We start from the raw sequence: 72,089 nt of genomic DNA on the forward strand, positions 1-72,089 counted from the left end.
GATTTGGGGATTTTATTTCAGATCTGGAAATTTAAAGTTTTAATCTTTTAATTTTTTGTTTCATTTCAGATCTGATTGTTTAGGGTTTTCGTAGGAGTTTCCCGTGACTTGGCAACTCGATCTTGGTCCGCGCGCAACCCCCGTATCAGATCTCTTCATAATTTATCAGAAAAAATGCCATAGGAGGTCTGAAACAAGCTGGTTTCTCATATTTTTATACCATGTGAGTTCAATTCTTGCTTTTTCCTTGAAATTTTTATGTTTTGTGACTTTTACAACTAGGTCCAACTATTGAATTCATTAGTTTTTGATTCCATGGGTGATTTTGTAAGTTACCATGAATAATTTCTTGAATTTTATGATGAATTATTATAGATTTGAAGTTTTAATTTCATTATATTATGATCTTATTAAGTGATTTTAGTAGAAAATTATTTTAGGACCTAATTGTGAAAAAGTTAGGAATTGGGGTTTTGCACTGAAATTATGAATATCAAAGGGGGTTTAGTAGTCTAAAATGGTTGGATAAGGTGTTAATTGAGAAAAATTAGATCAATTGAAGGGTTAATTAAGTAGGGACCAAATTGTAAAAATTATTAATTTTGGGGGTAAAAGTGTAATTTCTAAAATGGAAGGCATAAATTGTGAAACAAATTAGTATTGAATTAGATGCTAATAAATGAAAAAATTTATATTATAGATCAGGAATTCGAAGATAAACGCGGAAAAGAGAAAGTATCGAACTAGTTTCTGAACTTTTACAACTTCTACGAATTGTCCCAGGTAAGTTCATATGGCTGAACTTTTATGATTAATTGTTAATGAACTTTTATGATTAATTGTTAATGTGGGAATGATATAATGTATCAATTCGTATATTGTTGTTAAATTATGATTATGGTGAAAATGAGAATAAGATGAGATTGTTAGTTCAAATTAAGGGATATGCAAGATTGAGTACATACGTTCGGTAACTAGTGATGAATTGACGGATAAGTCCATGGTGGATCCATGGAAAAGTTTGAAACGTAGGTATGGTATTTCAGTGAATAAAACCATACTGAGTTGTGAAAAGTAGGTATGGTATTTCGATAAAGAAAACCATATTGAGTTGTGAAAAGTAGGTATGATGTTTCAGTGAAGAAAACCATACTGAGTTACGAAAAGTAGGTATGGTATTTTCGTGAAGAAAACCATACTGAGTTATAGCAATGTGAAATATTCAAGCAAATCGTGGCACCGGGCAAACGATGTACTCAAATCCGTAAGACATTCCTTAATTTGACAGGTATTTTTAAGTACAATTAAAGCTAAATGTCGGAATTGAAGTTGACATCTAATAATTGTTTGAGATTGTGGTTGGTAGGAAATGTTAAATTTTTATTTGTTTATTAATGTTGTTAGTGAAATTTTGGTAAGATTTTATTATGAGCCTATGAACTTACTAAGCTTTCTGCAAGCTTACTTGTGTGTGTTTATTATTTCTTGTAGATTGATATATATATGTTCGGAGGATCGGATCTACATCAACGATCACACTATCCAGATTCACTCCGGTAGATTTTGTTAAACAACTTTTTGATTTATATGGCATGTATAGAGAATTGAAGTAAAAAGTAATAGAATGAATGACTAAGTAGGCAAGGTAAATCTGAATGTGAAGGTTGTGTTAGACATTGAAATATACATGTTTTTAGCTTGAAATGGTTGACTGGTTGAACTTTATTAGTATTTAAATGAATTAGTTGAAATACTGAAATTGGTTGTGAATTGAAATTTGCAGGGAAGGTTAGATAATTATAAAGGGGTTATATTGAATTTTTTTTAAAAAAATAAAATAAAATTGCAATGGAACAGTTTTTGGACAACAGCATTGATGTAACTTTGAAAAATCACCAAAAATAGCGTAAATTGAATTAGAAGCTAAGTGAGATACGAAATTAAAGCTGAATGAGTCTATTTTCACATGAAAGAAATATAGTAAGCAAAAGAGTTATATATTTTAGATATTTTAATTTTAGTGAGATAGGATAAGAATGGTTTTGAAGTCCCTGTTCTAACTTTAGAAATTAATTAAAATTTTACAGAAAGAATTATGAGTTATAATTTATATTTGTAGATTCCTTAATGAGTCTATTTTAAGTAGAAATAAGTGGAAGCACCATATTAAGTCTGTACAATGAGATAATTGAATTTTAGTGACGAGAGGTCAGTATAGTCAATCAGTGAAACAGGGGAGACTTTAACTAATAAACTGTACTAATTGGCTACACCAAAAATTCTGAAAAATTTATGGTAAAAATATATATGAGTCTAGTTTTAGGAAAAATTTACAGATCTAATTTTTGAGTTTTTTAGCTTGAGTTATAATTAATTTAGTGACTACTGCACAGGTGGACAACCTTATTATGAACAATGAAATAACTTTTAAAAGTAAATTTTTATGCCCCGAACTTTTAAGTTAAGTCAAGTAACGCCTCATGCTTGACTTTGGCAACAGTCTCGGGTAAGGGGTGTTACAATCGAGATGGAAATAAGAGGGTACTCAGGCAGATAGTGGATGTTCTGGCGGAGTAGAGGTCAAACTCAAGTCAGCACGACAACGGCTATAATTATTAATGGGTTGTTTAATAACGGCAATTGTTGTCGCCCTAAAAAGAGCATCACCTTTATTGCACCGCAACAACCGCTACCCACCCAAGAGTCCTCTTGCGTCTACGGCGGTGTCGACCTTCAGATAAGAAAGAAAGTTAAAGATACCGGGTGCGTGGAAATGGTATATCAATGCCTTTGCTAAAGGTTATAGTGGTATTCTTGACCCAATCTTTAAGAATGTTTTACCCAATAAGTGAAGTATCTAGTGTTAATGTATATTTTGGGTAACTTGTAGTCTATATCCTACAAATGCCCTGCAACATTTGATTTGTTGGAGACAACACATTTGCTAATGAACTTGAGAAAATAGGAGTTTTTCGTCCCATCTCCTGAATATCATTCGCATGGCAAATCCTAGCCAACAAAGGCAGATTATTGGAGGAGGATGAAACTTGGATGATCCAACATTAGTTTTGCCGCTGTCAACAGCTGACTAAAAAAAAAGACAGAGTTGCTGGAGAAGAAAAAATTTTAATGGTTAAAAGGGGTTAAATAACCAATTATGCTAATAATCTATCTGGCAATTTTGTAGATTCCACATATGCATCAAATGATAATTTAGTTGCCATGTGATATTTCCATCACACCGTTAATAAAGGGTAACGGTTCTGTAATGACCCAAATTCAAAATTATCGGAATAGTAGTTTCGTAACCACAAATCCAATTTAAAGATAAATTTATTTTAATATTTTTGCATGAATATTGATATGATAGGAAAAATCGTATGAAAATATCGATAGAAAAATTTCTTGATTAAGCGGTTAGTTAGAAAAAGAAATTATTGAAGAAATTAGGTAAAATAAGATATCGAGACTTGATCTCAGAAACCGAGTCAAAAATATTTTTATAAATATTTATGAAGTGTTAGTAATATGGTATTAAAATTTCGTTAGAAAATTTTAATGTTTGGGTAGTCAATTAAGTAAAAAGGACTAAATTGAAAAAGGTGTAAAAGTTACTAGAGGGATTAAATAGCTCAATTGTGAAATGAGGAGGGGCATAAATTGCAAATAACCCCAAAAGGAGATATTTTGGGCGGCATACGCTGAGAAAAATCAGGAGAATTGAAGAAATAAGGGTAAAATTGGAATATTACAAAATTTGCTTTAAAAGTTAGGACTAAAGTGGAATTATCTAGATTTTTCTTTATTTTTCTGCACTCTCATCAGCCAAAAAAACGTCCTAAGGGTTTCTTCAAGCTGGTTTTTCATAATTTTTGCACCAAGTGAGTTAATTCTTGCCTTTTTCTTGTAATTTTTGTGTTTCTAAGACTTTTACAACTAGGTCCTATTACTAAATTCATTAGTTTTTGATTTTATGAATGAATTTGAAAGTTTCTATGAATATGTGCTGGAATTTTATGATGAAATAGGATGAAATTGAAGCTTTAATTTGTTTGTGAGATGATTTTATTAGGTAATTCCAATAGAAATTGATTTGTAGGACCTAATTGTGAAAAAGTTTGGAATTAAAGTTTAGTGCTGAAATTCTGATTTCCAAAGGTTATAAGGTAGTTTAAAGTGATATAATAAAGTGTTGATTGAGAAAAATCAGCTCAATTGAGAGGTTAATTGAGCAGGGACGAAATTATCATTGTTGAAAGTTTAAGGGAAAAATGGTAATTAACACCATACACTAAAACAGTTTTGGACAGCAGCAGTACTCTAACTTTGAAAATTCACAAAAAATTGTAGAGATCGAATTAGAGGATGAATAAAATATTAAATTAAAGCTTATTGAGTCTAGTTTCTTATAAAAGAAACTGTGTAAGCAATGAAATTGTAAATCATGAGATATAATAGATTTTGTGAGACAAGGTCAGAATGAATTCGGGTTCCCCTGTTCTGACTTTGGAAAATCATTAAAATTGTACAAAAATTATTATGAGTTGTAATTTATATGCTTAGAATCCTTAATGAGTCTATTTTCTGAATAAATAAAGGAAGCATCATCCTAATTCTATAAAGTGAGATAATTAATTTTTAGTGAAGAGGGTCAGAACTGTCATATAGTGAAACAGGGAAATTTAAGGAATAAACTGTACTTATTGGATAAACAAAAATTATGAAATTTTATGGTAATAATATATGTGAGTCTAGTTTTAGGGAAAATTAACGGATCTTAATTTTGAGTTCTGTAGCTCAAGATATAAATAATTTAGTGACTGTGACTCAGTGAGGCAGCTTTGAATGCACTATAAATAATAATGGAATTGTAGAGAAAGTTACATATGAACATGAAATGTATTAGATTAATGATTAAATTTATTTATTTAGATCCGAAAAATTCAAATACGAAGCAAGATCGAGGAAAAGAAAAAGTTCGGGATTAGTAGATTTTTGGGTACGAACAAGTATCGAGGTAAGTTCGTGTAACTTGAATTATATTCATAAATGCTTGAAATGTTTGTTATTGATGTGAATATGATTTGGATGTTTATTGTATGATAACGATGAAGTATTGATATTCGGATGAAAAGAGGAAATAAATCCGGTTGAATGAAAGGAAAATTGATGGATCTCGAAAAGGAATTGACGGTAAAAGGATCTAGCCGGACGGGTGATCCTATCTGATATAGCCCTCCCAAAAATATGTGGAAAATGGATTTAGCCCGGACGGTAATCCGAATTAGGGTCTCAATTTAGCTTGGACTGTAATTCGATCCAAGCTCATTAGAGTAATTGTCGCTGTGGGATTTTACCTGACCGGTAATCCCGACAATACTCGTGAGTTTATATTACTGAGGATTTAGCTCGGACTGGTAATCCCATTGTAAGGATGAGGTTCATGAGTGTGCTCTCTGAAATGGAAATGTCGCACATGAATATGAATTGACGGACCCGGATTTGTACACTTAGGTGTACCCCTGAATATCCATTGAAATTCCAAGTAGTTCAACGGGATAAATTTGGAAAAATAACAAGGAAATGGAAATCATGGAATTGATGAGCTCATCAATCATTTATCTTTGTAATGAATTTGTATGAGGTTGAGTTTGTATGTGATAGGTATATGTTTATGTGAATTGGATGTGTGCTTGTGTTATTAAATGATGGATGTATAAGTATGGTAAGTATAATTCCTGTTGCATGAACTTACTAAGCACAAAGTGCTTACCCTGTTTCTTTTTCCCCTGTTTGTAGAGTTAATAGCTTGGAAGTCGGATTTGGTCGGAGACACATCACACTATCAATCTCGAGATCTCGGTACATAAAAGAACTTTATTTTGGAAATCAATGGCATGTTTAAGCTAGTAAATTAGATGTTAATGTGAAATGAATGTATGGTTAGCCATTGGTATGGCTAACAAATTTTGGTTTTGGTATGTGATGAAATTATCTTATGAATATGATAAATCTATCTTGAAAAAAAAATTCGGTAAAATCTGGTAATGCCTCATACTCTATTTCGGCTACGAATACGGGTAGGGGGTATTACATTTGTTGGTATCAGAGCTACGGTTTAGCCAGTTCTCGGACCGACATAGCAAATATGATATTAGCTATACATGCCATTTAAATTATTATTGATAGTGTGATATCTCCTGACCATTTAAAATGTGATTTTCTTATAGTAAATATCTGCCGACCGAGTTCAACCCGAGGAAGCCGGGAGTCATGCTCCGGCTTCAGAATAAAGAGAAGTTGAAGCTACTAGTAGTAGAAGGTCCGAGACAAGGGACCAAAATGAAGAGGCTAAAATGGCCTTCTATCAAATGATGAATGAATGGTTTGCTCAGTATATAAGAACTAACCCTGTAGTGCAGCAAGCTCAAGCTCCTCCTCCTCCTCCACTGGTTCCTGAGATTCCACAGGGTACAGGTACTGAATCTATCCGAAAAGGAAAAGCTCCGGTTGATAAAATCAAAAAATATGGGGCAGAAGAATTCAGAGCTGCAGTTGATGATGATCCCGAACGGGCTGAGTTTTGGTTAGAGAATACTATTCGGTTTTGGAAGAATTATCTTGCACACCGTAAGAGTAATCGAAATGTCTTGATATCATTGCTAAAAGATACGACTTATCACCGTGGAATACTAAAGTTTCAGTTGTTCCGAAAGAAAAAATTACATGGGAGTTCTTTCAGAACGAATTTAAAAAGAAATATATCAGCCAGAGGTTCCTTGATCAGAAGAGAAAAGAATTTCTTGAGCTGAAACAGGGCAACATATCGATATCTGAGTATGAAAGAGAATTTGTCCGATTGAGTAAATATGTTCGGGAATGGGTACAGTCAGAGGCTGAAATGTGCAAACGGTTTGAAGAAGGGTTGAATGAAGAAATTAAGTTACTGATCGGAATTCTTGAAATTCGAGAGTTTGCTATATTGGCAGAGCGAGCTTATAAAGCAGAAGAATTAAGTAAAGAAAAGAAACAAGCTGAAAGAGAAGCTCGGGTTTTCAGTAAAAGATCGATGGAAAAATCTCAGTTTTCTGCTTCAAAGAAATTAAAGAAATACCAGGATCGTTCTACCTCAGCCACTGGGCATTCGGGTAGAGAGCGAGGTTTTCAACGCACTAATCCAAGACATTCCACTCCATCAGTGACCAGTGTTGGCAGTGTTGGCACCCCTAAGCTGAGATGTCAGTACTGTAATAAACTTCATTTTGGTGAATGCCGATCAAAGAGCGGGGCTTGTTACCGATGTGGTTCTTTCGATCATTTCCTCAGAGATTGTCCAGAAAGAGGTGAAAAAGAAGTTGAACAGACATCAAGGCCGAGTAATCCAGTTTCGAGGGGTAGACCACCTCGACCATTTGGTGATGTCAGTGGTAGTCGAGGAACTACGAAAGATACTGCAGGCAGGCCTGAGGCACGAACACCTGCTAGGACATATGCCATTTGTGCTAGAGAAGAGGCCTCAGCACATGATGTTATTACTGGTACATTTTCTTTACTTGATACTGATATAACTGCATTCATTGATCCTGGTTCTACGCATTCATATATATATGTGTTAAACTTGCACTTGTTAAAAATTTATCTATTGAACCTCATGAATTTGTGGTTAAAGTCTCGAACCCCGGGCGATCAGTATTAGTGGATAAAATTTGTAAAATTGTCCACCGATGGTAAGAGGTTATTGTTTCTCGGTGACTTGATGTTACTCCCTTTGATGAGTTCGATGTGATATTGGGTATGGATTGGCTAACTCAAAGATGATGCAGAGTAAATTGTAAACAGAAATATATTGTTCTGAAGTGTCCGAATGGAGAATTACTTCATGTTAAATCTGAACAGACAGGGGAATTATCTAATGTAATTTCAGTGATGACAGCTCAGAGGTGTATCAGAAAAGGGTGTGATGCTTATTTGGCATATGTGTTAGACACTAAGGTATCCGAGTCAAAGATACAGGCAGTGCCAGTTGTATGTGAATTTTATGATGTATTTCCAGAGGAATTACCAGGGTTGCCACCAGAAAGAGAAGTGGAATTTTCTATAGATCTGATTCCGGGAACTACTCCAATTTCCATAGCTCCGTATCGTATGGCTCCTACAGAATTAAAAGAGTTAAAGACACAGTTGCAAGAACTTGTTGACAGGGGTTTTATTCGACCGAGTCATTCACCTTGGGGTGCTCCGGTTCTATTTGTGAAGAAGAAGGACGGGTCCTTAAGATTATGTATTGATTACCGACAACTCAACAAAGTCACTATAAAGAATAAGTACCCATTGCCTCGGATTGATGATCTGTTTGACCAGTTGAAGGGTGCCATTGTATTTTCAAAGATTGATCTCCGATCGGGCTACTATCAGTTACGGGTAAAGGAGTCAGATGTACCGAAGACAGCTTTTAGAACCAGGTATGGGCATTACGAGTTTTTGGTTATGCCGTTTTAATGACTAATGCACTGCAGATTTATGGACTGATGAATCGGATATTCGCACTGCATTTAGACAAAGTTTGTGGTAGTTTTATTGATGATATCCTGGTCTATTCGAGATAAAAATAAGCATGCAGAACATTTGAGAATTGTGTTGCAAACTCTGCGAGAAAAGCAGCTCTATGCTAAATTCAGTAAATGTGAATTTTGGCTTCGAGAAGTGGGTTTTCTTGGACATATTGTATCCGCAGAAGGCATCAGAGTAGATCCGAGTAAAATTTCAGCTATTGTCAATTGGAGTCCACCGAAAAATGTATCTGAAGTTAGAAGTTTCTTGGGTTTAGCTGGTTATTATCAGAGATTTGTACAAGGGTTCTCTATGATAGCTTCTCCGATGACCCGTTTATTACAGAAAGATGTTAAATTCGAGTGGACTGATGAATGCCAGCAGAGTTTCGACCGATTGAAAGATTTGTTGACGAAAGCACCTGTGTTGGTACAACTTGAATCGGGTAAAGAATTTATTATTTATAGTGATGCATCATTAAATGGTTTAGGTTGTGTTTTGATGCAAGAAGGTAAAGTTATAGCCTATGCTTCGAGACAACTTAAGCCACGTGAAAGAAATTACCCGGTGCATGATCTGGAATTTGCTGCTATTGTATTTGCATTAAAAATATGGCGGCATTATTTGTATGGTGAAAAATGTCATATTTATACTGATCATAAAAGTCTGAAATATTTGATGACACAGAAAGATTTGAATTTGAGACAGCGCAGGTGGTTTGAACTGATAAAAGACTATGATTTGGTTATTGATTACCATCCGGGTAAGGCTAATGTTGTAGCTGATGCTCCGAGTCGAAAATCTCTGTTTGCTTTACGAGCTATGAATGCCCGATTATCTTTGGTTGATGATGGTTCAGTTGTAGCTGAGTTGAGAGTTAAACCGACATTTCTACAACAAATATATGAAGCTCAGAAAAATGATGAGAAGCTACAGGCTAAACGGGTACAATGTGAGTCAGGTGATTATTCAGAATTTCAGATTGGGACTAATGGTTGTTTATTATTCAGAGGCAGAGTATGTGTACCAAAGAATTCAGAGCTTGTACAGAAGATTTTACACGAGGCACACAGTGTTATTATGTCCGTACATCCGGGAGGTAATAAAATGTATAATGATTTGAAGAAAATGTACTGGTGGCCAGGTATGAAACGTGATATTTCTGAGTTTGTATCAAGATGTCTGATATGTCAACAGGTCAAAGCAGAACATCAGGTACCTTCAGGATTGTTACAGCCAATTACTATACCAGAATGGAAATGGGAAAGAATTACTATGGATTTTGTGTCCGGATTACCATTGTCTCCGAAGAAGAAAGATGCCATTTGGGTGATCGTTGATCGATTAACAAAATCAGCACATTTTATCCTGGTATGTATGGATTATTCTCTGGATAAATTGGCTGAACTGTATATATCTGAGATTGTCAGACTACATGGAGTGCCAATCTCCATTATATCAGATAGAGATCCCCGATTTACATCTCGTTTCTGGGACAAATTGCAAGAAGCCTTGGGTGCTCAATTGTATTTCAGCACTGCATTTCATCCTCAGACAGATGGCCAATCTGAGCGTGTAATTCAGGTACTAGAAGATATGCTCCGATGTTGTATATTAGAGCTTGAAGGTAATTGGGAGAAGTATATACCTTTGATTGAATTTGCTTATAATAATAGTTATCAGTCCAGTATTAAAATGGCTCCGTATGAAGCTTTGTATGGTAGAAAATGTAGAACACCGTTATATTGGACAAAGCTCAGTGAAAAGAAAATTCACGGGGTTGATTTGATTCGGGAAACCGAAGAAAAAGTAAAGGTGATTCGAGATAGTATAAAAGCAGCTTCCGATCGTCAGAAATCATATGCTGATCTTAAACGAAAAGAGATTGAATTTCAGGTGGGTGATAAGGTATTCTTAAAAGTTTCTCCTTGGAAGAAAGTTCTCCGATTCGGTCGAAAGGGTAAATTGAGTCCAAGATTTATCGGGCCATATGAAATCATAGAAAGAATTGGACCAGTCGCTTATCGATTGGCGTTACCACCGGAACTCGATAGAATTCATAATGTTTTTCATGTGTCTATGCTACGACGGTATCGATCAGATCCTTCACATGTTATTTCTCCAACAGAAGTGGAGATTCAGCCGGATATGACTTACAACGAAGAACCGGTCAAGATATTGGCACGGGAAACAAAGGAGCTTAGAAATAAAAAGATAAATTTGGTGAAAGTATTATGGCAAAAGCACGGGATAGAGGAAGCGACATGGGAACCGGAGGAGGCAATGAGGAAACAATACCCGAATCTCTTTACTGGTAAGATTTTCGAGGACGAAAATCCTTAAAGGGGGGAGAGTTGTAATGACCCAAATTCAAAATTATCGGAATAGTGGTTTCGTAACCACAAATCCAATTTAAAGAGAAATTTATTTTAATATTTTTGCATGAATATTGATATGATAGGAAAAATCGTATGAAAATATCGATAGAAAAATTTTCTTGATTAAGCGGTTAGTTAGAAAAAGAAATTATTGAAGAAATTAGGTAAAATAAGATATCGAGACTTGATCTCAGAAACCGAGTCAAAAATATTTTTATAAATATTTATGAAGTGTTAGTAATATGGTATTAAAATTTCGTTAGAAAATTTTAATGTTTGGGTAGTCAATTAAGTAAAAGGACTAAATTGAAAAAGGTGTAAAAGTTACTAGAGGATTAAATAGCTCAATTGTGAAATGAGGAGGGGAATAAATTGCAAATAACCCCAAAAGGAGATATTTTGGGCGGCATACTCTGAGAAAAATCAGGAGAATTGAAGAAATAAGGGTAAAATTGGAATATTACAAAATTTGCTTTAAAAGTTAGTACTAAAGTGGAATTATCTAGATTTTCTTTATTTTCTGCACTCTCATCAGCCAAAAAACGTCCTAAGGGTTTCTTCAAGCTGGTTTTTCATAATTTTGCACCAAGTGAGTTAATTCTTGCCTTTTCTTGTAATTTTGTGTTTCTAAGACTTTTACAACTAGGTCCTATTACTAAATTCATTAGTTTTTGATTTTATGAATGAATTTGAAAGTTTCTATGAATATGTGCTGGAATTTTATGATGAAATAGGATGAAATTGAAGCTTTAATTTGTTTGTGAGATGATTTTATTAGGTAATTCCAATAGAAATTGATTTGTAGGACCTAATTGTGAAAAAGTTTGGAATTAAAGTTTAGTGCTGAAATTCTGATTTCCAAAGGTTATAAGGTAGTTTAAAGTGATATAATAAAGTGTTGATTGAGAAAAATCAGCTCAATTGAGAGGTTAATTGAGCAGGGACGAAATTATCATTGTTGAAAGTTTAAGGGAAAAATGGTAATTAACACCATACACTAAAACAGTTTTGGACAGCAGCAGTACTCTAACTTTGAAAATTCACCAAAAATTGTAGAGATCGAATTAGAGGATGAATAAAATATGAAATTAAATTTTATTGAGTCTAGTTTCTTATAAAAGAAACTGTGTAAGCAATGGAATTGTAAATCATGAGATATAATAGATTTTGTGAGACAAGGTCAGAATGAATTCGGGTTCCCCTGTTCTGACTTTGGAAAATCATTAAAAATTGTACAAAAATTATTATGAGTTGTAATTTATATGCTTAGAATCCTTAATGAGTCTATTTTCTGAATAAATAAAGGGAAGCATCATCCTAATTCTGTACAGTGAGATAATTAATTTTTAGTGAAGAGGGGTCAGAACTATCATACAGTGAAATAGGGGAAACTTTAAGGAATAAACTGTACTTATTGGATAAACAAAAAATTATGAAATTTTTATGGTAAGAAGATATGTGAGTCTAGTTTTAGGGAAAATTAACTGATCTTAATTTGGAGTTCTGTAGCTCAAGATATAAATAATTTAGTGACTGTGACTCAGTGAGGCAGCTTTGAATGCACTATAAATAATAATGGAATTGTAGAGAAAGTTACATATGAACATGAAATGTATTAGATTAATGATTAAATTTATTTATTTAGATCCGGAAAATTCAAATACGAAGCAAGATCGAGGAAAAGAAAAAGTTCGGGATTAGTAGATTTTTGGGTACGAACAAGTATCGAGGTAAGTTCATGTAACTTGAATTATATTCATAAATGCTTGAAATGTTTGTTATTGATGTGAATATGATTTGGATGTTTATTGTATGATAACTGATGAAGTATTGATATTCTGGATGAAAAGAGGAAATAAATCCCAGTTGAATGAAAGGAAAATTCGATGGATATCTGAAAAGGAATTGACGGTAAAAAGGATCTAGCCCGAACGGGTGATCCTATCCTGATATAGCCCTCCCGAAGAATATGTGGAAAATGGATTTAGCCCGGACGGGTAATCCGAATTAGGTCTCAATTTAGCTTTGGTGGTAATTCGGATCCAAGCTCATTAGAGTAATTGTCGTTGCTGAGGATTTAGCTTGGACTGGTAATCCCGACAATACTCGTGAGTTTATATTACAGGAATTTAGCTCGGGTGGTAATCCCATTGTAAGGATGAGGTTCAGGAGTGTGCTCTCTGAAATGGAAATGTCGCACATGAATATGAATTGACGGACTGGATTTGTACACTTAGGTGTACCCCTGAATATCCATCGAAATTCCAAGTAGTTCAACGGGATAAATTTGGAAAAATAACAAGGAAATGGAAATCATGGAATTGATGAGCTCATCAATCATTTATCTTTGTAATGAATTTGTATGAGGTTGAGTTTGTATGTGATAGGTATATGTTTATGTGAATTGGATGTGTGCTTGTGTTATTAAATGATGGATGTATAAGTATGGTAAGTATAATTCCTGTTGCATGAACTTACTAAGCACAAAGTGCTTACCCTGTTTCTTTTTCCCCTGTTTGTAGAGTTAATAGCTCGGAAGTCGGATTTGGTCGGAGACACATCACACTATCAATCTCGAGATCTCGGTACATAAAGGAACTTTATTTTGGAAATCAATGGCTTGTATAAGCTAGTAAATTAGATGTTAATGTGAAATGAATGTATGGTTAGCCATTGGTATGGCTAACAAATTTTGGTTTTGGTATGTGATGAAATTATCTTATGAATATGATAAATCTATCTTGAAAAAAAAATTCGGTAAAATCTGGTAATGCCTCATACTCTATTTCGGCGACGAATACGGGTAGGGGGTATTACAGGTTCAGTGGCTAAAACGTAACAAATTGATAATGTTGATGACCATATAATAATTTTTGAAAAAGTTTGAAGATCAAAATGTAATTTAAAACATACATAAATGACTAAACTTATACTTTTTCCTATATTTTCAATAGGGGAGGGATCCACCTGCATCGGTGTAAAACTTAAATGATTTTACACCCTTCCGTAACTTCTTATATAGTTAATGTTTTAACAATCCAACTGTCATATTTCATATTTTATTCATGTAGATCATGCATGTAAATTTTGGCATAAATTAATTTTTTTTAACTATTCATTTAAATAAAAAACTTTCGATCATTAAATATATATTAATATAAACAATATTTTAGATCAATATGTTAGAGATATAATATTGATTCAAAAACTTACATGCATGACAAGTACATATATATTAGCAAATTCAATGATTAGATTGTCAAAATCACTTAAGTTTTACACTGGTATGAATTGTAATACCTTTTGCCTGACCTGACCGCCAGGTCTGAGCTACGAAATGCTATATTCATTTCCGGAGCAATTGCAGTCAATTACACAATATTTAATCATTCAAACATGTAATTAAGTATCAATCACATTCAATTTATGTTATACAATCATTTTCGGATGTTATACGAGCTTACGAAAGCTCTTCTGTTAACCCGAGCATGAAATAGGAACAAATTGTAAAGTTTGAAAATCTTGGGCCGACGTCATGACCTCACAATTTTCACGCTGTGACGTCGCCAACCTAGTAAGTCACGTCGCAACTTCATGCATATCGACGTCAGTTATTGTCAACTGACATTGCGGCGTGGGATGTTGGTTGTAATATCCCGAAAATTACTATTGAATGAAATGGAAATGAAGCTTTGAATTACATGAGTAAATATCAGGTCTCGTAGGCCCTATTTGTTATGAATATAATATTTTGAGGATATGTTGTGAAGAATTATAAAAACACATTAATAATTTGAAAGTTTTAATTCGGATGAAATTTTGTAACTCGGTTCAATACGTATACAAATGTATGTCTTCTTGTAATGCCTCGTACCCTATTCCGGTGTCAAATACGGGTAAAGGGTGTTACAATGTGACATTGCCAGATTCGGTTATAACGTTTAGACCGGGTTTAGGGTGTTACAATTATTGGTATCAGAGCTACGATTTAATCGGTTCTCGGACTAACGTAGCGTATGTGAGTCTAGCTATATATGTTAGTCTAATTTAACAATTAAACATAAGATTCTATCATATAAACATACGCTACGTTAGTCCGAGAACCGACTAAACCGTAGCTCTGATACTAATAATTATAACACCCCAAACCCGATCTAAACGTTATGACCGAATCTGGCGATGTCACATTGTAACACCCCTTACCCGTATTTGACGCCGGAATAGGGTACGAGACATTACTAGAAGACATACATTTGCATACGAATTAAACCAAGTTACAAAATTTCATCCGAATTAAAACTTTCAAATTATTAACGTGCTTTTATAATTCTTTACAACATATCCTCAAAATATTATTATATTCATAACAAATAGGGCCTATGAGACCCGATATTTACTCATGTAATTCAAAACTTCATTTCCATTTCATTCAATTCACAATTTCTCATGTTCACAATTCAAATCAATTTCTCAATCCAATATATATATTTCAATCATCTAAGAATATAATTCAAGTTACACGAACTTACCAGGCTAAATTGCAGAAATACCAAAATTTAGGGACATTTTGGTAATTTTCTATTTTCCTCGAATTTCCACCAAATCTTGATATAAATTAATATTTCATTTAATTTATTAATTTAAATAATAAAACAATTCATTTCATGCAATTTGGTCACTTTTTGACATTTTTATAAAATTACCCTTAAAATTTTACTTTTATTCAATTTAGTCCCGAGCCTAAAACATGTAAATTAGCTATTTTAAAATAAACTCATATTATCTGAATATTCACATATATTTTCCTCCTCCTCCACTCCATTCCACATCCTTGATATATACATAATACCACTATTAACTTGTTTACTATTAACAAGCTGTTCACTTGAGTCATAGTCACTAAATTAATTATATCTTAAGCTACAGAACTCCGAATTGAGATCCAAAAATTTTATCTGAAACTAGACTCACATATATTCTTACCATAAAATTTTCAGAATTTTTACTTCAGCCAATAAGTACAGTTTATTCTTTAAAGTTTCACATGTTTCACTGTTTGACAGTTCCGATCCCTCTTCACTAAAACTTAATTATCTCTTTGTAGAGAATTCAGATGATGTTCCTATTTCTATTGAAAATAGACTCATTAAGGATTTTAAAATATAAATTATAACCCATAATTTACAATTTTAATGATTTTTCCAAGTCGAATAGGGAACCCAAATTCATTCGACCTTGTCTCACAAAATTTATTATATCTCATTATTTACAATTTCATTACTTACACCGTTTCTTCTATGAGAAACTACACTAAATAATATTTATTTCCATATTTTATTCATACTCTAATTATATTTCCACAATTTATGGTGATTTTTAAAGTTAACTTACGCTCTTGTCCAAAACTGTTTTAGTGTAAAATGTTGATTACTAGGTGTATAACTCCCTTATTCCCTTTCTCTATAATATTTCCCATCACTTTCACTTATTTCTCTTCAGTAATATATCAAGAACATAAGACCTTATATAAGAAAACTCTACTATAACATTATTTCCATGCTTTTCAATAATATCAAACTTAAAAATATATTGAAATCTTGATGTTCTTACCTTGTGCTATTGATTTCAATCTTTAACTTGATTTTCTCTCCTACAGCTTCTATTTCTTGAATCTAACTTGATATTCTAGCTCCCCATTGTCTCCTTGTTATTCTTCTCTCTTGGAAGCTATGGAAATTCTTTTGATTTCTAGGTGAAAATAGTAATTTTTTGGTGGAATGACCAAATTGTAAAAAAGCAAAACATTCTTTCTTCTCCTCTCTTCTCACGTTAGTTGCATGGAAATATGGTGGAATGGATAATTCTTCATTTTCCTTTTCTTATATATACTAAATAAAATACTAATAAAATAATAAAATATCATTTAAAATCAAATTAAAATATTAATAAACTAATATTTATTTATTTAATTAATATAAAATATCTCCAACATCATCATTATCTTCTAGATTTCTCTCTCTTCTAATTGACCATTTTGCCCTTTATAATCCTTAAAAATTCCATCCTTGAGTCATCACTTAATTTGGTAAAATTGTGATTTAGTCCCTCAAAATTCTTCACATTTTCAATTTGGTCCTAATTCATCCACTTTTCTTAGTTTCTAGATTATTCCACCCTTAAAATATTTACACTATTGGTCCTTCAATTTTTTTGTATTTACACTTTAATCCCTCAAATTTTGAGTATTTACTCTTGGGCAACAAAACTTTTCTCACTTTTGCGATTTAATCCTTTCTTGAATTAATATGTCATAATATAATTCCCAATGTTGCCCTAACTCAAAATTTCCCTTTTTGTCACTTTATTTCCTTATTTTACTATCAATGACCTACTTTCTTACTGTAGTAATTTTCGGGGTATTATAGTAGTAATTTTTAGGATATTAAATTAGTCGTCGAGACATGGCCCCTATTTTTGTCGAAGTGTACATTTTGGCACCTATTCTATAGCTTCCAACCAAAACCTTTCAACATTAACAACCAACTAGCACTTCTACCTAACCAAAACATGCCAAACAAGTTTATTACAATTCCAATAACATGACATTCAATACACATTCATCATTTAGACCTAATCAATTTTCCAATTCAATCATTCATGCATTAATTATTTCATTTACCATCTCAAACATGTTCAATATGCAATTAAGAGCCAAGCAATTTAGTAAACTTGACTTGAAATGATCAAGCACGTACCAAACTATATGACATGCTTAACTATATAAATATTATATATACCATTTCTAAATTCATTCATCCACCTAGATATTCCAACTAATGTACTCATAACCTTTGGCATTCAAAACCATACAAAAAACTTATGTTCATCAATCACAAAGGCATCAACCTTGACCATTTACTCAACAAGATAGTACTATATACATGTCACAATGTCTAAACACAAAATAGACACCAATCTGCTGTCTTTTGATAGTGTATGCTTCTTTACTAATCTGACTTAACAAGTTTTGTAAGGTGACAATCTACAAGGGAAGGAAACAACGAGAGTAAGTATTTAGAATACTTAGTAAGCCCAAATAGGAAATCCTATGCTTACCTTATTTTTACAGTAAGCATTAAAGCTACCTTAGTTTGGCCTAACTTTGGCTAGAACATGACACTAAAAACACCAACAAAGTGAGCAAATATTTATAACATGAATATTATATGCTATATGTAACTTAACATACCAATTCATGTTACTTTCATATAACCTATCAAGATGACAATTTCATTCAACAAAATCATAAGAATATACCAAGTTTACATGCGCTACAAGATGCTTTTGATGAGTTAGCTTTGAAATTTGAGACCATAAATTCCAAATATAAAAAAATAATTTCTAAGCTCAAAGTAGAAAATGATATTCTTTTAAAAACTAAGACAATTTTGAAAGTGTAAATGAAAATTTGAAAAATGATATAAAGGCTTTCAAATTTAAATGTGCTACATTTGAAAAAGAAAATTTTGATTTGAAGAAGAAAATTTTGGTTTGAAGTTAAAACTTGAGAACTTGAAAGAAAAATAAATAATTTTAAAAACCATAAAAATGACAATGTGTGAACATTATCATTTTCATTGTTTTAAAATTGTTTTATAACTTTGATATATTTTGGGTGTTTTGCTAAAATATATATTTAAAATTTTAGAGGTTTTTTAAATTTTCTGAATTGTACCTATTTTTTTATTTTTTCATAAAATTTTGAATTTTGTATATTATTTTAAATTTTAAATTATAAATTTTAAAATTTACATTTATATGTTTTAAAATTTTATTTAAAAATGAAAATTTGAATTATTTAAAAGTTATATATAATATGTTTTTTAATTTTTAAATAAATGTAATACACATAATATTAAAAATAAAAGGTGATGTGCAATGTATCATACATTTTGCTACATTGTGCAACAAAATAATGGTTTCATTATGAGAGGAAAAATTTAGATAACGAAATGTAAAAGGAGTATGGGTTAAGGGCTAAAGTAAGTATTAAGCCATTTTGTTACTCGCAAAAGGAAATTATAGAATCACAAGCCCAAACCAGCACCTCATCATGGGTTCCGCTGAATTTTAGTTCCAAAGGTCCAATTTGCATTGAAAATCTACCTAGAAAATACGTAATTTAGTTTTGGGTAAACTGCCTGGCTGGTCAGGAGGTGAGACTAGGGAGTGTTGCCGTCAGGGTTGCAGTGGGGCTTGTTCTGAGTGTGATTAGCCCAAGGGCGAACCACGATGTCGAAGCTGAAAGGGTAAAGAGATAGAAGAGACTAAGGACAATGACCATCAGCCTATTCCACCAAAGTAGAGAGACAAACCAGATTTAGCTGGAATAATGAGTGAAAAGTTTGTTGTGCTGTTATTATCTAAATAACAACTAATGATGTGGAAATTAAAAAAAGTCAGGTTTGGCATTTCTATTAAAAAGTCAGCATATAACTTTAAAATCCTTTATTTAATTTGGTATGGTAATAATAAAAAATAGGTTTAAGAGGAAGAACAGGTGGTGGGGGTCAATCTTTATGGTTCACATAAACCTCTTTTATGTGTTTTCAGTTGAAGACATTCATCAACTATGTAGTCTATGTTATCATATTCTGCTTGCTCCACAACTACTGTACTGGCCAATTTCTCAACTCTTTTTGGCTTTTTTCGATTAAATATATAATCAGATTTGATATTTTATGTATTTTAATATTAATATAAATAAATTTTTATGCAATTTGATGGTGTTTTTTTTATAACCATTATCTATATCTATTCTTTAAATGTTATAAAAGCTGTTCGATTGAAAATTGAAAATTCAGTCAGTGTTTATCTGTGTAGTGTTGATACCTCTCATACCTGACGGCTCAATAATACTACATTATTAAAATAGTGGCCATAAATGGTTGAGCTCTAAGTGGTCCAATGCCAACTATTAGCATTTCAGCTTCTAATAATTTCAATTCGAGATAAAAGTAATATTTAATCACTTCACAATTTTGGTCCTAGTTTCTCTCTCTCTCTTTTTTTACATTAGTTTCAAAATTTAGTAACTTTTCTCAATTTAGTCTTTGAATTTAGATTTTATTAAGGTATGATGGAGTGACATTTTAAGATATATATTTTAAAATTTTCAGATGATGATATAGTACAATTTCATAGTGTCACATCATCACACTTTAATGAATCCAAATTTAAGGACCAAATTGAAAAAAATACTAAGTTCAAGAATTGAATTATATTGGCCCTTCCGCCACCATTTTGCTTACTTTAGCAAATTCATAGTATCAATTGGTTAAAATATGTCATAATTTTTGTATTCTCTATAAATTTGAAATTTAGTTTATGTACTCTTAGTTTTAGAAATTTAATTCCTTTTAAATTTCAAAATTCATTCAACTGATAAAATTATTTTATTAAATCTATGGTTATTACAAAGTTATTTTTCAGTTACATGATTACTAAGTGAGTGGTTTTTATTATTTCAAAATATCACCCAACAAATTTAACAAAAAAAAAAGAACAACATTAATAATTGAATTTGAATTTTAAAACTTAAAAAACAGAAGGATCAAATTCCTAAAGGGACTAAAATTTAAATTTACGAAGCCTATAACAACAATAAAAATTTGAGATAAATATGCATCCATTTCGTTTGCAACCCCACTGAGCATGTAGTTCATCTTAGTTTGGCTGTTGGGTGATATGACCTAAGGATATCCCAAAAAACTAAGAATGAATGAATATTGTGTTGTTTTTGACTGAAAATGAGAGAACAAAGCAATGGGATCCACTTGTCCCCGTGGACCAAGCCGGATCGTTGTCTACTGTTAATATATTTTTATGTCTAACTTCAAAAATCAAGTCTGATTCAACCCATCGCCCAATCTTATTGTTTCAATAACAATAAAATATTAAAAAGTATGTTTTTCTAGTTAAATTTAAATAAAATGTTTTCATTTGAATTTGAATTGGATCAAGATGGGCATGGAATTTATGAGTCTACCTAACTTGTTGCAGCATGCATGTTGATGGGTTTGAAAGATGTGATTGTGGGCAAACATTCTTGGCAGTTTTCATCATTAAAATTTGTAACACCATTGAAACATTCAGCTTCCATTCTGATCAAGGGGATCGTGATATATGCCACAATTTTTGGAGCTTGGCAAATTTTCATCCTATTGTTTGCAAATTCAGTTTGCACCATACTTGAACCATAACTAAATCTGGATTAGCCACCTTTCAGGTTGGTTGGCTAGTAAAGAGTTTTCGAGCAAACCAACCATGCTTACTAGACTGAGTACAAAGTTCAATGTTTGGACACAGGTGAAGAAACAGTGCTTGAAAACAACAATGCACTGTGTAAACTGAAGAAAGATTAAAACAGCAATGTACTGTTTGAAAACAACAAGACATTAAGTGACAAAGGCAATACCGAAAGCTTAAGCTGTTCAACTACTACATATAATGGAAGGGTTGCAATTGTAATTCATCAAACATAGCGACAAGACGACATGGCAAAACCGGGAGGTGGGACTAGGGATTTTATTTACAACATAAATAAACAAATAAATATAATCCCACTTTTTGCGTGTCTTCATGTTGTTGTGAATAAAATGTCAATGCAAATGAGGTCTGTTGTTGTAGGCTCTTCAAGGAAGGGAAAGATCAAAATGATGGCTTCTTAAAAAGCAACTTGAATAAAAAGTAAACTGATTGGACCAAAGTGTAGGTCTATTAACCTTCTTTTTCGGGCCCAATTTGCCTTCACATTCTCCTCTTATGTTTCCATGCTGTTGTGCATTTTAGTGACACAAAACCTATATGGACTTCAACTTTCTGTATAGACAATCAGTACTTGAAAAGCCAAAACACATGTAAAATATTCTTGACAAACTAACTACATGATTAAAAGAAAATTTATGTCCATACGTAACGATTTCAGCTATCTTCTTCCTTAATCGTCATTGCTTTACCCATCTCAGTATGGAAAAAGCTTTTTAGGTACTATGCTGCTTGGACTCTTCGTTTTTCCGTCTCTTGTGTATGCAGTTTCAGCAACCATGACTGCTTTGTGACTCTTGCACCCCAGTATCCCGCCTGATCGGCTTCTTTGCGCCACTTTGGTGGCGACTGCGTTTGGTTTCTTTACATCATAATCCGAAACGAATGAGCAGTCCGCTGCACCGGCGGTGACGACGCTCCAGTCAACGCTGGTCCCGCTCGGTGCATACGGTGGTGTCATGCAGCTAGACATGCCATCCGAAGCATGCCCTGGCCTTGGCCTTGCGAACAACGCGGCTGGACCATCGCCGCATATGTTATCAATCTCAAAGAGATCTGAACTGCAATCGCTTTCGACATCATCGCCTGCTTGGCTACTTCTCGAAACAGATGAAATGGTCGGGGCATTTGGGATGGCATCCCAAGTTAACAAGGACAGTTTCGTTTCGAGGTTCTTGGTTATGTCCCCTTTCTTCATCGCAGTGGATCCGAATACTTCGAGGGAATTTCGTGGATCATCCAATTGTGTTTTGAGTTTCAGAACCGGCGATCGGAAACACACTTCTCTGTTAGAACCCACACTCTTCTGATCAAACTTATCTTTGGATTCCATCAGTTTCCTTCTTACTTGTTTCGCATGAACCCTTCCATGATCAACAATCTGATTGACGTAAACAGATTTCCCATCGGAACAAGACCCGGTGCAGCTAAGATTAGAGAAAAAAAAGCTCCTTCCATCAACCCTTTTTGGCTTGTTTACGGATCGATTCCCCGTGAAACTTGGTAGCAAAACGCTTTGGCTACTCCAACTTGCTTCGGAACTGGCAGTGGGTGTCCCAGGCCAGCGGCGTGGACCCACCGGATGCAGCAGATCATCATCACCATCATCGAGTTTCATATTGAAGTAATTTTCAGCTCCAAATACACTGATTTCACCCACTTGGGGATGCTTAATCCTATTCCCAGGTTCTGCAAAGTTATGAACAAAGATCTCTTCTGCGGTGGTAAGGTAAGAAGAAAAGGAGACGTCACCGAGACTGGTGTTTTTCCTTTTCTCACCGTCCATCATCTCAAATAACTGGGATCAACTTGATGGATTGAATTTGAAGTATTTCGAAAGTGGTAATCCCAAAACTAATTTAAGGAGAGAAGTGGAGGTCACTTGGCTTCTTAAGAGGTCCTACTTGCTTGGGGCATTGAATGACAATTCATCACCTTTTTGCTCACTACATCTAGTTTCATTTTTTCATTCTACGACTATTTCTTGATAGCTTGTTAAAAACAAAATACATGTTTTTACTGTAGATATGGACACCTAACAGATTGACACGTCTCCCCTATATCGGTTCACTTTATTAAATTACGTTTAGAAAAAGTCACAGGCTCCTAATCTACTTATCCTTATTCTTTTCTTCTTTGATGTCTACTACTAGTGGAGTTAGTTAAGCTCATTAATTTAAGGAGTAAAATATTATTTAAATGATATCATTTTGAAATCTTTTGATTTTGTTTGGTAATTCCTTACTACAAACTATAATTATACATTTATATAACTTATTTTAAAATACTAATTACTGTAAAAATTAATTTTTAATTAAGTACAATAATTAAAATCAAATTTAGTTTAAAAAAACAATTGATAATACAATTACCAATGAGAATAACAAAAAATATATTATATGCAATTTTATCTAATTATTCTGTTGACACCATTTTTTGGATGAAAAACGGGGTCGACTTGGGTTTTGAAAAATGAAAACAAAAACGGGAGTCGCCATCAATCCTTTTTTGATAAGGCGTGATCGGATCAACTTGAAAAGTGGTTGTTTTTAATAAACGATTTAATTTTATTAAAACAACGATTTTGGTCCACGAAATTCAGAAAAATGGGTTCGGGAGTCGGTTACGCACGAGGAAGGATTAGCACCCTCGATACGCCCAAAATTGGTACCTAGTTGATCACTTAATGTCTTAATGTCGAAAATTGAGAACTTTGAAGAATTTTAAAAATACGATCCTTGTATTAAAACGTTGAAAATTTTCAAGAAAAAAGGGACACGTTCCACGTTAATCGAGAAAGAAAGCATCATATCCAGTAAGTTAGGACACAATGTCTCGAATTCCCGATACGCGAATGAATGTCAAAATTTACTTATTTAAAAGATGTTTAATTATCTTGGATTAAAAAAGGGATAACGACCAGTAAGTTAGGACACGATCCTTTTTTAATTCCCGATATCGTTTAAAACTTGAGTTTGAAAAGATTCGTGTAATAAAGTTTAAAAGAATATTCAATTGGTTAAATCAAATGAAGAAATTGCAACCCAATACGTTAGGGCACAATTTCTGAAAATATTGAACATTGAATATTGCATTTATTTCGAAAAATCCTCGTCTCGAGAAAACAACGTGTCACATCCAATGCGTTAGGACACAACGTATTGAATTCTTGATAACGAGCTTTTTATCATTTTTAAAAGAGTAATCTCGATTATTTAAATTCAACGAAGAAAATCAAAACCCAATACATTATGGCTCGACTCTCTCGAAGATCCCAAATACCGAGTATTACTTATATTTTAAAAATTTTCGCTTTTTTTTGGCAAACCCAAGTGAAAATGGATGTAAAACAATGATAAAGATGATAATATAAGTAACATAAAACAAAGGCTATAAAATAAATAAAAGACAAACTAATATAATACACCATGGCAAACATGCAAACAATAATATTAAAGCATTCATTCTAAATAATATGAATACAAATAAAGAAATAAACAAAAAGAAATAAATAAGATAATGTAAATGTAAAAAAGATACATATATATATGAATACATTTTAAAATTATTGTAAATAAACATGTAAGCAAGCAAATGCATACACATATGCGTATATATATTATGAAAGATGTATAAAAGTATGTTTTATATACATGTATTCATAAAATGCATATAGATATATATAGATAGTTTTAAGCTATAAAGTATACAAATATGTACATGTATGAATTATAAAATATATAAAAATATGAATTTGTATATGTAAATTATATGGAAATATATACATAAAAAAACATATAAGTATGTGTATGTATTCATGAAAATAAATAAATAAATAAATATGTAAATAAGTATACATAAAAACTATAAAAAGTGATAAATATATATATGTAAAAGACGTATATATATATATATATATATATATATAAAAGTTAGAAATATGTACGTGTATTATAAATATATATGCATATATAAATAAATTATAAAAATAGGTATGTTTATATGTATATATATTACAAAAAAAGTATTTGTACAAGTATATATATTAAATAAAAAAATATACGTATATATATATATAAGCAATAATAATAATAATAATAATAATAATAATAATAATAATATGAAATTTGTTAGAAAAATAAACAAAATAGCAAAAGGATTAGATTAAACATTAAAACAAGATTCGGGGGTTCAAAACGCAAATAAACGAAAAGGGCGGAACTGCTCTGAATACGCACAAAACATGGAGGGACCAGCAAAGCAAATTGCCCTTCCTTTAAAACGACGTAGTTCGGGTAAGGATTAAATTGAAAACACAAAACATTTCCAGGCAAAATTCGAAAGATTAAAAGAACCTAATTTTAAAAGCATCAAAGAGCGGAAGGGCTAAACGTGTAATTATCCCTTCCATCAAAAACACGCGGATCCCCTTGGGCAGGCGGGTCGGCTGGATCGGGTCGAGCACGAAATGGCGTCGTTTTGGCTATTGGTGCCCAAGCCCAAAACGACGTCATTTTGTTAACAGTATAAAAGTTAAAGTTTTTTAGAAAAAGCTCATTTTTTCTCTTCTTTCTCAAAAAAGAAACCAGAATCCTCTCCCCTTTGTGTTTACTCTCTGGGCAATGCCTGAAACCGTGAGGACCGTCGCCAGAACAGAATAAGTGAGCCACCGTACACGGTGGCCGAAAAATTCAAAAAAGGTATTTTTTTTACTTTTTTTTGTTTATACGTTGTTTAAAAATAAAATAAAAATAAAAATATAAAAAAATCGATTGCAAACGAAAGGAAAAAAATAAAGAGAAAAGAAAGAAAAAAAATAAAGCTTATACCGAAAAAGAGCTTTTTGAATCTGTTTTCTTTGCCTTTTTATTTCTTGAAATCATGAAAGAGGGGCCGAACCCCATTGTTTTACAATCATCGGTTTTTATAACCGAAAGCAAAGAGAAAAAAGAAGAAAAAATCCCCCCCGATTTTGTGGTCTGTTTCTGTCTTTCTTGTTGTTTCTTCTCTGTAGGTGCAAGTGGCGATGGGATGGTGGCAGGTGCGGCACGACAGTGGCGGTGGCAGAGGCCAAGAGTCAGCAGATTCGGCGCTGTCAGAAGGCCAAGGGTCAAAGACCCTAGTGCGGCGCCTAGGGTTTCTGTTTCTGAAACCCTAGGCTGATTTTTTTGTGAAATTGGGCCTTGGTCATTGGGCCTTTGGTTTGGGCTCCGGGTTAGGGCTGGTTTTGTAATTGGGTTTAATGCTGTAATAGATTGGGTTATTTGTTAGTGGGCCGGGCAGAAATTGGGTCTGTACATATTCTATAGTAGATTTGTTGGATTATTCCCTTTTTAATATTTAACATATGCTTCTTATCGTCATTTGTTTGTTCTTGGTCGAGTCAAGATCTCATTCTTTCATGTAGTTTTTAAAGTATGAATCATTTCAATTCCACGTATGATTGAAGTTATGAAACATGCAACATGCTAGTATGATCCAACCTAATTTTTTTATACTAAGGTGATGTTGATGTGCAAATTACTTTTTTTTAGAATAACAAATGTCTTCTCAACCACATTTAAAAGCCTTAAATGTCTCAAATTAAAGAGTTTGTGAGTTGTTTATGGTGCTTGTGTCTAGCATCATTATCTCAAATGGTATGATATCCCACAACAAGATACAATAAATTCTTTTATATTTGCTTAATTAACATCGACCTTATAATATTTGAATTTACAATCTAAATGATCTGTATATAAACTTAATTTAGATAAGTCTATGTACCATTTTATAATACGTAAATTAAGTAAAAATAATATAAAATAAACTAGAATTAATTTAGAGTAACATCGTAGCATTGGTAAACTTTGACATATGGGCATATAGAATGAAGAAAAACCATTAGCTTGATCTAAGAACAAATTAGTGAAAAGAGTGGATTTGATTAAACAAGATGGGCTGCTCAAAATGCTAGTCATTGAAGAAACTTTAAACATAAATTCAAATGAAAAATCAAAGCTTTAACGAAATTCAACAACAAAATAGAATCGAAGTTTGTAAGTACGATTAATTCATAATCACATAAAAACAGTATAACGTTGTTGAGAGTGGGATTTGAACCCACGCCCTTTCGGACCAGAACCTTAATCTGGCGCCTTAGACCAACTCGGCCATCTCAACTTCTTTGTCAATGTTTATAATTATAATATAGTAAACAATTTAAAAATATTTACAAAAAAAATGAATGTAAATATTTACATCTATTAACTTTAATGATATAACAGTCCATGTGTCACATTAGCAATAAGCAAGATACTGATCTCTAATGCTAATTTACATATTATTAATTCAACTTGGATTTTAAGTGATTTGTGCATTTTCAATTCATTAGAATACTTGCTATGGCTGCTTAGAGAACTAACATAAAGACTTGAAATTTAAATGGTAAATCAATTAAAACCTTCATAAGAGTCACCGCGCAAAAGAAGAAAATTCTCACCATACTCGATTAAAAGGTAACATGCATGTGTTGGGGCTGAGCCATCTCACAATAACAGGTATATGATTTCTCCATCCAAACCCCAACCCCAATCCCAACCCAAATCCAAACCCGTCTCTACTTTCACGCACCCTTCCACCATAGCCATTTTTTCCCTTTCTCCTGCTCTTCAAAGCGCAGTTGAAAAGAATGAAAATTGGAGATACTTTATATGACCCTGCTTGCCGTTCGATTGAGTATACGAAATGGGTACCAATTTAAGCTTCAAATAGCGACATCTGAACCGTTGATTGGGTTGAATTCTGAAACTCCCGCTACCTTTTCTCCCTTTGGAATACCCTTCAGCCACGCCAATTCAAATTGGAGTTCAATCTCTTCTTGGCTACTTTCGGGCATTACAAATGCTGTAACTTTTTTCTGGTATCCCTTCTTTCTTTAATTCTATGTTTCAGTTTTTTTTTTTTTTTATTGTCTATGCTAATATCGAGTAGTTAATGCATTGCTGCTTTTATTTGTTTCCTGAGAAAGTGGAAGAAAAGCGGACAATTTTTTTAACCCATTTGCTTACTTTACTTGTTTCCCATATTATCTTAGATTTAGCATTGAAGGATTTGATTCCTTTTTATATCTGTTAATCATTGAAGTTTAGAGCTTTTCATTCCTGAAAAGAGTATCTAATTTTGGATTAGGGTTTTTCGAATTACAAACTAATGGTCATATCTTTTGGGTAATTTCTTTTCTTGTTTTAGGATAAACCATAGCTTAATGTGAGAAGAAAAGCTGAACGCCTTCAGATGTTAATTGGCTTAATAGGTTTGGATATGATTATATTGTGTTAGATTTCTCGTTTTGGAATGAGTCCTGCTTTGCTTCCCAAACATGTAGCTGCAGTTGTAAAACACCAAAGGGATCCGCTCAAAGCGCTTCAAATGTTCAATGCAGTAAAGAAAGAAGATGGATTCAAGCATACTTTGTTAACCTATAAGTGCATGATTGACAAGCTTGGGTTTCATGGGGAATTTGAGGCTATGGAGAAGGTACTGCTAGAGATGAGACTGAATGTCGACAACAGTCTGCTTGAAGGAGTTTATATCGGGTGCATGAGAAATTATGGACGCAAACAGAAAGTTCAGGAAGCTATCGATGTGTTTGAAAGGATGGATTTTTATAATTGTGAGCCGACAGTTCTATCATATAATGCAATCATGAATATTTTGGTTGAATATGGATATTACAATCAAGCGCACAAGGTGTATATGAGAATGAGAGATAAAGGGATCATCCCCGACGTGTACACTTTTACGATTAGGATAAAGTCATTTTGTAGGACAAAGAGGCCTCATGCTGCTTTGAGGCTTCTTAGAAACATGCCTATGCTAGGATGTGAGATAAATGCAGCAGCTTATTGTACCGTAGTAGGAGGGTTTTTTGAAGAGAACCATCACATTGAGGCATATGAGTTGTTTGATGAGATGCTTAAGCTCGGAATTGCTCCAAATATCACCGCATTTAATAAACTTATACACATTCTTTGCAAGAAGGGGAATGTTCGAGAAAGCGAAAAGCTGCTGAACAAGGTCATGAAGAGGGGAGTGTCTCCAAATTTGTTTACAGTCAATATCTTTATCCAAGGGCTTTGCAGAAAAGGTGCACTAAATGAGGCCGTTAGTTTTTTGAATGGTGTGGCTAAGGAAGGTCTGAAACCAGATACTGTTACATACAATACCTTAATATGTGGATTGTGTAAGAGCGCCAAGGTTGTAGAAGCTGAAATATTTTTGCATAAAATGGTGAATGAAGGTTTGGAGCCAGATGGTTTTACCTACAATGCTGTCATTGATGGATATTGCAAATTGGGCATAATACAAGATGCAGATAAGATTCTCAACGATGCAGTTTTCAAGGGTTTTATTCCCGATGAATTCACCTATTGTTCCTTAATTAACGGTTTATGCCAGCATGGTGAGACAGACCGTGCTGTGGCTGTATTTAATGAGGCTTTGGGGAAAGGATTAAAACCTAATATTATTATGTATAACACTCTTATCAAAGGGTTGTCTTTGCAGGGGCTGATTTTGCAAGCCTTGCAGCTGATGAATGAGATGTCGGAAAATGGCTGCAGTCCCAACATATGGACTTACAATATAGTTATAAATGGATTATGCAAGATGGGGTGTGTCTCTGATGCTAACAATTTACTGAATGATGCTATTGCGAAAGGTTACCTTCCGGATATTTTTACATTTAATACTTTGATCGATGGATACTGTAAGCAGTTGAAAGTGGAAAATGCAGTTGAGATTTTAAATCAAATGTGGAACTATGATGTTATTCCTGATGTGATCACATATAACTCTGTGCTGAATGGCCTCTGTAAAACTTTTAAGTCCGAAGATGTCATGGAAACTTTTAAAACCATGATGGAGAAAGGGTGCATTCCCAATGTAATCACATACAATATACTTGTTGAGAGCCTCTGTAAAGCTCGAAAAGTTAACGAAGCAATGGACTTGCTCGAGGAAATAGAAAAGAAGGGTCTTTCTCCAGATATCGTTAGTTTTGGCACGCTGATCCATGGATTTTGTGATAACGGAGACCTGGATGGAGCATATAAACTGTTTAGAAGAATGGGACAAAGATACAAGGTTTGTCATACAACAGCGACGTACAATATTATGATCAATGCTTTTTCTGAGAAGCTAAAGATTAATATGGCTGAAAAGCTTTTCCATGAAATGGGTGAAAATGGTTGTACCCCAGACAGTTACACTTATCGTGTTATGATCGATGGCTTCTGCAAAACGGGAATAGTTGATTCAGGTTATGATTTCCTTCTGGAAAAAGTTACGAAAGGGTTCATTCCATCGTTAACTACATTCGGACGGGTTATAAACTGTCTTTGCATAGAGAATAGGGTTAATAATGCAGTTGGTCTCATCCACCTTATGGTGAAAAAGGGCATTGTTCCTGAGATCGTGAACACCATTTTCGAGTCAGATAAGAAGGAAATTGCAGCTCCTAAGATAGTTGTAGAAGATTTGTTGAAAAAGGGTCATATAACTTATTATGCATATGATCTTCTTCATGATGGAGTTAGAGATAAAAAGCTGCTAAAAAAGCTTCAAAGTGGGTAATATCATAATTTTCATAGAGGATTGTATACTGTTTTGAATCACAAATTTATAAAGATATGTTTTTATTATAAACGTAGTAAAATGTCATTACAATCATCAATTATGTGTTTTTATAAGTTAAAGTTACTATGCCATTATCTTCAAGCATCCCTTACTATTGAAAAAAACCCTTTAATAATAAACGGAAAAGAAATAACCAATACCTTGGAACTTAATGAAATGAGAACTAGCCATACACGAAGTGCTGTCGAAGGGTGGGTTTGGATGGGAGATTGGGTGCGGTGTGTTTAGTTTACTTTTTATCTCACACTACAGTATCGTTACAGTATCTAATTTCACTGCCACCGCTATTTTTACACTAACCTCAGCTAAACACACCGCCCATCTAAACTCACCCTAAGTCTTTATACTGCTTTTCCATTTTGCTTAAAAGACTCCATGTTAGATACGGTTTGACAATAATACCACATTCCAAGAATCTTACGTAATTATGGATTTTTTAATAAAAAAAATATACATTTGCATTCAAGTCTAAATAGTTTACATAACATTCAGTCTTCAATTTAATAGTAAAATTAATGTCTCAAGTTGGAATTTCAATTTATGTAAATTCTGAAATAATGAAATTTTGTTTGAATTTTCAAACACCCTTCTAAAACAAAAAAATTGGAAGAGAAGAGGTTAACATACTAAAACAATCATATATTTTTCTGACGTAGGAACCAGCCTTAAAATTTTATTTAATTTTTGTTTTGCACCAAAATCATTAACTTTTAGATGATTATAGTGATGTAATATACATTAAATTACAACAGATTCGAGAAAAAAATATTTTCATTAAAACTTCATATGCGACTATGTTTAAATGGTTAAGTTAAAAAGAATTGAAAATCGTAATATTTAATGGCCAAATCTCATTACGTAGTTTTTATTGATTTTATATAAATAAAAAATAAAAAGATAAAACATTTTAATTGAGTTGGTGCTCAATTTACTCTAGACACCAACTCAATTAAAGATTATAAAATATCTGACTACATTATGACATACCTACGATGTGAATGAAAAATGTAATAAAAATATTTATAAAAAAATTAATGTGATAAATAAATAAATAAATTTTGATTAAAATGATAAGTATATATATTTAATTTATTATTATGGGTTTAAATTGATTTTTATAAATTTATATAAAAATGTAAAATATAAAATACCATCCTAATAATATTTGGTGTTCGGTTGATTCCTTAGACCAAACAGCTATATGCAGTGTAGATAGAAAAGAAGTAAATAACTACATAGTAACGAGTTTCTACCCTTGAAGTTGAAGACATAAGTTTTGCTCCCAACAGCTTAGCATGTACTGTTGCAGATATTGCATCGTTAGCTCCAACATTTACAAGCTCCTTTGAGAAAAGATGGTTAGAATCAAGAGCTATCGTCTTTAACATGTCATTATCAGGATGAAAAAGTGCCATCTGCCACATCAAATTTCACTATAGGGCCAGAATATTTTCACAATTTTTACCCCCCTTTCAGAAACTGATGTGCATCTTTGGGTACAGATTTCCAAGCAACTAGCTGAAGAACAATGAATATACTGGAGTCAGATAATTCACATAGAACTCCAACCAGGTTCCTTCCTCGCCCCGCTTCCCTCCATCAGGCTTCTGATCTCTAGGGCTCCTTCCCACTGACCCATGTCAGCACAGATATTAGATAAGGAAACATAAGCTCCTGCAGCACTTGGTTCTAACTCAATAACCTTTTTGGCTGCGAGCCTTCCAAGTTCAACATCTCCATGTACTTTACATGCAGCCAGTAGTGTTCCCCAAATGAAGGCATCAGGCTCAATAGGCATGTTGTTTATAAACTTTTCAGCTTCTTTCAATTTCCCAGACCGACCAAGAATATCAACCATGCAGGCATAGTGACGACAATTAGGTTGAATCCCATAGTCTTTGGCCATTGAGTTAAGATGGTAGTGACCTGCTTCAATCAGCCCACTATGACTACAGGCAGATAAAACCTTAACGAAAGTTACAGGGTCAGGGTTGATTCCTTGTTTCTTCATGACCTCATAGATTCTTAGGGCCTCTAAACCTTTTCCATGCTGAGCATAGCTTGAGATCATAGCTGTCCAACCTACCAAATCAGGTTTATCTATCTCGTTGAATGCAGTTTCACAATCTTTAATGCTCCCACGTTCAGAATACATCATAACAAGTGAACTTCCAACAGAAACTTCTGAATCTAAGCCCACTTTTATAACAAGTGCATGCAGTTGAGTCCCAATGCCTGATTTCTTTGGAAGTGCACAAGCCCTAAGGATGGATGAAAGTGTGTAAGAGTTTATGGCCAAATTAGAGTTCATCATTGCACAAAAAAGCGACACTGCCTCTTGAACTAAACCACTTTGAGCATACCCAGAAATCAAGGATGAATATGATACAAGATCTTTTTGGACAAGCATGTCAAATACCTTTCTTGCTAATTGTAGTGCTCTGCATTTTGAGTATACAGTTATAAGTGTGCTACAAATAAGTGCTTCACTGCCAAGACCTGCACGGATTGCATAGCCATGAATTTCTTTGCCTTTACGCAGACAACAAAGAGAACAGCATGCGGAAAGAGTTGCACTTAGAGTCATTTGATCAGGTTTGGTGTCTTCAGACTGCATGTCTTTGAACATTTGAACAGCACGTTCTGCATAGCCATGTTCTGTAAACCCAGCAATCATTGAAGCCCATGAAATATTGTCGTGGACAGGCATACTCTGAAATACTTTTAATGAGTCTTCTAAAGTACCGCATTTGGAGTACATTGTGAAAAGAGAAGTCTCAACGGAAAGATCAAAGATCAACCCAGTTTTAAGAGTGTAACAGTGCATCTGCCTCCCCAGTTTTAGACATTCTATCACACTAAAGACACTAGACGTACAAAACCTATCTGGTCTCACACCCTCTTTTAACATTCTCGTTAACAATTCAATTACATATTGAGAACTCTGTTTCTGAGCAAAAGAAGAAATCAACACAGCTAATGTATCTGCGGAACTCCTTATGCTTTCCATCTCTTTGAACACTATTTCGGCCATACCAATGACTCCTATTTTTGAGTACATATTTACCAAAGCAACTTTTATTACCGAATCCATACAAAATCCACTCTTTATAACCCATGAATGGATTTGTGTTGCCTCTTCAATCATGTTTAGTTTAGCACAAGCAGAAATCACAGCAGTAGCAGTGTAGTTGTTTACTTCCAAGTTCATATATCTCATTTCTTTAAAAAACTTGAGGGCATTGATACAATCATCCTTCTGCACAAATCCAGAAATTATAGCAGTCCAAGAAACAACATTTCGCGTAGGCATCCATGAAAATGCCTTCACAGCTTCATCCATGTCTCCACTCTTGACATAGAAATCGATCAAGGCAGTTCCCACAAAGACATCTACCCCACCACATTTAATTATCCACCCCTGAACTTCTTTTCCAATCTCAAGCTCTTTGAGTGCAGCACAAGCAGTCAAAACACTTGAGAAGGTAAAACTGTTAGGCATCAAAAACTGCTTTCCCATTTGAACAAAAAGATCTAAAGCAATCCAATTTTCTTCGTTCCTAACAGCTGCAGATATAATACCATTCCAACAGACCACATTCTCACAACCTGAAACGTCATAAAACACCCTCAAAGCATCCCAAAAGGCACAACATTTTGCAAACAAGTCAATCATTCCAGTACGAACATACCCATTCGAATAAAGCCCATTTTTCATCGTAACTGAATAAACCTGCTTGCCAAAACTAATACTTTGCATAGCAACACAAGCCGAAAGCACATTTCTATAACTAATCTCATCAGGTTCAAAACCGGAAATCCACATTTTGCTAAACCATAACCAAGAACTCTCAAACAACTTGTTGTAATTAAAGCCAGAAATCAGAGTATTCCATGAAGTTACGGTTGGTTCAGGCATTTTATCAAACAATTTGACAGCTTCTTCCATTGAACCCCATTTGCAGTACCTATCAAGCAAATTATTTGCAACAAAGATATATGTTTGAAGTTTTGACGTTTTGAGTAAATGGGCATGTAAAATTTTGGTGCTTTTAATTGCATAGTTTCTTGATCTTCTGTAATCAATGACAAAGTTAGAAGCACTAGAAAAAGTTGGACTTGTTTTATCATTTTCTACGCTGTATATAGATGGGGCTTCAATGGCTGCGAGAGTTGAGATACATTTACAAGAAGAGTAAGAGATATGAGTATGAAATTGTTTATTCAGAACAGAACGCATTTCTGAGTATGAACCTATGGAGGTTGTTTGATCTTGTGAGATTACATTACTTACCAGCAGCCAAATTATAATTTTACGTTATATATAATATAACGCAACAATTGTCTCATTAAATGTCAAGATCGCCGAATTGGTCTCATGCGCCAGTTTGTTTGTTTCACAGTTGTTTGTTTCAAAATCCATATATTTGTTATTCTTTCTTCTTGTTACCGTTGAGTTCAGGGAGAACGTTTAGGCGTTGACTGAAGACGATAAAGATAATAAACGGTCTTAGGTACCAGAAACAAACATTATGGAACAAATCGAGTGTCAGTTTAAAGATAAAACTTGTGATCATATTACGCATATAGACTCTAGAAACGAAAACAACGTTTCATCTCTGAGTAAGGGTATAAATAGTCTTGTTGATATGACTTCTTTTTATTTTGGTAAGTTATTTAGTAAGGTCAGTTCAGTTGAAGAAAAAATAAATAATTTAAGTAATATAAAAGATTTAGACTTAAACCATGAGTCTAAAGAAATATTAACTAGCATTAATAATAAATTAGATCAGGTCTTAAATAATAATTATCGAAACCATTTTTTGAAAAAATAAAAATGTTTTAGGTTGTCGACTTTTTAAAAAATTAAAATTGGGAGTCGCCACCAATCTTTTATTAAGGTGTGATTGGGTCACCTAAAACGACTTTGGTCTACGAATTTTAGAAAAACGGGTCCGGGAGTCGGTTACGTATGAGGAAGGATTAGCACCCTCATTATGCCCAAAAATTGGTACCTAGTTAATTAATTAAGGTCTTAAGGTCGAAAATTTTAAAAATATAATCTTTTAAAAAAACTTAAAACGTTGCATATTAAAACCCTTTTCAATTCAGAGAAGCAAAAATGCCACACCCAATACGTTAGGGCACAACATTCTAATTTCCTCCAAAATGAATTAGGTCAGAATACTTATGCAATAAAACTTTAAAAGAACATCCATACATCCAAGATTTAAGAAATCACACCTAATACGTTAGGGCACGACCCCTTTAGAATCCCAAACTCGGAATATTTCCTTTACTTTAAAAGAACATCCACTTATCCAAGATTTAAGAAATCACACCCAATACGTTAGGGCACAATTCCTTTAGAATCTCAAACTCGGAATATTTCTTTCATGATTTTTTTTAAAAAATCTTCATTTCGAGAAATCAATACGTCACATCCAATACGTTAGGACACAACGTGTTGAATTCCCAATAATGAGTTTATTTTGATTTAAAGAATATCCATTTTGAAAGAGTATGATTGATTTTTTTTTTTAAAAAAATCGAGTAAAACATGTAATGTTAAATTGAACGTATGCATAATTGTTACAAAACAAGTACCATAATAAATAAATCAATGGTGTAATAACATGAATAGTAAAGAAATAAAATTAATATAAAGGCAAAAATAACTAATAACATATAAAATATCACATAAATATGCAAAATAAATAAAAACAAGAATGTAATAAAAATAGCGAATGAAGAAAACAAACAAAATAAATAAAGAATAAAAAGTTTATAATATATATTGAAATTATGAGGAATAAGAGGCATATATATGAATTTACATGTAGAATTCTAGATTATAAAGTTTATATAAAATATACAATGTATTTAAAATATATATATACATATAAAATATGTGTTAAAAAATAGGTATTTAGGCATTTTAGAAATAAAAAATAGATATATGCGTGTTTATTGACATAAAAGAATAATTGTTTTAAAAACTAAATATATACATATACGTAAAATATATATAAAAAAATTGTCATAAAAACAAAATATATGTATATATAAAAACATTCGTTAAAAATATGTACATAAAACAGCAAATATACATATATATTTAAAAAAAATTAGAAATACTGATTTTAAGAAAAAATATGGAAAAAAAGGACTAAATTGGGTAGCAAGTAAAAAATCAGGGGTGAATCCGCAAATAAATGAAGTCTGGAGTACCAAATTGAACGCGCGAATTACAGAGAGGGGCTGGAAGGGCAATTTTCCCTTCTCCTCTAAAACGGTGTCGTTCAGGAAGGGTTAAATTGAAATTAAAATAAATTAAAGAGCGAATTAAAAAATAAAAAAAAACCTAATTATAAAGACATTTAAAGGCGGAGGGGCTAAAAGTGCAATTTGCCCCTCCGCATAAAAACACGTGGATCCTGGGTCCGGATCGGGTCGACGCGCGGATCCTCCCCTCAAAACGGCGCCGTTTTGATTGGCCTATTTAAGCCAAATTTCAATCAAAAATTTTATTTTTCATTCCTTACAAAAAAAACTTAAAAAAATCTCAAAAATCCTCCCTACTTCTCCGGGCACCGGTCCTCTAGTCCGACCACCGGCCGGTCACCAGCCACCACGCCGGCCGCCGATCTCCGGCGCTGGCACCGCCGTGTGCGGTGGCCGAAAAAGGGAAAATTCCCTATTCGGCCCTCCCAACCTATCCAGGTATAGATCGGGGCTCAAATCCTTTGGAAACCGACGAAAAAAAATCAAAAAAAACTAGAAGCCTTTCGACTTCTGACCGTCTGTCCTCGGAGACGGACCTCAGCCTTCCAACGGCGCGACAGACCCTAACGTCGGTGCGTTTCCCTCCTTTATTTTATTTTGTAAAAGTGTATAAACAAATAATAACTAATAAATAAATAACAGAATAAAAAACAACCTTAGATTTCGTTTTTTTCTCTTCTTGTGTTGTAAAGAATAGTGCTTTTTATTGATTTTTCCCCCAAAATCCGATCCTTTTTACAGTCTTAACAATAGCTTTATATAGCCATATGAAAAAGAATAAAAGAAGAAACCATATCTATTTTCTTTTGATTTGATTTGCAAATCTCTAATTTTATTTCCGTATACTGTTTGTTTCCATTTTCGTGCAGGTGAAGATCGGGGCTGATTTGGAGGCTTGCGGCGCTATGGGAAACCCTAGGGTTTCTGTCTGTTTCGAGCCTTGTTTGGTTTGGGCCACTGAATTTGGGCCACTGAATTTGGTTTTGGGCTTTGTGGCCCGTTTGTAATTTTGTTGTATTTGGGCCTTTTTACCCGGGCCAAAATCGGGTATTACAATAATAATATCGAGTCCGATGTAGATTTAGGTCCTTTATGCTATGGTAATGGTAAAGATCATATTTTAGTTTTATCTGAAGAAGAAAACACTTCTTCCGATGAGTCGACTTCTATGTTAAAAAATTACAAAAAACATAAAAAACGTAAAAAAGATGAAAACAAAAGAATATGATTTACAATCCTATAAAACCCTTATAGAACATTGGAAAGAAAAATTTACTAATAGTAATGATCAACTAGAAAGAGTTGAATATTTCAAACTAATTGAAGAACTTTATGAAAAACATAAAGATCTATTTAGTATGTTTAATTATCATTATATGTTAAAATATGATGATAGTAGTAGTTCAAGTAATTCTGAAAAAACATAATTATATAAGAAACAATCTGATGAAGAAAAAACTTCAACAGATCAGGATGAAGACATAAAAGTCTCAGCTTATAATTCTGATGAAGAAACCACTTCATCTGAAGAAGAAAATATAGATATCCCAGAACCTATGGATACTGAACCAACAGATCCATATAGAAAAAGGAAATTAGAGCCAGATAGTAAAACAGATGATTATCTTAGACATTTAAATAAAGATGTTGAAATTAGTGATAAAATTAGAATTTTTGGTAATAAAACCGAAAATATTGCTACTAATGAAGTAAAACCTGAAAACCCAAGAGAAACTTCTAATCAACCTGTTCAACAAAGAATAGATGATTTAAATAAAAGAAATGTAGCCCAAGGAGGAATCTATTTAGATTTGACTAATACTCCTATTTCAAATTATGAAAAAATTATAGATGATTGGGCACAGTCTATGACTATTGTTGTAAACAACAATAATTGGTCAAAAGAAAAATTTTTAAATTATTTTGTTGGAACATTTCAAGGAGATGTTCTACAATTTCTCAGAAGATGGGAAGAATCTGAGAAAGGTAAAGAACAAAATGGGCAATTAATCAACCAGATAGGAACCCCTAAAGATCTTCTAAAAGGATTAACCTTAATTCTAAAAAGCAGAATTTTGTGGTTATTATGATAAAAAGATCAAGATAGTACATCTAGTTATATCTTTTCTAAGATTAAATTATGTGATATAAGATATTTAGAAGAATTTTCTAAAAATTTCTTCATGAATATCAAAGTTAAAAATGAAAATATAGAATTTTGGAAAACCAATATTTTCATAAACTACCCCCTACAGGATGAGATATGTATAAACAAATATGTATCTTATATAGAGAAGCACGATAAATCATCTGGTCTTCCAATAGAAAATCTAGATTCTATAGGAAATAGGATAAACTTTGCACGTGAAAGAATAACTTTACATTGTCTGCAAAGTAAAGTCGCTAAACAAGTTAAGCATAAATTAAGTGATAAATATTGTAATAAAATATTAGAAAATGAATGGGAATTTGGATGTAAGAAAATATATCCAAATATTTATAAAAAACGTAAAAAATATAAATTAAGAAAATGAAAATCGGTAATAAAAATTCTCTGGTAAAACCAAAAAGTGGTTAGGAAAATGACTTCCAAACCAAAGAAACAAATTTGTAAATGTTTTATTTGTGACGAAGACGGTCATATAGCTAGTAATTGTCCTAATAAAGGGAAAAAAGCTAGAAAAATGATTAAAAGTCTAGAAGAACAAGATTTAGAAATATGTTTTCAAAAGGAAACAAATCTTGAAGAAATATTATATGAGTTAATATAAAACAGATTCGATAGTAACGATGAATATATTTTTATGTTTAATATAGGAAGCAGTTCTAATAAACAATTAGAAGAAATTCCAAATCCTGAAACACAGGATATTAAGTTAGGAAATTTGATCGGAGAAGAAAAGGACTTTTCTGATGAAATGATAGAAAAAATTAATAAAAATCATATTTCTAAAGAAGAAATATATAAGATCTCTAAGTTCAAAATTTGGACACAGAGACATATAGAAAAACTTAGCGGTAACACAGTTGCTAAGGATACTAGAGGAGGATTAACAGAAATTCCTTTGTTTACAAAAGAAAAAATTAAGAGGATTAGAAAGAAATATCCTTAGGTTAGATATATACATTTAGGCATAATCATGATTACCATTAGAGCTTTATTCAGAAGAGGTCATGATATTCCTATTATAGCTGTCCTTTTAGATAAAAGATTTGATAATCCAATAAAAGCACTTATTGGAGGAATCCAGTCTAATTTACATTCTGGAGTAATAGGATTTAAAGTTAAACCAAATTACTTTATTTCTATTACAGACCCTCTAATAGAAGAGTGTCTTTGTCTTAGAATTCAGACAAAAAATTCTGATATTAATGATTTAGCAGAAGATCTAGCAATCAGCTGGACTGCTATTAATGAATATACAAATACTGCTGAAGTTGAAATCAAAGAGATTAATAATAAAATTATTGAACTCTTTGAACCAAACAGGTTCACTACTGAAATTCAGACAAAATTATTAGATTTAAGAGATCTGTCAATTCCAAGAGATTGGATGATGGAAAAAATTAATAGTTCTAGTACTTCTAAACCAGTTAGTACTATAGAATATATGTCATCAGGAAATAAATTGTATTTTAAAAATAATTGTATAACCAATACAAATGAAAATTTAGTTTTACCCTCTAGTTCTCAACCAGAAGATGAAGATGATAATATTAGTATAAACAAGACAATCGATAGGAATGAAAACTGTTCAAATCCTATATTTTCTACTAATCCTAGTAATAATTCTAGAAAAACTAGAATGGAAGAAATTCAAACTTCAACAATTGATAAAAGTCAAAAGTTGGAATAAACATTAAAATAACATTTCAATTTAGAAAATATAAAAATATTCTCTAAATGCCTTAATAGATCTTGGAGCTACAATCAGAGTTGCGAGAAAAAATGCGATTCTCAGAGAAAATGGGAATTAGTTAAAAACCTATAAAAATAATAGGCATAGATGGAAATAAAACTATTATAGAATATAAAGCTAAAACATACAAATCTACGTAAACAATGTTAGATTTTAATTCCTAAAATATTATGTTTTCCCAATATGCAAGGAGACATCGATTAGGAAATAATTTTATATGTAAATATTTACCTTTTACTATTGATAAATATTCTATTTGGTTATCAGTAAAAGAAGACTTTGTAGAAATTCCACTTGAAAAAGATAATAAAGTTGTGTGTAATAAAAAATTTACACTAAGAAAAATTTAATATTTGTGACTTATTACTAATATTTGCTGATTTTTTGAGCAGGCCTTATAATGGATTGAGGTAAAAAACCTCTACAAGAAATAGTAGGTGAATGGACTACAGTCCATAAAAAGCCCAACAAAGGGAAAGCAGAATCAAACTCCAAAAAAGGATTTGTATCTGCACAAATACCATTCTATCCTAACCAAGGATATTATGTGTCTTATCCAATGGTAAACCAACCACTTGGACCAAATGTTTTAAATTATCCAACGGTAAATCAACCAGTTGGAAACAATTTTTCAAACATGGTGTATCAATCACCAATGTCTCAAAATATGAATTCTGGATCACAAACAAGTTTTGCTTAAATCATCAAAAGTTCAAAAAATTTGTTGAAACAACAACAAATTGAAGAAGAAAAGGATTTTTCAAAAATAAAAGATTTCTATAATCCTGGTTTATCACCAGAATTCTATGATTTTATAAACGAAATATGGAAAACCCATATTTCAAATCAAAGGGCTAATTTCCGAAGAGCTCTTACAAAATTTTCATTATTTTTAGTTGAACAAACAACTAAAGAAAATGAAACGAGGATTTATTATTAAAATCTATTTTATATAGAGAATGGGATGAATTTCGGTTAGAATTTATAGACATTAAGGAGATAAACAATCTTCTTGATATTTTGAATATTTTATTTATAAAGGAAAAATACAACTATTATAAATAAGATATTTAGAATTTGTTTATATAACAAATCTAGGCGATTTTACCAATAGAAATATTCAACAAAATAAATAAAACTATATGTAACTAGCAGATAATTCAATTTCAAAAATCATTTTCTAAATATTTTCTACAATCTTATGTTTTTACAAATTTTATAAGTAATGAATATCCACTATAAAATTTAGATTGGATCATGAACCATTTGATATAACAAGTATTGAATGGGGTTTTGTTAGAGAAATAGTAGTGCAAAATTTTTCTTTTCATCTATTAAAAGATTTTCCAGCAGTAGTCAAATCTTTATTACAAACCATCATAAAAAATGATGACTTTTTCTACTATTTTTATATTCAAATAAGTACTCTTATTGGTATTTCTGAAAAAGAAATTTTTTTTCAGCCATATCAAATATGGGAAATCCACAGAATGCTTGGAAGCCCTCGATTATCTGCTCTAAATGAAGATAAATAATACTTGGCAAAAACAATTGACAAGTGTCAAGATAGTTCAAGCTATTATCAGATCCAAGCCGGTGTTGATTTAATGGCTAAAGCTAAATATCTTCTTCAAAAAAGAAATTATCAATTCATAACTGATGGAAGAAGAATATTAGCATATCATTCATATCTTATTGAAGAAAATGATGATGGCATCAATCTGCTAAAAAAAGATAGCAGACATGGACATTGAAGATTTTTCATCTAATATTCTGCAACAAATCAGAAGAACATGGGAAAATTGTCATCAAGATATATCTACTATTCATCATTTTGATGGATAGATCATGACGGAAGCAACCATTAATGAAGAAGACAAAAAGTCTTAATCATCATTAAAACAATGATGATATAAGAGGTGACAAAAGCAGCTGTAACACAAGCAGTGACAACAGCAGTCATAAATGCAAGCATGACATATGGAATCAACCAGAGTCATGCAAAAAGAAATGAAACGTGGAAGCAACCACATCCATGAAAAAGCAGAGTCCTCATCAGAAACACTGTTCGGGATTCAAAATACAATTGTATAGAATTTTTAGAATGAGGAAAGCTCAATTGTATAGCATCTTGTAAATTACCTACTACTTTTCTTTTGAAGTTTTCTCTCTTGTAAACTTTTCCTTTTGTAATTAGAAGAGTCTATAGTTGGAATCTCATTCTTCACATAAATATTATTTTAATTCCCATTGAGGTTGCTGGGTTTCAAGGTGGATGCCCTGATTTTAATTTTAATAGTAAAATATTTCAATGATTCTTCTAATAAATTGTGTCAAAAACAACTATTTATGATTTGGGAAGGGTTATATAATGAATAATTTCAAGCAAAAAGGAGCTAATAATTTTGTTAAAATTAAATTCAAAAATAAAATTTTAAATATTGTAAAGGTACTTACCTTTTCTTTTCTCTCATCTTAAAAATGGAATAAAGTTAAGAAAAGTAAAGGATACTGAATCCCTTTACTTTCCTCAATTCTTTTACTTTTCACCCTTTATAAAAATAACTTATTTAATCAAAGAAACAAAATCACCTTTCCTCCTCCTTTTCTTAATCCAAAAATATGTTGTTAGAGAAAATATAACAACTAATTTTTTCAGACACGACAATTTTCAAACCTCATTTCTAATGTTTGAGTCCGTCAATATTAAATAGCATAATGTTTAATTAAAATTTGGTTTCTTAATTTTATCAATCAGATAGTTAATTAAAATATAAAGACTAAATTACAACAATAAAAATTAATCGCTATGATATTTTAATTAATTGAAGGATGAACTCAACAATTGGACCTTTCTTAAACCACCAAACAGTGGTGAATGCCAACTTTATCCATTAAAATTGTTAATCATCATTAAGTTAAGATAAATAAAGTTTAACTTAATTAATTAAGATTTATCAATTTAATTTAACTGTAAAGGAAATAAATAATAAAACAAAACCATTTATTCTTCCTCTTTTCATCGAAACCATAGAAAAATAATAGGGATTTGAGCATCAACCTTTGGTTCTTCAAAATTGGTAAGATTTCAAGTCTTTTTCTTGTATTTTTTATGTTTTTGAGGTCTCGAGAGCTTGATTTAGCTAGCCCATGTGCTAATTTATAAAACTATTAAAGTTTTCAAAAGTCTCCATTGATGAATAATTGATGAATTTAGTGTTAATTTGTTAGACTTTAAGCTTAGATATGAAAAATGACTAGTGGGTAAAGTTTAATTGTTAATTTTTTAAGATAAAGACTAAAGTGCATAAATTTCAAAATTGATGTTAAATTTCTGTAAATATAGGTAATAAAGGGCTGTAGAATGATGGAATTGAGACCGATTTCAAAATCGAGGCTCAAATTTAAATGTTATGGTGATTTCGATTTTAGGGGATAAATTGAATAAAATGGAAAATTTTAGGGAACATTTGAAAAGTGAAACTGGAATGTCATAAGCATATAATAGGATGTTATATGGTAATTGGAATTTATAAATTGAAATGAATTATCATATAGATAGCGAATTGAACCAACCGGAGGAAAATCGAGGAAAAGGCAAAATTACAGATTAGTCCTCGATGTTTCATCTGTTATTTTTTCTAGGTAAGTTCATATGGAACTTACTATGTTATTTTTATGTTATGTTTAAATTATATTATAATGTCTATTATTTAAGTATGAGAAATAAAGTATTACAAGTGAATACGATGTATGAAATTTATGTGAAATGTTTATATGACTGAAGGGTATGTATATGATGATGTTACAAAGTTTGAAATGATACAGAAACTGTAACAGTACGCATGTGAACTTAGTAAACGATTAGGATATGAATGGCATGTCATTAGGGTTTAAACAAAAAAGGAAATGGTTCAAACGAAAAAGGAAAATGGGTGTGTAGCGACCTAAAAATTTGGGCACGGGCGCTAGTCGAAGTGATTATTGAAAATTTGAAATCAGAATCTCGATTTTATTTAAAAAAAGGAGTCGCCACCGATCTTTTTTGTAGGTGTGATCGGACACCTAATAAAATCTCTTTTTAGAAGAAAAAATTATTTTTAAATTTTTCTAAAAAAAGAGGTGACTTTAGGTCTACGTGAAAATCCAGAGAAAATTAGAGTTCGGGAGTCGGTTACACGCGAGGAAGGTATTAGCACCCTCGCGACGCCCAAAATCGGTATCTTGTTAAACGCGCGTTGTCTTAATTTTCAAAAATACAAATCCAATTTAATAGTTAATCGCAATCCGATCAAAACACGAGAATTTTTTTAAAAAAATACGAAGATTTTCGAAACAATTATTTTTTTTGAAAAACACGAAAAAATTTTAAAACACGAGAATTTTAGAAACACGAAAATTCTTAAAACACGAATTTTTTTTGAAAACACGGAAATTTTTGAAATACGAGAATTTTAAAAACATGAAAATTTACAAAACACGAGAATTTTTAAAAATACGAAAATTTTTGAAACAATAGATTTTTTTTATAACACGAGGATTTTTTTTTGAAAAAACACGAAAGTTTGTGAAACACGAGAATTTTTTAATAGGAGAATTTAAAAAACGAAAATTTACAAAACACGAAAATTTTTGAAAAACGATAATTTTTGAAAACACAAAATAACACAATTTTTTTAAAAAAATGAGAATTTTTAAGTTTTTCAATTTTTTTAAACAGGCGTCCCAAATTTAACACGAGCTAAATATATTCACCCAACATAGCGATGAAAATATACGGCTTAATGTTAAATTGGTTCGTCACCTTATTAAAAAAAATTAATGAAATTAAATAAAATTAAATATGAAATAAAAAATGCTTAAAAAAACCTAATACGAAATATAAAAAAATGCTTAAAAAAACAAGAATATTAAATACGAAATGATATAAAAAATATGTAAATTAAATTCAAAGTGCGTAAAAAATAAATTACCGAAGAACCCAAAAATACGAGCTTGATTGAGCGGGTTTACACGACTCGGACTTTTTCTTTTTTGCTTTTTTTTTTCTTTCTCTTTTGTTTGCTTTTTTTCTTTTTTCCTTCCCCTTTTTCTTTCTGGTGGGCTGCCTGTTGGGCTGGTGTGCGCGGGCCTGCTGGTGCTGGCCTGCGCTGGGCCTGCGCTGTTGGTCTGCTGTGGTTGCTGGTGGGTCAGCTGTTGGGCCGCTGGAGCTGGGCCTGTGTTGGGCTGCTGCAGGCCTGTTAATATTTTTTTGGGCTGTTTTTTTGTTTTGATTTTTGTTTTGCTTTTTTTTTAAAAAAAATAAAATCAATGGGCCTGCTGCTGTGGCCCGCTGCAGTGCGGGTCGGGTTGCGGTATTCGGGTCGGGTCGGTCTGATCCGAATATTTTCATTTTTTTGTTTTTTGTTTTCTTTCTTTTCTTTTTGTTTTTTCTTTCTTCTTCTTCTTCTTCTTCTTCTTCTTCTTCTTCTGGAGGCCCTAGCCGCCGCGTCGCGCCGTCTCCTCCGTCGCTCCTCCCCTCCCCTCTCGTCTTTTCTTTCTTCTTCCTTCCCCTTTCTTTTTGCTGCTGAAACTTTTTTTGAAACTTTCTTCTTCTTTTTTTTGATTCGTGGGTGTCCCCAATTTTTGGAGTTTAAACCCCTTTTTATAGTTGGTTTTGCTTCTTTTTTGCAAGTAGCAAGTGGGGAAGACCATGCCCTAGGCCGGCGGCCGGAAATCGTGGGGCAGGTGCACGAAATCCGTCGGATTATTGGGGATTTTCTGACAGAAGGACTAAACTATAATTACAGTAAAACTTTTAGGGCCCAAGTATAATTTTAGGAAAATTTAGGAGTCAAAATGCAATTTCAAATAGTTTATGGGTCAAAATGTAATTTAGAAAAAGTTTTAGGGGTCAAAATATAATTTTAGGAAAATTTAGGGGTCAAAATGCAATTTTAAAATTTTTAGGGGTCAAAATGTAATTTTTATTTTTTGTATTTTTTTGAATTAAAAAAAACACGAAATCGAGCCGGACAAAATTCAGTGATTACGGGGTGTTTGATTCGGGATTAATACGATGGCTTGAGATCCAACATTTGTTGCTGATTCTCTGAAGCTAGTGTTAGCAGCATCGAACTAGCTCGATCGAACAACCCTAGTCTAAAGCTAGTTTTAGCAGCCTGATTATGTCAGCTCATGAGAGCAAATTAGTCCCGTGTATCCGAGTTCAATTTATTTTAGTTCTCTAGGTGAAAAATAGAAATGGAAATGGTACCTAATGAAGAATGAAATTGTTGAAATGATTTGAACATGAATCGAATTATGTATGTTTCAAATTGAATATGAATTGTAGGACACATGATGTTATATTGAATTGTTAAATGTATCTATATGATTGTTTTATAAGTTCATGATATGTATTTGAACTAACCCATTTGATATATTTTTTGAAATGTATATGAAACTGTAAGGTTGCCAAAGATGTCATGTTTGTACCTATGTGTTTCAATTGTTTAAATTGTTGTAGTGTCAAGGTAAGTTAAGTAAATTTTATATGGACTTACTAAGTGTTCAAAATGCTTACCCGTTGCCTCCCTTTTCCTTGTAGCTTGTCAGTTTACGGAACGTGTCGCTAGGATTGCCTTAAAACTCACACTATCCTGCTATTATTCGGTAGTCTTTTACTCATTTTAAACTCAGTTATGTAGCATGTACATAGGTGTTATAAATATGAGTTTATTTGGAAATGATAGCTCGGTTTGAATCATGGTTAATGGTTGATCTTTGATAAAGTTATTACCTATATGTATTAGTGTTTGTTTGGCAATTTGTTTTGGCATATTGAATGGCCATTTTGGATGTGAATTGGCTTGATGAGATGATGGTATACTTTCGTTACATATATGGTTGTTTAACTTGGAATGGTACAAGTTGATTTGAAGTGAATTGGGGTCAATTGTGGCATATTGGATTGATTGATTTTAGAAAGGGTTAAATGAATATTTTGGTATGAGTTTTGTTTGGTTTTATGTAGGTTTTGATATTCATTTAAGCACCATTTGAATTGGTTGTTAAGTTGACATGTAATAGGTATTAAAATGCAAGTATTTGCCAATTTGGCTCAGAGGTATTGATACCTTAGATAAAGGTATTGATACATTGGTGATTTTCTAGAATTTTTAAAACATTGAACTTAAAAACGGTATATATCAATACAAACATAAGGTATCAATACCTTGATAAGGGCATTGGTACTTTAAGTCAGGTGTTTGATCGCTTCTCGACGTGCAAACGTAGAGAGTGAGAATACTGCTACAAAAGATACGAAATTAGGAAATGTCTGCAAGTATACGAGTCATGTTGTAATATAGATTGTTACAACGGAACACAGAAGTGTTCCAAAGATTGTACCCAAAGGAGACTTGATTAGATCAATATTAATTTCTGTACCAATAAGTCTAAACAGTACCGATTCAAAACATAGTACGATTATTCATGCAGAAAATTTGAATAAGAATAAAAGACGCAAAAAGTACTAAATAACAAAAATAAAAATTATTATAAATCTCTTGATAGAATAAACAAAAGACTAACTTGCTTTAGTGTTCATAGCTAACTCCTAATCTAGGGTTCTATTCAATCAGCTAGTAGTTAACTTAGTTATAACCTCTTGGCCTCTAACCTAACTAGTTGGTAAGAAATACTTATCTCTTGACCTCACAGTTTAGACCAGGATAGGTAAGTGATGCTCAATAGGCCATTCTCTTGACCTCATCTATCTAAATAACTTCCTAGGATTGTCAAGCGTAGGGTTTATGCTCTCTCAACCCGAACCAATTGATATGACAAGTAACTGGAAAGCAGTAGTTAACTATTCCCACATCCGATCGTTAATCTCCCTTAGATCTTGATTACTCATGAATCAAATTGCAGAAATCCCTAGATTGAATTCAAACATAGATGCAAGAATTAAAAGACAAAAGAGGGAAGAAAGAAATCGATTTGGAATATAATTGAAGTGCATAAACTTGAATATTCGTAATAGCGTTCAGTGATTCATAATCTTGAAATACAAACATGAACAATTGAACTAAATTGAGAATTGAAACTAAATGATTACAAAATCAAAACTTAACTTTTAAGAATTAAAACTAAAACAAAAGGGAAGAAGTCTCCAATTAAGTTTTGAGCATTCCTATTTATAGAAGTCGTGTTAGATGACTCATTTAGACCTAATACAGATGGCTAAACATGGCTAACTCGAGTTGTGCAGACGAAAACACCCTTGACATTTTAACTGGCGTCGTCGCAGCCGTGTCGTGACACCAAAGGCAATGTACTCCTTTGTGATGCGTTCAAGGTTGTGTCGTGACATCTCTTGGTGCATGTCGAAACATGGATGACAATATACTTCTTAGGCTTTCTGGATGGTGCGTTGCGACATAGGGACTGCATGTTGCAACATAAGGAGCAGTCCACTGACTCCTTGGCTTAAACTGGGGTCCTGCACACTCAACTAGCAAGTTTGTCCTTCCTTAGGCCTGAATCAGCCTAGAAGGTAAAAAAATACTCCAATTTGCTCACTTTATTAACTGAGTGCTCTAAATAGAAACTTAACGAAAATATTACTTATTTGCTAGAAAACAAATTCACTAAGTATTGAAAAGGGTTAAAAACCAATTCCATGATTGCATATTAAAATAATTATTTAAAAATATATTTAAATAAAATTTAAAAGTTTGTTGATTTTATCTTGCAACTAGATTATTAATTAACAAGGTAAAAATAAGATACGAGTATAAAAATTTGATTATGCAGCTCAAAAATTGATTACATCGACGAGACTTTACGCTTAAAGAGTAATTAATTGTCAATCCATCGCAAAAAAGTAACTCACTTCATTACCATACGTTAATTAGATTTCTCTCCGCTAAAACACTAAACTTTCCCTTTAAAATCTTCCAAGTAAATGCATATATCAACAAAATATGACAGATTACACGACCATACCTATGCATGTTCAATTGCAACTAAAATTGCATTTGGCAAAAGGTAATTATCACTAATAAAATTTATTATTAAAAAGTCATTCGAAATTTACAAAATCCTAATACAATGAAGATGTTGGACAGATGGATCCCTCTTACTGACCTCGAATATTCAAAATTTTAAAATGAAAAGTCATCAATCTGATAAAAGCCATCATAAAATCTACTTATAAGTTGTAAAATTATCAATTAATCTGATAAAAGTAGAAGGGATATATAGTGGGAGATGGGAGAGGTAAACAAGGGGTAGTCCATATTCAAACCTTAGAATCAAAGGAATTAATACCCTACGAATACATAGAAGAAGATACGAGCAATAAAAGCCAATCTCTCTCAACTACCTATTTACAATCAAACACCTATTATCGACTCCCTTATCATCTTACAATACATTGATGAAACCTGGAAGAAGCCTCCTCAGCTTTTGCCTTACCCTCCATTTCACAGAGCTAAAGCCCGCTTCTGGGCAAATTTCATTCAACAAGAGGTAAATCAAATTTGTAATTAGTCTTTCTTATCTCCACCGACTGGGGGACTTAACAAAAAATATTATCGTGCATGCAGTTATTTGAGACCATGACTAGAGTGGTCACATGTGATGAAGTTCAAGCAAAAGCAGTAGATGAAATGTATTGAGAAAATGAAGGTGGTGGAAGGGGGGATGAAGGACTTCTTTAAGCCACAACTTTACCACCAGCACTTTAAGAACCTTTAAGGACTTGGGTTCGAAGCCCATTAAAGTTGAAATGATAAAAAAAAAAATTAGAAGACATTAATAAACTCTATGAACCCATTTAAGTTTTTTTCGAAATTGGGAAAAAATTCGAGCATAGATATTCTAAGAATAAACCAGTTGCTTGAGGTCTAAGTCAGCTACTCAGAAAATAATATTGAGAAAATAAAATCGATTCTCCTCAATAACTTACACATTACACATGCATTGATGTCACGGTGGGAGCTTTTAAGAACACATATTTCAAACTAAGTATAATTAGACTCTTATGAGATGTATGAGCCTTCATTGTAGTTGGTTAAGTTATCTACTTATCTTAAAAAGAAAATCATATTGTTGAAGATAAACTGAGAAGAAAAGAAGGGAGATGATGACTGTTCACACGATAGAAGTGTGCAAAGAGCTACTTGAGGTGGAGGTTAAATAGGATAAGTGCAAGAAAAAAGAGCTTTCTTAAGATTATGAGAGGGTATTTATAAACAAGGTTGACAGCACTTAAACTTTGACACGTGTGGTCTTGTCATAATCGACTCTTTAAGAGGGCCAAACAAAGCAAGACGTCACCTATGGGTGAGGTTGTGATTGAAGCCCATCTTAACGAGGTATGTATAAGAATTATACCACAGGCCCAAATATGTGAGATAAATTTTAAATACAACTACTCCAAGAGAGATGGTGTTTGTTGTTAATTTTCAAGGACATTTCACTTTCTTTTGAGATTTACTTAATTTGCCTAGCATTCAATGATAGAAGATAAAATAAACTTACGATAAATACATGCCCAAACTCATAATCCTAATCAATTTCACATCATTCAACCATAAGGGAAGGCAGCGTTCTGGTCTTTTATGGTATGTTGCAGTTTAACTGGAGACCTTCATTGCCTTGAGAAAGAAGGAACTGACCCATTGGTTATAGATACGAGGTCATTGCTGATGTAATTTCTTGAATAGTTGGCAGAGACAACTGAGATTAAAAAGGAAAATAAGCCTTAAACAAGAGATGCCTGAAAATGCGTAGAACTAGAAGAACCAAACAAAAATCAGAAAAAACGTTGTTACTTCCAGTCATAATGAATCTTTTATCAGATGAACTGGTTTACTTCCAGCCACTGAATCCCACCTCTTCTAACCGGTCCCAATTGATTCTTTTTCATCACTCACCAAAACAACCAAAGAGTAACGAGGAAAAAGACACCCAACCCCCAAGAATTTAGTCAATTACCAGCAATAAGAAAAATTACTAGAGCGCTACATCTAGGATGAGCTAAGCAGATCCAGGGGCTAACAACTAAATACTCATTCATGTTTAAATCAAACACCTCACAATAATAATGTTCACGATTCAGTCTCTTCATGTCAAAAAATTTAATCGAAACAAAAGTAAAATTCAAAGTAAAGCTTCCGTTATCTCATCTTTTAGTTCTTTGATGAAACCTTTTCCTTGGTTTTCTGAATCTTCAAAACCTTCTTCACTATCTTCTGTTCTTCAACCAAAAAGGCCCGAATGATCCTATAAAAAACCATTGACATTTCCGTAAATTACTCATCAAGTGTTAAGGTCAAAATAATTCACATTTGAAGCATCTGTCATTGTCTCAAAAAGAAGAAAAATTACTAAGGCATGAACTAAATTTCGAAATTAATATTATTTGCGAATAGATCAAAGCACACCTCTCCCTGACTGCACTGCCAGATAAGACACCACCATAGGCACGGTTCACAGTCCTCCTGTTCCTAGGTAACCTAGACCTCTTGTATTCCGCAGGTCTCAAGTGAGGAATCTGCACATTGAGCAATACCATATACATCAGGAAGATTTCTAACTTCATCTAGTAGTCAGCCAATTGCTTCCAGCACTAAATTTTAATTAGCTTTGATTAAAAAAACAATTAACAACTGATTAGCATGGTATATTATCAGTAGTCTTGGCAATATTAGACACAACACTCAGATGAAAAAAATTGACATAACACGAATTCAACACGGATACATGAGTTTCTCAAAATCTATATAATACAAATTACTGATGTATCAAAATTGTATTTCAAATTATTATGATACTTAACAAAATGCCCAAACAAGACATGGAAACACGAATGTCAGATCTCATTATAATCATCAGCATTCAAAGCAATTCATCCAAAAGATAACAACCTATCAATTCAAAATCTATTAGCTATTACAAGTCTAAAAGCATTATTTTCATTTTCCTTCCCTAACACTAATGCAAGTAAACTTCTGATGATAAAAAAGAAGCTAAAAGTTCATACACAGATAGAGCCAGAAGCTAAAAGTTAATGGGTTATTTAGAAAATGCAAAAAGAACAAACCCCTTGGATTCGTTTGCCAGTAACTGGACATTTGGGTCCGCTAGCTCTCTTCTTAGTTGTCTGGTAGACAAGTTTTCCACCTTAAAATTTCAGCCAATGTCAACAAAAATAAGCAGAGTTTTATAAAGCAAGAATAAATGAATTCATCAATATGTAAAAACAAAACCATTGAAGAAGTATAAAATTACCAGGAGTTTTGACGACCCGGTGCTGGTTGGACTTGGTGGCATAGCTATGGCGGGTCCGGTATGTCAGCCGTTGAACCATTTTTCTTCGTCTTCTTTGATGTTCTCTCTGTGGATGGAGGCGGAGACCGGAAGCGTTTTTGGTAATAGTGAAGATAGCAAATAAAAGCTTTGGGATTGAATGACAAAGGATGCCCTAAATCTGACGGCTAGATTATCTTTTCTATTAACGGTTGAGATTTTGTATCCTTCGCTACTTTACTACTATTTATTTACTTTTAGGTTAAAATCTGACATAAGTCCCTATAATTTTTTACAAGTTAAAATTTAGTCTTTATATTTTTAATTTCAAGAAATTAATTCCTTTATTTTTCAGATTTTAAAAATTCAGTTAAATTTATTGATGTGACATTTTAGAGTAAAAATATTCACTTGTTTGTCATTTAATTAAAAATAGGCTTTGTATTAAACTTGAATTTAATAAAATAATTTTAACATTGTTTACCAGTTAGACCTGAAAAGTAAAAAAAAAACTAAATTTCTAAAAATAAAAGTTCCAAATTTTTAAATATATATGTACTAAAGTTTTTTAGATAAAGAATTTTTTTTTTAAAAAGTAGGTTATTTTATTTTTTAAAATTCATTTCTTTTCCAAGAGCTTGCATGTAGTCTTCAAAAAGGTTAGCATTGCTAAACGTGGTGCATTTGTGGCCGTTATGGTGGATTCGCCGTTGGGCTTCTGTCAGGCATTGGATTTCTTTGCCGATTAGGGAAAAACTGAGTTGTTGCGGCTTCTGCTATTAGGGGTTTCTATTTGCCCTAAGTTCTCTGATGTTTTCTTAAGTTTCCTTCTTCTTGTTGTTGGTCCAGTCGTTGCTGCATAGAGATTTGTTCAAGTATTCTCATATTTTCTTATATCTAGCTCAATTATTGTGAATCAGAGTTGGGGTTCTATGATGTTTGGTTTCATAAGGGTAAATTTTAACCAACCACTAATGAAAGGATAATATTCCCTATATCTAGCCAATTCATTTGAGGTGTCTAGTTAGACCAGCCATTTTGATTAAAGAAAAGTTCGTTCATAGAAAAGTTAGTCTAATTGATGATTTTTATGTGCTTTTCATGTTGCCTAATTGGCAGTTCTCATATACTTCATTAAATTATATCAAGATTCTCTTAAGATTTCTCTTGTCGTATCCCATAATACTCTCAAAACTCTATCACTAATTTTATAACTTTTATGACAATTATTACATCTTATCACATCTTAATAAAAATATTTTATCATCCTACGTAGTAAGACATCTATCCGGAGCAATTTACACTAAACTCCTCCATTATATCAACTCTCCCATCTACAAGAAATTTCTAAGCAATTTTTATACAAAAATAGCTCTGCAACTCTCAAACATCTTTATCCACCTCTAATAATTTAAAAAGAAAAAAAAACACCTCTAATGATTTTGATACTGTGTGAACCACTTCTAATCTTTTTATCTAATCTTATGTCAAAAGACTTGGTCAAACAATTTTTCTGGTTGAATGTATAACCCAAGTAAAATTAATATATAAACATATATGAGAATTAGAATTCATATCCTCGACTAGAGTGTAGGATTGGATGGGTTCTACTTGGTGGGAACTTGATGACAACTTGAAAAGTTCTCACAAAAATGCATCAAGCAAAGCAAAGCAAATAATAATAGAAAAACCTTGTCAATTGATTATTCAAATGGGTGATCAAAGGTGCCTATTTACCAAGTCCTAGGTGATGTGTTCCAATCACTGATGTATTAAATAGATATAAATTAAAAGTCCTAAAAAAAAAAAACCTTCTACATGGCCAACCACGGGAGAATTTTGGTGTGACCTTACTTCCTTGGTTGTATTCCTTTAAAAGTCTTAAAACTTGGCCTTTAAGTAACTCCAATGTGGCCGGCTACTACATGGACCATTGGGCTGCCGTCACTTGCTTCTTTTCTTGGCTTCTTGGGCTATTCATTCGTTATAGGTTGCTACACCTATTGGGCCTTCTTCGGTCGCCGAGGTAATTAGTCAATGCCCAACATGGGCAGCACATAATAGGGCCTTACCTCAAGCCCAAATGACTCAATTACATAATTAAATAAAAAATAAAAATCAACATTATGTAAACTAGTCCTAGAAAAGTTAAAAGTTCGTTACAGAAAGTCCAACATGCAAGAAAATCTCAAAAATGAAAAGTTATTGGAATCCAAATTTGTTTTCACTACTTATTACATCTTTAATAACTTCCCAAATGTCAAAAATATTATCTGAATGGTCTGAAATTTAGCCTTTTTAAAAGGGTAAATATTTAAAAATAAGAATTATTAAACATCAAATTGTCCAAAAAAATAGAAATTAATCAAAATAGAAAAGGTTCCCTAAATTGAAACTTTTTCCAAAACTCCAAAATGAATCCAATGAGCTTCATTGAATGAAACATCACGAACATCATGAACTATCTTCAAAGGAATAAAAATGAATTTTAAGATATACGGTTTACTTGTAGCAACTGGACTACTCGGAAAATTGATGTTTTGATGTTCCTATCTCAACTCCCTAGTTGCTATTATAGGAATTAGTACACTCGATTCTAATGTTATTCACTTGGCTAATTTGTGTTGTCCTTTGATGCATCACTTAGATATGGAGTTGACAACATGCAAGCAACTTTGGGCTTTTTACATATAAGAAAGCTTGAGGCTATATTTAATATGGAAGATGGAGAGAATAAGGATGAAAAACTTTTCGATCTAATAGTTATGAATCTTAAGTCTTGAGCATTTGATAAACAAATTTTTTATCTTTTATACCAAACAAACAAGCAAATTCTTTGACGTGAATTTGCATGATTGTGAACAAAAATTAAGCCATTGTACATGTCAAATCAGAGAAGATAGAAATTTATTTTTGAAGGGTCAAAATTAAATTATAAAATTGTAAAGAGTTTAAAGTATAATTTTTTTTTGTATATATTTATTAGTTTAGAATTTTAAAGGGGTTAAATTTAAAAAAATTCTTCTATATTTTTATTATTAAACTAATTTAGAATTTTAAAAAATTAAATTGATAATTTTCTATTTTAAGGGGAGGCGGCTGCCCCCTTGGCACCGTCCGTGTGTCAAACTCTTGCAATAAATGCGATTTTTGAAAATTTCGCTTTTATAGGTATATATATTCGGTATAGGTGATTTTTTAGAAAGAAAAGTTTAATTAAAGTATCGTTTTTTAAAATTTAATAAAAGTAATGTGTAAATAAGCCCTGGTAATATTATTCATTAAATTCATGTTTTGAAAAAGTGATTGAGATTGATTTGTAGGAGTTTAGACATAGACCAAGAACTTGTCGTAACTTTACTTTATCTCTAACTCCTAAACCCCAAAACTGCAAAAATAAAAACAGAAACATTCAAGTGTAAGCTATATAATTAAGAGTTTTCCTTAATCATTAAAACAGTTTTGAATAATTCATCATTTTTAAGACTATCATAATATCCTAGTTGAATTGTACAACACTAGTGTTTTTTCCAAACTTGGACTGAGAAGTAAAGAACAAGTCATCTGCTTTAGTTCTTACAAACTCAGCTGAGCTGCCATTAGACAATGACAATACAACCTTGTTGATTCCTTCTTCTGTTAGACTTAGCATCATCCGATTGTTTATTTTGGTAAGTTTAGGTCTTTCACAATTCAACCTACCTTGATTAAAACTACAAAAATACTATTTTCTTTAAATATATATTTATTTTATTTTTTAAAAAATAGTAAGATTAATTCAACTCACATCCTATCTAATTCAAACTTGCATGGGTGAAGAATTTAAAAAGATTTTGGACTGAGCTTTAGTCCATCAACATCATTTTTTTCTTTAAACATAAATATTTACATACAATATTTTTAAGGGTAAATTCCACAAACAACCACTCAACTTTAGGGTAGCTGACAAAAGAGTCACTCAAGTTTCAATTCAGTCACTCAACTTTCGAAAAATTATAAAACAGTCATCACTAACCATTTTCCGTTACAGACGTAACGGAGGTACTATTTTCCGTTAAAGACTTCCATTTTCCATCCCCCTCCCCCTCCCTTTCCCTCTTTCCCACCATCCCTCCTCCTACTATGATTCTTTTCCTCTCCACCACCAGTAAAAATCAAGTCATGTATAGTTCATGGGTCAAGTCAAATCAAGTGCGAAACAATCTTATGTGTAATATTAGTATCATGTATAGTTGCCCAAGTCCAACTTGATCGGAAATATGAATATCAAATTTTACTCCATCTTGTTCATATTTGAAATGACTAATCCAAGACCATCCAGATCCATTCATATTATTTCTTTACTCGAAATGCAAATATTTTTGTTTAATATTTAGTAATTATATATATTACTACCCTTATATATTTTTCTTTTATTAAATATTTTTATAATGTTTTATTTAATCTAAATATACACAGCTTAACATATTTTTAATATTTAAATTATAATATAATATATTTATTCTTATATAATATAAATTGCATAATATATACAATAAAATAAAGATAACATATTATAAACTTGAAAAGGAATTGAGTTGTTATCGAATGTTGGATATTAGAACCTAAGTCTAATCTATATTTTAAACAAATCTATTTTTTTTACCAAAATCTACTTTTTAAATCTAATACTTTTACTTAAATTCTCTCAAATTTCGAGCGAAGCTTGGGGCTTAGATAGAGCTGTAAATTAACAAAGCGTTGATGAATAGTTCATTAAAAGTTCATCTTTTGTTCGTTTATATATAAATAAAAGGAAATGATTATATGAAATAGTGACGCCATATCATATGTATCTCTTTTCCAACAGTTTAATGTAACATTAACATTTTCATCCCGAACAAGACTAAATTCAAATGAAAGTCCTGAAATTCAAGATGAAATTATTGATGTGACATTAAAGTATTGGAAATGGATAGTATCCCTATTTCATACAACCATTTTTCTATAAATGAAAATGAACACGATTTTGAGGCTCATTTATTAAATGAACCGAACACAAATAAAATTTATTCAATTTACTTATGTTCATGACTAAGCTCGTTTATGTTCGTTTATAGCTCGTTTTTTATTCCATTAGCATATATGTTAATAAAATTATTATGGCTTGTATGTTTTTTTAATTTATAATATAATTATTAATATTAATATTTAACTATTTTATATCTAAAATACAAATATGTTTATTTAACTTAAATAAATAAATAAAAATAAAAATTTTAAAATTCTTAATTAACACAAATAAATTTAAAAAAACAATAAAAAAATATTGATGGGCAGTTTAAATTGAAAACGTCAACGTAAAACTTTCAATCTGGAAGGTTTGACTTTTGTAAACCAAACTAAAAGTAATGATTATTTAAGCGTCAACACCTCACACTCTATCCCACATATTAAACCCCATTCAATTAGTTGTCGGCTAAGTGGGACCCCCAGTACGTGTCGATCATTGACATCGTTTATCAGTTCTGCGGATAACTTGATTTTAAATATATAAATGTCTTGGGCGTTTGACAACTGTTCCGTCCTTTCCATACAAAACAATATCCAACGGTGGGAAAACAAAACAAAAGCAACTACTGATAAGTTGTCCCTTACCCTGTGGAGCCCATTTATTACCTAACAGCTCCAATCATGTGCCACCTGTCCAATTTCACTCAACACACACTATATCTATTTATGATCAACTTTTTCTATAATATTAGATAAGTTTATTATACAATTAATTCTTATTTTTAATACAATTTTTACTAAATTAATTCTTTATAACCATCTCTTCTCTTAAATTTTATTTCCACGCGAAATGAAAATGGTACATTTTAGTCATATTTTATTTTTAATAAATAAAATTATATTTGTAAATTTTATGAAAGCCACTAATTGATATTATTATTATTAATTATTATTTTTAGTTTGAATATTTTAAAATTAATATATGATTTAAATCTCAAATGTTGTTATAGGTGTATAACAACCACATTTCTGTAATATCAAAATTTTGACAAACAAATAGAGTTATTATAGATAGGGTTGATTGTATTACTAAATAAAATTGAGTTTAGTTTGGTTCTTTTTAAAATTTTGAATTATTTGTGATAATTTGGTTCATTTTGATTTTTCATACCAATTTTGAGTTTTATTTTTGAACTTTATTTTGACGCAATGTGTTTTGTTTTATGACTTTTAGATTATTTGATAAATTTTAGAATAATTTTTATAGATATTTTGAAAATTAAAATTTCAAGATATATTTAAAAATATATTTTTATATAGTATTTTAATTTACTTTTACTAAATATAAATTATTTATTTTACATAAAATAAAATAAATTATAAAATAAATAGAAAATAGGGTTCGATTAATTTGATTTTTGATTTGTGAATAAAAAAATTTCAAACACCACGGTTCGAATCAATTTTAATTTCTTGATTTTTTCTCAAACCTACTAGTAAATACTAGTATTTTAATAGCTAATTGGTTTCAACATGGTCCGAGTCTGTGTTAGAATTTTGTAAAACAAGTCTATTTCATTCAAATTAATATTTTTTATAAAAATATTAATATGAAGTATTTTAATACACTTAAATAAACTCAATAGTCTAAACAAGAAAATTATGTACCATTTTCATCAGCTTAAACACATCCAATAAAAGGTAAATTTTCTAAGATTGCTTAAACAATAGTGCGATACAAAGGAAAACTGGCAACATTGACCTCAATAAAAGAAAGCATAAAATCCGAACATCGAAATGCACAACATAGTTGCTACTAAGATCCCTCAGATCAAAGTTATGAAGCAAGCTAAAATCACTATCCTTAATAGTCGGAGCATTGACACATCTATTGCCTTCTCAGAAAACATAGAGAATGCATTTATATCGGAAGTCCTTCAACAAAGTCCTGTAATTATGTGTGAGAGAATCAAAAAGAGACCTACAAGGCTAACAACACAAGATGCATCCAACCCAATGATAAGGTCTGTAATATGCATGAGTTTAGCAAGTGAAGGTGCCTCTTAAAGAGCCTATTGCTCGGTAATCATATCAGTGGCATGTTTTATAACCTCGTGGGAACCAGTAATCCATTTTTCATTATGATCACGAATTATAATTCTAGTACTTGTTAAAGTCGAAATAGCAATCACATTTTATTTTAAGCCATTCGGTTTCCAATGGAGACCGTATCATTTGAATGAAAGTAGGATGGATGGCAACCTTAATCTTATTAGATGGTTTTTGAAATGATAAATTCCTCATAGAAGGATTGATCAATTTACTTGTTAAACCTCCCTATCTCAAGTAAGAAACTCAATTGGATAAAATGATTGATGAAATCACTCAAAAAAATCCTATCAAAGTTGCCCCTAATGCTCAACAATTTGTTGAAATAGTTGTTCTAAAAGAATGAGGAGAGCTCGCAGTGGGTAATGATGATGAGAATGTAGAGCACGAGATAATTGTTACCTTAATTGCTACTAGTCTTACATCTCAAAGGTGAACAAGGGGTTTAGCCCATAAAGTTATCGAATTTGAATATGCAATAAGAAGGTAGCTCGAATAGGAAAGGAACATTTTGTTCCTCAGATTCCAAAATGAAAAAAAGTTTAGAGAGAAAGAGAAAGGCCACTGAGCAAATTGAATTTGATGAGATTTCAGAAGTTGAAGATAATGTGCCATTGGCAGAGTTGGCACTACAAGCAACTAAGCATAGATCGAAAGATTAAGTGCTCCCTGTAACACCTCTAATCCGTTTTCATCGTCAGAATAGGGTTACGAGGCATTACCGAACAAAACACAGTTCCACATAATCATTTATCATTTTTCATACATAAAGTTTTATCAACTTCTATACAATATAACTTCTAAATTCAATAGCAATCATCCATTAAATCATATTAGTTAAATTTGCACATATGGAACACATAACCAGATAAAATTGATCATGCTTTGTTACTTATAATACATATACAAACTATGCTTCAAATTTCAACCATATTAATATCATCTATATAACCACATATTCAATTAACTAACGTGCAACAAAGCCAAGTTACATGTACTTAATACATATAAATGTTTGAACCACATGACTCTAATATTAATGGTATTTGTATACTTAAAACATATCCCAAACATATATCATTACATTTCATACATCGAATATATGTCACTATATCTATTTCATTAGTTGAATATTAAACATATCATTTCATAACTTCGTACAAGAACATAATAAAACCATTGAACCATATTACATTAATTATTATGCAATCACATATGCGACTTTAGTAACATTACAACATGACCAAACATACTATTGATACATACATATATAGTGCATTTCACCCTAAAAACAAAAGCCACATTTAACATTTGAATACAAATAATATTCCAATGTACACCTAATTCAGTATATATATATATTAGTATACCTAACTTCATATTTCATCCTATTAACTAATCATTGATTCGATCACACCATTATCAAGATCATATGCTTATCAAAATGAACCAAATATCGTAACCGAATTTACAGCCACAAATGTACGCATACCTATATTAATATTAACATCAACTTGACACTTTTAACTATCCATTAAAAGCTAACCAAAATATACCTAAATCATAATCGACATTTACCATTTGGATCTGTACCAAAACAATCAACCAAAACAATCATAAAACATATTCATTACTTACCATTTAGCAACCAAACCTATATAGCCAACATACAATCAAATACATATTCATCATATTACCTCATTACTAAGCCAAATTATAGAATCATCCACCACCCAAATTACTCCACATTTCATACTTCCAAAATGAGCTAATTATTAAGCCGATTATACATCATACTTACCATTTCTCATTGCCGAATCATATAACCAAACATCACAAACATATATACCAAGGAACATACTTCCAAAATAAGTTTAAGTCATAGCCACATACACACAAGCTTTAACATTATAATCAAGCCATTTTCGCATAGCTATCTATATACAAATTTCAAAACCAAACATATGAAAAAAAAAACCAGCCTATACATGTCATATGTTCATAGTTTCAAACTTCAAAAGTACCGAGCGATAGTCGATAGTGTGACGATGATTCTAGACGATCCCCGAGCTCGGAGATAGCTTTCAAAATCTATAAAATAACGGATAAACACACAAAGTAAGCTTGGAAAGCTTAGTAAGCCATAAGAAAATAAATTATCTCAAAGATATCCATAATTCAATTTAAATAGGCCGAAATTAACAAATCTCAACCACATGTACATTCATCATACTCGAAAATTTATATGATCACATTAAGTACTTTACTTACTTTCACATTTCATACACTAGCATATGTATCATAAAATTCATTTGTATACATACATTTTATTCAATGTCATGTATTTCACATATCATCATTGGAAATATGCTCACCTTTCATTTTCGAATATCATATACACTTTGTACGTACCTGAATCAGATGTACTTTCACATAATCATTCATTTCTCGATATTGCCCGTTGAACCGTTCGGAATCAATAAAGATACTCTGATAGCTCGGAAACTCATACAATACCAACGTCCCAGGAGTGGTCTTACATGTAATCAAATATCGATGCCACTGTCTCAGACAGGGTCTTACACGAAATTGTATACGATGTCGATGTCCCAGACATGGTCTTATACGTAAATCTTAAATCAACGTCAACGTCCCAGACGTGGTCTTACACAATAACTCATATTGAAATCCTATGTCATGACATATATATCCTACACTATTCCAATGGTTCGTACGGGGCTTTCGGACATCATAATTCGATCAATTTAAGCTCGTAACTAGTTCTCCAATGCTTAATTCATTTCAGCATATACACATATATTTATTATAATTCAATTCGGCACATATAATACATATACAATCGAATTTAACAACATTTATTTGCTTATTAACTTACCTTGTACGGAGACGAACGGACCAGAACGACTATTCGACAACTTTTGATTTCCCCCGATCCAATTCCATTTTTCTCTTTTCTTGATCTAAATTAATACAAATTTAACTCTTTTATTCACCAAAACTTTCAATTTAATCCACGTACTCATATTTAGGGAATTTTACAAATTAGCCCTTACATTTTCACATTTTGACATTTAAGTCCCTAATTCACAAAATTACAAAATACACATAATTTCATTTTACACATGCTAGGCCGAATGTTTATACACTTCATATATGCCCATATATTTCCTTTATTTAACATTTTAACCCCTCTATTTCTCATTTTCACATTTTAGCCCAAAATACTCAAATTCATCAAAAATCCAAACACAAAACATATTAATCTCATACCAAGCTTTCATAATTCATTAATTAACATCATTAAACTCATAAAATCATCAATGGCACAACTCAAAATCATTATCAAATTCTGAAATTGAGACACGGGCTTAAGAAAACACATTGCAACGATCACAAAAACATAGAAATTATTAAAAACTGAAACAAAAACATACCTAATTTAAAGCTTCAAAGTGCCGAACCTAAAACAACAAAAATGACTCTTTTTTTTCTTCAAGTTTCGGCAAATAAAGATGAAAATGCATGTGTTTCTTTAATGTTTTATTTTAGTTAATATATTATAAAAGACATTTGACCTTTTTCACCTTTTATAAATAAACATAAAAATCATATAATTTAAGTCCATTATTGTTCATGCTAAAGTTCAATGGCTAAATTACAATCTAAGGGCCCCACATAATAAAAGCCATAGCAATATAGCACTTTAACAATTAGAAAGTCACTTTTGCATTTTACGCGATTAAATCCTTTTAGCACATTGAGCACACAAACGATAAAATTTTCATACGAAACTTTCACACATATTAATTCACATATTGTAAACACCAAAAATAATATTAAAATAATTTTACGACTTTGGATTTGTGGTTTTGAAACCACTATTCTAATTTAGCTAAAACTGGGCTGTTACTGTAACACCCTAAACCCGGCCTAGACGTTATAGTCGAATCTGGCAATGTCACATGGAAAGGGATTTGAAGACAATATTTTCGAGTTTAAAAATCGTTACAGTAAGTTAGCTTTTATTTAATTCGAAAAAATACTAGTTGATTTGCTTTAAAACTTGTCTCTTAGCGGAAGCTTTTGTAATCAATTAATTTAGGGAAAATCGTTTCTATTTACGAAATTTAAAGCCAACAAGTCCATAGTCCAGAAGATACATCAAAAACCCCAAATAAGTAATAAATTTTAGGCATTAAAGGAAAACAATATAAAATTCACGTGTGGCAACTGTCGAGTCCTCCGCTGCACCGACCCGTCAAGTATAGGGATTACTAGTACAAATTAAACAGAGAAAATGTGAGTTTTTGCAAACTCAGTGTGTAATCCCCACAGAAAACATGCATACAGATAATCAATAGAATTCAGTTAGGTACAGTCTGGGGCCCGTGCCCATCACAGAATCAGTTTGGGCCTTAGCCCATTCAGATACAGTCTCGAAAATACATTAGGGCCTTGGCCCATATCAGATACAGAATGCAGATACAGTAAATTAGAATCCTACCAACCAGCCTCTACACACAATATTTGTCCAGCCCTACACACTATGTGTGGATCAAATCAATCCACCCATCCCTACATACCATGCTGTACCGAAATGCGGCACATAATCAGAAGGTTGCAGCTGAGCTGCCAGATAACAAGCTTAATAGCCTTTCAGACACTTCCTCCAAATATCATCAACCCACCCCGATGCAATGCAACATACAAAATATGTCATGTCATTATGCAATTAATAATACATACATTCAGATATCATAAATCATGCTCGGTATAGAAATCAGACAGACAAATCACACATATAGGGGTCTAAGTATAGCTTACCGACCCTAAGTAGGTCCACAGTCGACTTGGGCGACCCGTGCAACCTTACAGAACTTTTTAAAAGAATGGGCTCACAAGCATATGTGGCCCGCTCTGCCCAACATGATCAATTTTTAATGTAACTCGTGCTAGTTAATTATTCATATAAGTTTTCACTATGTACTTATATGTTCATTCAAAGATGTCTACTTGAGTCACTATTACTTAATAATTTATATCTTGAGCTACATAATTCCAAATTAAGATCCGCTTGATGTCTTTAAAACTAGACTCAAATACCTTTCTACATAAAATTTTCAGAATTTTTAGTTTAGCCAATAAGTAGAGTAAAATCTTCAAACTTACCCCTGTTCTGCTGTTTGACAGCTTCATCCCTTCTTTGCTAAAAATTAATTATCTCTTAGTACAAAATTTAGATGATGTTTCCGTTTGTTTCTATTGAAAATAGACTCATTAATAATTTAAACTTGTAAATTTTAACTCCTAATTATTTTTCTCCAATTTTGATGACTTTCCAAAGTCCGAACAAGGGAATCCGAATTCAATCTGACCTTGTCTCAAAAAGTTTATTATACCTCACGATTTACAATTCCATTACTTACACCGTTTCTTCTATGATAGACTAGACTCAATAAGAATGAATTCAATATTTTTTTCATCCTCTAATTTGATTTCCACAATTTATGACGATTTTTCAAAGTTAGCCTACTGCTGCTGTCTAAATAGCAAGCAATTTCAGCTTTTCGCTGAATCCCTTTTTTTTTTTGCATTTCGGGTACACACATGGTTTTTTTATGCTAAAACAGTCCCTGAGCACTCCAAAGCCTATAATCAAGATACTCAACATCAATTTAACAGATTTACAAGCGAATTGACAACCAAGAACGAATAGAAACCCAACAATAACCTTAAACCCTAAACCTTAAACCCTAAAACCCTAAACAAAAGAAAATAAATGGATTAGAGAAAAATCAAGAAGAAGAAAAAGAAGAGAAAGATGGGAAAACTCAGAGAATTTCGGCAAGAGGAGAGGGAGAAGAATAGACGGCAGAATTTTTTTTAGAAAAGAGAAACAAAATTTGGTTATGGGAAAAAATAAAAAAAATCCCCATAACCCCCAAAATCCCTTAGTCTTCTCCCCTAATTCTCACTACACACCCACTACTCAGAATCCCCCTATTACACAACTTTATCCCGAAATCTGAGCAAAAAATAATACCCTTGCCTGCATAGGGATTCGAACACAAGACCTCCACCAGCAGGCCCATTCTAATGTAATTTACCCAACAATCAAATAAAAGCCTACTAAACAAGAGTAAGGCCTAATTCATTCAAAATACCAAAATTTTCCCACGCGAAAGCTTGAACTTGGAACCTCCCAAAGACTCCCAGAACATATAACCACTAAAGTTGACAGATAATTGTGTCATATTTTCACAATAATGAAATTAAAAATTTTGGGGCGCTACAGTTACACTCCCTCTTTAGCCAAAAATAAAAGAATAAGAAGATAAAGGTCATAGGTGTAACACCCCTCGTCCAACCCGATCGTCATGTCCGAGTTGTAGGATGGTACATTCGTTACCGGAGTAACTACAAATAAGTACAAATCCACAATCATACTATGCAACATATTCATTTTCGGGTCCCACACAAGCTTATAAAAGCTCTTTTGCTAATCCGAGATTGAATTAGGACCAATTTGTAAAGTTTTTAAAACTTCGAGTTGACGTTGCGACTTCATAATTCCCACATCGCAACTACGCAAGTCAGTGAGTTACGTCACGATGACAAACACCTCCACGTTAGAACACCACTCACTATTAGCCTAAGTTGTGACATCGGGAACTCATGGTTGCGACATTGCCCCTGTTTTTGGCAACTTAACACAATTTGGTACCTATTCACATGTTTCCATCCAATTGTCAATTCACCTATACTGAAACCTAACAAAACATACCAAAACAAAGCTTGTAACACTTTGAATTTAACCATTTAACATAACATACAATCCAATCACGCCATTTACTTACCTAACTATATCAATCGTGCTTAACTTAGATCAACTCATGCAAATCCATTTATATTGAGCATCAAGGACACATATGATCTTAAATGTACAAAACAACCATACATTTAACATAAGTCTCAAATATGAAAACCATTTATACCATTTTCAATCATACATCAACTTATCACTTCAGCTTGTTAACCTTTCACATGCCAAGACATATAAGTTTATATCATCACCCATACTAGCATGTAACATGATCCATGCCATACATTTCTAAGTCATAAGAAAATCATACTACTCAAGATTAACCATGTCATAATTCCCATATAACCAACTATCCCCAAAAGACCATTAACACACAAAGGTACCCTATATATATGCCACAAAACTTGGAAACATATAACATAAATTCTACCATATTTTGATCATGTGTGTAATTCGCATTGATTCAGGTCAGCAAGTTTCGTAAGGTTACAATCTACAAGGGAAAGAAACAACTAGAATAAGCATTTCGAATGCTTAGTAAGTTCACTGGAAAATACTATACTTACCTTGATCTTATTTGAGCATAAAAGAAAACCTTAGTTTGGCATATTTTTGGCTAGATCATGGCACTCAAAACCAGGCATATAGTACTATCCATGATCATTAGACACTACATGAAAACTAGGCATACCAATTTACATTACTTTCATATACTTACCACAATGACATATTCAATCAACAAATCACAAAATCATACCAACTTCACATGATTCAATACAATTACCCTTCTTCTATTATCAATCAATAAAATGCATCAATTACAATTAAATCCATTCAATGGCATTTTAATTAGATTACCAAGTCTATTTCATCACATTTTCAAATTTGATGTTGCAATGTTGCAATACGAAGTGTCGATGTTGTAACATAGTGAGCACTCAAAATGAGCAAACTGCCTTTAATGTCGTGACATAGACAGAGTGTGTCACGACACAACCTTACAATCCAACCTCAGATTGTAAACTGCCATCAGTTTTGCGACATTGATGTGATGAGGTGAAATAATGAGCCAGTGACATTTTGGGCCACACAAAAAACTTTAAGGCAAAAACGTCAGTCGAATTAGGTCAATAGACAATGACCAACCCTAAGCCTATAAATAGACAACTCTAAACACTTCATGAACTATTTTTATTCAAGTTTTAGTTTACGACTTCATTTAGTTTTACTTTTCAGTTCTCTTTAGTTTATTTTCAGTTGTAATTCTATGTTAGTTTTTATTTTCATTCGTTATGGAACTCGAGTTGTGGATTCATCAACTCTTCATGGATTTTTGTTCACACAATTATCAATATATATCAAGATTATTCTTAAACTCTATTCTTGATTTATTGTTTATGTTTATCTTTTCAATCAAGTTTATGATGTTTATTAGATCCATTAGGAACTAATCCTTTTATGGGAGATTAACGAGTGGACGTTGGAGTAATCCCATATTCGCTCCAGTTTGATCCAAATCTTGATCTATGCAATTATTTTATATAACCAATAAATATCAAACATTTTCATACTATGTCATGATATGTATGATCTTATAAAATTCTATTTTTTATTCTCCTCTTATTTTACAATTTATTCAATTTAGTCCCTAAACTTGAAAACTTGGGATAAGCATAATTTTTTATTCTTAGCTTCAATTAAAATCCAATTTCATATATTTCTAACATTTTCAATTTGGTCCCTAATGTAACAAATAAGTTAAATTAACTTTGCAATCTAGTCCTTTTTATATTCCAAGCTTAAAATCTATAAATTTTAAGCTTAATTCTTCAAGAAACCATCAATGATAATTTTCTAAAACTTTAACAGTTTCACAAATTTGTACACGGGTTAGCCAAATCAAGCTCTCCATGACTCCAAAACCATAAAAATTACAAGAAAAAGACTTTGAATTTGCTTACCAAATGATGACCGAATGTTTTACAAATTCATCAAGTTTTTCCCTTCCATGGATGACAAGAAGAAAGCAAATGAAGAAGATTGTATATTTTTCCACTAATTTATGCTTTTATACCTTGATTAAACCTTAATTAACATTAATTAATTAACTTAATCTTTAATTAGTTTACTTTATTTATCATTAACTTTATTAGTGGAAAACAACATCATCATCCACTATCTTATGATATAAAATAGTTTATTTACCATATTGTTCATTTGGTTAATTACTATTTAGGTCCCTAAACCTTTGACCAATTAAAAACCTATCACGATTTGACATTTACAATTTAGTCCCTAGACCTTAATTAACTATAAATTCGACAAAATTACTTAACCAATCTTTAGTATATTTTTATATTAGCTTTGTAACATATTTAATATTTACAGAAATGGGGTTTTGAAACTGCAATTTTCAGTACCACTGAATTTCAGGTTGTTATAGTAAGAGTTAATAAAAATTTAAGAGAGGCTATTGAAGTTGCAAGATCTGAACCAAAACAAAAGAATTTTAAGTTCTTTATTCCTACATGTGCTAAAAAGATGAAGGTCATGGAAGAAAAAGGTTTCATATTCAAGAGAAATATCCACAAAGTGGCTTCTATGAGAATGGTTTTGATGTCTTTCTTGAACAAAATGAATTATTCCTCTTTGTTTCCTATGTCAAGCCTTTTGTGAAGAATTTTATATTAGATTATATGTCAACCTTTTGAAATTGATAAAAGATTAAAACAATGAACATTACATGCAAGCATATGTTAAGAGATTTTTTTCACAAGTAGTCTTGTAGTAATCAACAATTTTCTTCGTTGCCATGGTGTGGACGACGGAGACTTCACTGTTGAAGATGATTTTCTTACTTTCTAACTCATTAACAAAGTTCGATACACCTAGCCTGAAGGGCAAGATTTCAAGACTTCTAATCTTAAGCCTAGGTAGTAGCCTTGTAGGCCATTGTTACTAGAAACAAGCTCCCTAACAAGTAAAGCATGGTGCTTTACAAAAGGATAGCAGTGTCACTATAAAAGATAATTTCATTCTTTCCTTTTGATCATGGTTAAATAATCTTTAATAAAATTGTTAAGTATGTAGAAACCAAGAATACCAAGCATGCATTACCTTACCCTTTACTCATCTATAAAATTTTGTTTAAATAAAAGAAGGATAATAATTGAATAATGAAGTTACTAAGCCTCAAGTACCAAAATTGAAGTATTCTTATAAGTGGAAAAAGGGTAAACATTTTATTATTGATACAGATTCAAGAGTTGAGTCTAATAATGATAAAGATCCTGAACTAGTTGTTGCCCAGTTGCAATTGGATCAACATCTGATTGGCAGCCTAGTGCTGATAAGGTTAGACTTTTAGTGTAACACCTTTATACCCGATTCGACCCAAGGAACCTGATATAGGGATATTACATTTGGTGCCAAAGTGATTTTGGCTAATTACTAATATATTTGAACATAAAAAAAATAAAGTTTTCATAACTTATATTTTAGTCCCTACTACTTGGAACACACTTGATATTCCTAAGTACATGCCATCTATTCAAAATTTTGAAACATACCCTCTTGGCACTCGGAGATGTGATGAGATAGATGCTCACAACTTCAATTACAACTCTTCAAAATTACTGTACCTGATCTGTGCACGGAAAATAAAACCGTATGCTGAATAAAACTCAGTGGTACTTCTATAATCTGAATATTTAAAGACATGATAATATAATATGCATATTTTAATTATAAACACATTTGAATATTTAAGACCACATTTATTCAAACAATGGCATTAGCCATTCAATTTCAATTCATAAATACATCATTTCATATCATTCTCAAATCTCAGCACTTGCTATATAATATCTTTTCACAATTTAATATATATTGTTTATACAATAATATTATTCAATACATATCCAATTCATGAATATGTAATTCATGTGTCTCATTTTCATGTTTCATTTCACTATCCCATTTTCATTTCACATACAATATCATCCAATATCAACCATAGTGCTATTTTATTTAATTAACCCTATTAACACGACTCACACTCGGACGGATACACGGATCCAACCAACATTCCAGTTTGGCACCCAGTGCCTCATCGGAAAAATCTGAAGTAATAACTTTACCCAGCGCTATATAAATTTGACACCCAGTGTCTCATCGGTTAAACCGAAGTAAATTGGCACCCAATGCCTCATTGACTCAAAGTCGAAGAAATTCCTAAACTCTTCCAATCCTATGACATGCCATCTATATTCGATTCAGCCTGATACAGTTAATAGGGTTTAATTTCACTTTCCAAATACAACCAATATTCAATTATCATATTTGCACATATATATATTCACTTCAATTCAAATAATCAATATATTCATAATATATATATCAATTCAATCCATTCAATCAACTTTTAATTCAATTTAATGTCAAAGTGTCAAATACTCACCTCAATACTTACCATATGCATTAAATAAAAATACAACAAATTATAACTAGTTTGGGATTATAGAAATACAAACTAGAAATTACGAGCTATTCCATGTCGACTTTTTATTTTCCCTTTTAGTTAAAGATTCGATGCGACGTTAGCTATGGAATTAAAATAATTAAAATTTATCAATATAACACAATTCAATTTCATATTGAATATTTCAATTTTGACTTAATATTTGCTAAAATTTCAATTTAGCCCCT

General features: G+C 32.0%; 4 protein-coding genes, 1 long non-coding RNA gene and 1 other non-coding gene across 6 annotated transcripts; 2 read left to right on the top strand and 4 right to left on the bottom strand.

Moving 5' to 3' along the window:
- The first annotated feature begins 3,812 nt into the window (after positions 1 to 3,812).
- LOC128035619 (uncharacterized) lies at positions 3,813 to 13,782 on the top strand. The gene is made up of 3 exons (XR_008192149.1): positions 3,813 to 3,881; positions 12,574 to 12,658; positions 13,451 to 13,782. It is a non-coding gene; the product is annotated as an uncharacterized LOC128035619 (long non-coding RNA).
- Positions 13,783 to 21,297: 7,515 nt separating this feature from the next.
- Positions 21,298 to 23,195, bottom strand: LOC105764642 (protein PHYTOCHROME KINASE SUBSTRATE 1). The gene has a single exon (XM_012583299.2). The coding sequence runs from the start codon at positions 23,041 to 23,043 to the stop codon at positions 21,952 to 21,954; it is 1,092 nt and encodes a 363-aa protein (XP_012438753.1). The 5' UTR covers positions 23,044 to 23,195; the 3' UTR covers positions 21,298 to 21,951.
- A 4,140-nt stretch (positions 23,196 to 27,335) lies between these two features.
- On the bottom strand, positions 27,336 to 27,416 carry TRNAL-AAG (transfer RNA leucine (anticodon AAG)). The gene has a single exon. It is a non-coding gene; the product is annotated as a tRNA-Leu (tRNA).
- Positions 27,417 to 27,740: 324 nt separating this feature from the next.
- On the top strand, positions 27,741 to 30,998 carry LOC105764641 (putative pentatricopeptide repeat-containing protein At1g74580). Its single transcript, XM_012583298.2, has 2 exons — positions 27,741 to 28,155; positions 28,485 to 30,998. The coding sequence occupies exon 2, from the start codon at positions 28,590 to 28,592 to the stop codon at positions 30,867 to 30,869; it is 2,280 nt and encodes a 759-aa protein (XP_012438752.1). The 5' UTR covers positions 27,741 to 28,155; positions 28,485 to 28,589; the 3' UTR covers positions 30,870 to 30,998.
- A 1,041-nt stretch (positions 30,999 to 32,039) lies between these two features.
- Positions 32,040 to 35,284, bottom strand: LOC105764639 (pentatricopeptide repeat-containing protein At1g74600, chloroplastic). Its single transcript, XM_012583297.2, has one exon. The coding sequence runs from the start codon at positions 35,170 to 35,172 to the stop codon at positions 32,485 to 32,487; it is 2,688 nt and encodes an 895-aa protein (XP_012438751.1). The 5' UTR covers positions 35,173 to 35,284; the 3' UTR covers positions 32,040 to 32,484.
- A 16,890-nt stretch (positions 35,285 to 52,174) lies between these two features.
- On the bottom strand, positions 52,175 to 53,598 carry LOC105764643 (60S ribosomal protein L34). Its single transcript, XM_012583300.2, has 4 exons — positions 53,420 to 53,598; positions 53,232 to 53,311; positions 52,573 to 52,682; positions 52,175 to 52,411 (listed from the first exon to the last, which is right to left on the bottom strand). Exons 1-4 carry the CDS (start codon positions 53,496 to 53,498, stop codon positions 52,318 to 52,320), a joined length of 363 nt encoding a protein of 120 aa, XP_012438754.1. The 5' UTR covers positions 53,499 to 53,598; the 3' UTR covers positions 52,175 to 52,317.
- Between the last annotated feature and the right edge of the window lie 18,491 nt (positions 53,599 to 72,089).

The sequence above is a fragment of the Gossypium raimondii genome, chromosome 12, assembly GCF_025698545.1.
Source record: "Gossypium raimondii isolate GPD5lz chromosome 12, ASM2569854v1, whole genome shotgun sequence".
Classification (NCBI taxonomy): domain Eukaryota; kingdom Viridiplantae; phylum Streptophyta; class Magnoliopsida; order Malvales; family Malvaceae; genus Gossypium; species Gossypium raimondii.

What these genes read in the sequence shown, in the direction of transcription:
- LOC105764642 (XM_012583299.2), bottom strand. Translation starts at nt 23,043, where the DNA reads ATGATGGACGGTGAGAAAAGGAAAAACACCAGTCTCGGTGACGTCTCC.
- LOC105764643 (XM_012583300.2), bottom strand. Translation starts at nt 53,498, where the DNA reads ATGGTTCAACGGCTGACATACCGGACCCGCCATAGCTATGCCACCAAG. An exon ending in CCGGGTCGTCAAAACTCCTG is followed by an intron (nt 53,312 to 53,419) that starts GTAATTTTATAC and finishes TGAAATTTTAAG; the next exon opens with GTGGAAAACTTGTCTACCAG. An exon ending in CTGGCAAACGAATCCAAGGG is followed by an intron (nt 52,683 to 53,231) that starts GTTTGTTCTTTT and finishes CTCAATGTGCAG; the next exon opens with ATTCCTCACTTGAGACCTGC.
- LOC105764641 (XM_012583298.2), top strand. Translation starts at nt 28,590, where the DNA reads ATGAGTCCTGCTTTGCTTCCCAAACATGTAGCTGCAGTTGTAAAACAC.
- LOC105764639 (XM_012583297.2), bottom strand. Translation starts at nt 35,172, where the DNA reads ATGCGTTCTGTTCTGAATAAACAATTTCATACTCATATCTCTTACTCT.